Consider the following 72,089-nt stretch of genomic DNA (forward strand, 5'->3'; position numbering starts at 1 on the left):
TGACTGGTGATCGCAGTGTCCAAGATGCAGGAGGGGTGAGGCTCTGTATCCTTTGGTGATATTAGAATATACACAGTCCAGTGTGTATTCCCCTCTGGTTGAGCACTGAAGATGTTGCTCAAATCTTGGAAGCACAGTTTTCAGATTGGTGTGATTAAAGTCACCGGCCACAATCAAAACCCCATCGGGACACGCGTTCTGTTGTTTATTGCTGATAGCATGTGGCCAAGTGCTGTGTTAGCATTGGCATCTGGTGGAATATACACGGCTGTAACGACAGGGATATCCTGTGGCAGATAGAAAGGTCTACACTGAACTGATAGAAACTCCAGGTCAGGTGAACAGTGCGTCAATGATGGCTTTGTTTGTGCACCAGTTACTGATCATATAAAATACAGAATCCACCTCCACGACTCTGTCGCTGCGGTGAGTTGAGTGGCATGTGAGCTCGATAGCTGCATCTGGGATTCCTGGATGTAGCCAAGCCTCAGTGATGATTATCACAACTGTCCTGATTGTGTGCCCGTGACAAAGTCTCCACTCATCCATTTTGTTGTTTATGGACCTGACGCTGGAGATGAACAGACTGGGGAGCAGTGGCCTGTGGGGTTCCTCTTTAGCCAAGCTTGCATACCAGCACTGGGACGGCGTCCTCGCTTTTGTTTCTGCTCTTCTCTGCTTCCGATGTCTGCTGCCCGGTATGATGATCCACGGAGACTCCGGTGGTCTAACGATCTCCTCTGGAATTGGAAAGGGATGCTGAAATGCACCCATATTGATCTTTTGCTGCGTGATCCCGATTTGTATCAGTGATTCCCGGGTGTAATTGATCAAATTTGATGCATCTTGGTTGAATTTCCAGAACATGACCAAAAAACATCAATGATACGTTTCCACTGTAGACAGCACTTAGTGTGCGCCGCCATCTTTGCACTTACACTTCGAGAAGACAAAAAAAAGGATAAAAATTGGTGAGCCATTAAAGGAACTAACTAATAACTGTTTTGGACTCCTGACCATTCCACACACTGGACATTTCGCCAGTCCTCATAGAGCTCCAGTCATCTCACACACACACACCTCTAACCTCTGAATGACGGTCCTTACCTTCTCAGGACCGTTCTCATCCTCCTCAACATCTTCCTGAACAATATCAAACACTTGCACATCTCCCAAATGAGGTTCTGCATCTGTCTGAGGGTTCTCTTCAAGTCCATGTTCTTTAAGAGGTTCTACAGGAAGCCCGGCTCGGTGGCTGGACAGGATCCGGTACCGTTCCTCTCGCCTGGTGCTCCATTTTGCGTTGCGCAAGTGACCGATGATCCTGTTGGAGCTGCCGTGAGACGGACGCAGAGCGTGTGCGAGACGTGGACGTGACAGGGCTTCACGCACATGTGTCTGCACCGGGGCATCCTGTCGATAAAAACACAGAAGACAGAAACATGTTAAAGTGTGAGATGAGACGTGTTTATTTTACAGCTGTAACACTCAAAGACATGGAGTTTAAGTCACAGTCCCTCGACATGAATAATTATAAACATCAGAATCAGAGAAAGCTTTATTGCCAAGTAACTGTTGCAACTACAAGGAATTTGGCTTGGAGTTGCAGTGCTCAATAAATAAATGCTAAATAAAAGCATTCTAATAAAGGATATACACAAAGTCTAATATATTAAGAATTAAAGGTTGTTTTACAATCAGGGTACAAAGTTTGTGTCACAGGGGTCCAAAATTCTAATTGATTCAAACTGGTTCTTGTCCCAGTTTTTAAGTGAAGGACGAGTTAAAGAACAGATTTCAGGTAATTTTTTGACATGTGTGTATGGTAGTTTTGTGCAATCTGCTATAAGATAAAGAAGATTAAGTGTAGCTTTAAGCAGGGCTGGGAGAAACAAATGAAGTGATTTTTTTTTAAATTTATTTAACCAGGAGAGAAGACCCATTGAGATTACCGTATTTTCTGGACTATAAGCCGCTACTTTTTTCCTAGGTTTTGAACCATGCGGCTTATACAAAGGTGCGGCTATTCTGTGGATTTTTCTTCCACCGCTAGGGGCGCTCTAACCGGAAGTAGAATCAAAAATAAGATAGACGAAAAATCAGTGCAAAGAAGAATTAGCAGATCTTTAGCAGATAGAACACGCACGACAAATTACTAACTGGTAATTATTTTCAAATCCAGCGAAGATGATTAAAGTGACTTGTGGTTTCAAACACAGGAGAAATGAAGGTAAATAAATACCGGTTATTTTCTCTTGGTTCTGTTCCGTTTTAATCAGCAAAGTTGCTGCTGTGTTAAAAGGCACTGTTCGGAAAGAATCTGTTCAGGTACATACATGTACATTTACAGTACAAAATCGTTCTGTACATGCAGTAAATATCTAATTTTTCAACATAGATATCTGCGGCTTATAGCCCGGTGCGGCTTGTATATCTTTTTTTTAATTTTTTTTTAAAAAATAGAGCGGATGCGGCTTATATACAGGTGCGCTCTATAGTCCAGAAAATACGGTAATAATCTCTTTTACAAGGGTGTCCTGGCCAAGAGGCAGCATAGGTTACAAAATTAAAATTACAATTTACAGGAGTCTGATTAAAAGAAAAAAGAAAAAATCATTTAAAACAGTTACAAATCAGGGGCGCCGTCTCAAGTGCTCTCAGCCTGGAGTTAAAATCGCTCAATGGAATAAGTTCTTTTATTTTTAGGTCCTTTTGCAGCTTGTTCCAGGTGGTGGGGGCAGAGAAAACAAAAGCTCTTTTTCCCTGCTCTGTGCGGACGGATGGAACAGAGAGCAGCAAATGATCATTGGAGCGTAGGCCATAAGAGTCAAGGTTCCTCAGTGTGATTAGGTTACTGATGTAGGGTGGCAGTAGTCCAAGTGTTGCCTTGTATATAAAGGTTCTCGGACAGGACATTTTTTTTGACAATTGAGAATCCACTACTTCCGTAGTGCTTTTAAATATAAGGCTGTAAGCTTTGTGTTAGTCGTCTCTAATATTTATGTCCCAATATCTTGACCACATTTTAGGATGAAAATAAATCATTTTAGATATGTTATTTATTTTATATTGAAAAATTAGCTGTCTCAGAGAGGACTTTTTTTGACACAATTACAGACTAATTTGATCAAAATAGTCTGAAAACTTACTGGCATTCAACATTAAAACTTAACTATGTTTCCAATGATATGGAACCAAATATGTGTTTTATGGTATAAAGAATGATGTAAGTGCATCCCTTTTGGAGCGACCTGTGGTCAGAAAAGCACTTTTTCTCAATGACGCGAGTAATTTTGCTAAATATGACATGTATTGCCATACATTCACCAAAAATAACGTTACCACCAATTTTTTTTGCATGGTAAATAGAGCTATCACAGGGCTACAATAAACAACCGAGTTTATTTAGTCAAGCCTTTTGATATTGAAGATAATAAGTGTTAAATGTGATGTTTAGCTTGCGAACCCTGATTGTAAAACAACCCAGAAACAAGCAAGATAAAAATAAGAAACTGATGAATAAATTGTGCAGGTAAACAAATGTGCCACGTCACAGGTAAAAGTTATATATTAAAAAGCAAATGTGTTGTTAAATCACTAAATGTAGAAGTTACGGCTCGGCCCGGATGTAACTCGTGTTTAAAGGCCGGGCTGCTGGGGGGCGGAGCCGCGACCGCCTGAGGTGAATTAGCAGTTAGCACAGTTAGCTCAATCCCGCTCGCAGAGCGCAACTCTCACAGATATTAACGAGTCGAGCTGAATAAATTATTCGAGATTTAATAAAACTGTATTTTTCGCGGCCTGTATATGGTTCAGACACAATAAAAATAATAATAGCGTTAGATAAGGAGTTAGCATGTGGGCTAATTAGCATCACCTGTGAGGCGACGGTGGCCACGAGCTTGAACACGGAGTTCTCGATGCGCTCGGGCTGGGCTTCGGGCTGCGCGGCGCTGGACTCGGCCCGAATCCGCTTACAGGCCAAGAGCAGCGCGTCCGCGGGGTCCGTCCCTCTCTTCCGCTTCACCCGCAGGATGGTGGTGCCGCCGGGGTCCATGACGGCCACAGCGCGCCCGCTGAGAAAAACAACAAAACAGCACTGAGCGAGCGAGCGCGACCACAGGCGGCGCTGTGACTCTCAGTCTGCTGCTGCTGCGTCGCTCAGCCCGGAGAACGAGGCAGGGCGCGTGTAGGCACGCCCCTAATCATGACTCATGGGGCGTGGTTACACGTGTTCCCGGCCCCTAACCATCTCTGTGTCCGAAATCACTCTCTACTCCTCCATACACAGCTCCCTGTAGAGTGGGCAGGGAATGAGAGTGATTTCGGACACACCCATAACTCTTGGGCGGAGCCCGTCCAGTCCAGGGCGTGCTCACTGAGCTCCAGAGAAAACCTGGAGAGCTCACAGGCTCGTCAGAGTGACGTCATCTGGCCGCCATCTTACCACTCACACCGCGTGGATTTGGTTTGTGTTCAAGCGTCATCAAATTTGCCCCAAGAAAAGTATCTCCTCGTTTTCCCGCTTTCATTACCTCTTCTTATTTTCCCAACTTTACCCACATTCCTTACATATCTTTATAGCGCTCTCCTTCACTGTTATTGTTGGGTTTTTTTCTTTTCCAGTTCAGTTTCTGATGTTTTTTTAACAGGTCTTTTACTCCTATAATTATTTCAATCTTTTCTCTTTCATGTATTTCTTTTTTGATTAGTTGATTAATAAATAATCAATTATTCCAACATAAAGGCTGTACAATACTTCTTTTCTCTTTAGGGCAGCTGTTGAAACAGGATTATTTTCTCATGTTATTTGCCATTTTCACTTCATTCTCACAGTCGTGTCTTAACAGCATTTATTGGTCACATAATTCACTGTCGCAATACTCATGCAGCTTGCAACCAGTGTGATCAATAAATACTGTTAAGACACGACTGTGAGAATGAAGTGAAAATGGCAAATAACATGAGAAAATAATCCTGTTTTAACAGCTGCCCTAAAGAGAAAAGAAGTATTGTACAGCCTTTATGTTGGAATAATTGATTATTTATTAATCAACTAATCAAAAAAGAAATACATGAAAGAGAAAAGATTGAAATAATCTCCACTGAAATAATTATAGGAGTAAAAGACCTGTTAAAAAAACATCAGAGACTGAACTGGAAAAGAAAAAAACCCAACAATAACAGTGAAGGAGAGCGCTATAAAGATATGTAAGGAATGTGGGTAAAGTTGGGAAAATAAGAAGAGGTAATGAAAGGAGGAAAATGAGGAGATACTTTTCTTGGGGCAAATTTGATGACGCTTGAACACAAACCAAATCCACGCGGTATGAGTGGTAAGATGGCGGCCAGCTGGCTTCACTCGTCTCTCCAGAGGGGAATGGGCTCTGAACTCTCCACATTTTACACAGAGCTCAGTGGTGTACTTGCTCGTACTTCGGTTGGTAACCAGATCGGTGAATTACCGCCACCTACCGGTAGGGAGCGCGGAGCAGGTTTACTTTACAAGCAAACAAGTACATGCATTCTATTAAAGGTGCCCTTCCACCCAAAGCGTTTAATACTGGCTCTTTTTGAAATGCCATAGTTCACTCCGAGTTGCGTCTGCATGCTGCATGTGAAAATGTAATTCTACTCCCATTCCCTGTATTAGCTTATGAAAGAAAATAGTCAGAAAAACGAGCGGATCTGAAAAAGCCATACGATCTTACGTCACTTCGTAAATTAGTATTCATGGCCTCGCCCACCTTGGCTTGCGACCGCCCACGGGAAGGAAGTTCGGATTTAAGCGCGAGGAGAAAGAGCAGAGCCCATCTTGTCACTCAGTGCGTTTACATGCACATAGAGAAAATCGAATTTCTGCCGTTGCTCGACTGAAATCGAAGTTCTAAATGCCATGGAAACACCTTAGCTCGGCTGAAATTGAACCGAACTTGATTTCTCATAATCGAGCTACACGACCTAGATTATGCGATTTTTGCCGAGCTACTTAGTGCATGTAAACCGTGTTGAGCTACTTACTTCAGCAATGCCCCTTCCGGGAGTGACGAGACCACAAGCGGGAAACACAACAGCCTCGGTCGGAGAAAAAAAAAAAAAAAACAGCCTCAGTCGGCATGACACTTCACCTTAGCCGCCACTTTATTAGGAACACTTGTGTCTGGGCATGTACGCACCCAGGGGTGCCGCTGGGGGGGGGGAAGTTAGGACGATTCTAAGGGCCTGGCACTGACAGGGGGGCCTGTGAGGGATATTATATATTATATTATAATATATTATATATAATATATTATATATTATATTATATATTGTAATATAATATATTATATTATTGCCTTGTGTAAGTTTTTGAAATAAAATATTTCATTTTATCTGTTAAAATATGCAAATTATACATGGTTATGATTTGCTATAACATTTTTCTTGAATTATTTATGATAGTCATTTCACCCCTCCACCCTTTTTACTAATGGTACAGTGTGATTGTGGGCGGGGACAGTGAAATGTGTAGCTCCGTGTGTGCGCAGCGCCGCTATTAGCGCAGTTTAGAGCAGCTGGCAGTTTTTCTATGTGCGCTGCAGAGGTGTACATTCTAGAAGTTGCTAAGCAGGAGCAGGTGTGATGAATTATGAAGTCTGGATATCACACTGTGTGAAAAAAAATCACCTTTTTTCATAGGTATCTTTATTGTATAATTAATTCTAGGTGTTTTGCCATTGTTCATGTGTGGATTTGTTGATATTAAGTATTTAACTTTAATATTTTGCACATTAGGTGTAGTGTAGTGGTTGTAGTGGATGGTGTAGTGGTTAGCGCTGTCACCTCACAGCAAGAAGGTCCTGGGTTCAAGCCCCGTGGCCGGCGAGGGCCTTTCTGTGCGGAGTTTGCATGTTCTCCCCGTGTCCGCGTGGGTTTCCTCCGGGTGCTCCGGTTTCCCCCACAGTCCAAAGACATGCAGGTTAGGTTAACTGGTGACTCTAAATTGAGCGTAGGTGTGAATGTGAGTGTGAATGGTTGTCTGTGTCTATGTGTCAGCCCTGTGATGACCTGGCGACTTGTCCAGGGTGAACCCCGCCTTTCGCCCGTAGTCAGCTGGGATAGGCTCCAGCTCGCCCGCGACCCTGTAGAACAGGATAAAGCGGCTACAGATAATGAGATGAGATGAGATTTTGCACATTAGCTGTGGTCAGAGATATCATTGCTATTGTTCATGTGTGGATTTATTGATACTGTTGCTAAGTATTTAACTTGAATATTTGAACATTTGCTGTGTTTTCTAATAAATGTGTGATGCCTAAAAGAAACCAAACACACTTGGTGGATTTCTTGCAGTGCACTCTGTAATTGTATCAAAAAACTAGTGTAGTTATTCATCAAGGCATACATTTGATCACATACAATAAGTCAATAAATGGAGGAAACGAAGGAATAAATTTTGTAATCCTGATTATTGATGTTTGCTGGAGGGCTCTGGAGTCTCCATAATGTGCATACAGAATGTTATAAATCCATACTGATCCAGTGATGCATGCAATTTCTCTCAACACAAACATTTAGATTGAATGAACTCCATAGGCTACTGAGTGGCCTAATAATAGTTGCTCATAAAAGAAAAAAAAAAATATATATATATCTTCCATATATATCATTTTTAAGGCAACAGTCTATTCAGTCTAATTAGTTGGTAAGTCATTAGCATGTTAGCAGGCTAACAGTTAATATGTTCACCATTACAGATCAACTTCAACTTAGTGGCCATTTTATTAGGAACACTTCTGTTCGTACAAACACTCTTCTTGTGAACATGGAACTGATAACTTTGTTTATACGCTTGAATAGGTCTTCTTCATGACGACAACCGGGAGTGTACCAACACGATGGGGCGTGTAGCACCACCTGTGGCTCGGGTGCACAATGCACCTCACACAATAGCTCGATTTCCTTGCGTGCATGTAGGATTGAATTTCTCTGGCACCCTGCTGGGACCCTCAGCTCGATTACCGACAGCAGCTCGATTTGGATGTGCATGTAAACGTACTGAGTAGCTCATGTAGAGGACCTGACAGCAAGCTGAAAACATGTCTGGACAAGTTTGTGCCCGTGTTATTTGTGGCAGTCACACATCAACGTTGCATGTTTGGGGAGGCTGGGAGTTCCCCTGTGCGAGTTACGAGCGTTCAAAGCCGGGCTGGAGCCGCCGACAGAAACGAAACCTAAGCGGAGCAACGTTGCAAGATAGAAGAGGTGACCACAGTGACTTTTCAAACTTCGGTGCCTTCAGTAGTGGTTTTGCTTCGAGGTTGTTTTTAATCCCTGGATCTGTACTAACCACCAGCTCACAAGCTGTAAGTAAAACATGAACTTTTTGTTCGAAGGTTTTTGTTACAAAACAGCATGTTCATATTCTCCACGTTAGCGTGCATGACATGGTCACAAGCTCGGCAGGGATGAGAGTTTTCCGCTTTTTCTGAGTAAAAAACGACCTTTCTTTAATCCGTTGAGAATTTTTAACCCCGCCGACAGTAGTCGGAGGGGTTATTATTTTCACCTGCGTCAGTCTGTGTGTGTGTGTGTGTGTATCTGTCTGTCTGTCTGTCTGTGTGTCTGCAAGATATCTCAAGAACCAATGGATCGATTTGGACCAAATTTTGTACATGTGTTGCCAATCACCCAGGAAGGAAACCATTAAATTTTGGAGGTCAAAGGTCAAGGTCATGGCAGAACTTCGAAATTTTCGCCCAATGTATTTTAATAGGGAAAAGGCGGGGTTTGCACTCGTTAGAGTGTCCCTGTCTAGTTTTTTTTTTATTAATTTCGGGGGGTTGGGGTGTGTTCCTTCATGCTGTTCAAACTTTATTAACTCCAGCGATGTTTACACATTATTTGTAAGTCGCCATCTTTAGTCTCGTTTAATCTCGTTGAATGTGATGTAAAATTTGTGTTATCTGCATTGTTATTGGTCAAAACATCGATGTCGAGACCATAATAGCCAATCAAAACAGTTTTTACAAAGACACCCACATCCGCTTGTTCTGACCCACTGGAGGTAGAGTCACAGTGCTGTTAGCCAATCAGAGGTAACACGTTTACATGTCATGAATATTAATGAGTAAGAGCTGAAATCCTGTCGTTCTCCCGCCACCCACTCCTCCACCAAACTAGAACAGCCTGAAACAGGAGAACCACAGCATGTTTTTCACCAAAACCGGCTCACAGGGCATTCATTCATACTAGAGACCACCGCACAATTAATGAAAAAACGATGCAAGGGGACCTTTAAACAACTGACTTTCTGGAAGCTGGTGGAATGTGTGTGCTGAGGTTGAGGCTGAGTACACAGACCTCACTAACAGACAACTTTCATTGTGTTTCATACAACACTGAAGCCCAGTGAGAGGATCAGTGACTGCACTTACCATCCTAATGAAGTCTGTGATGATGATGATGATGATGGATTTGCAAACCCTCCAAATTTTCTAACAGGAATGAGGAGGACTGAGAGTAAAGCCATATTAAAGTGAATACCGGCATGATACAGTGCCACGATATGGATTTTAACATCCTGTAGGTATTGCGACAATATGAATTTAATTAATATAAAGCTGAAATAATTAGATGAAACCTAGAAACACTTACATGTAGTTTAAAACTGGAGTGTTTGCAGTGTTGACAAGAGAATTATTACTGCTGGACAAAGCACATCCAATGAGGAGTTAATGATGCTGTCTATAACCCATGTTAGTGCTGTAGTGGACCGTTTTCACACTTCCAGGGAAGCAAAAGCAGGTTAAATGTCTGGCTGAAGTCTCATAAGTTTAGGTAACTTTTTAGGTTTGCAAAATTAAAATCCACTTCTTCAATTTATTTGTGCAGCGCTTTCAACAACAGACACTGTTACAAAGCAGCTTGACAGAAAAATATTAATTTTAAACATAGGACCTAATAAACTTATCACTAATTATCCACTAATGGTGATGGTGTTGAGGAAAAACTCCCTCAGACGACACAAGGAAGGAAGAAACCTTGAGAGGAACCTGACTCTAAAAGGATTGACTCCATCCTCATCTGGGTGATAACAGATGCGAGTGATTTATAAATCACGCTTTCTATAACGGTGTCCTGTAGAGTCACAAAGCACAACTGTGTAACCAGGAAATTCATTATAGTTTAACAGGAAGTCTGTTCTATAAGTCTAACAGAAATCCAGTATGTATGGTGGACTTAAAGTTTGGTTGATCAACTAGACAGCAGGAAATTATTCACTGTATTTGCCCTGGAAAGACTCTGGAACTGCCACAACCCTGATAAAGTGCTGATGGAGAGGAGTAAAGGAATGAAATACTCAAGGCCACCAGCATTTCTCCCACCAGCTGAGAGGGAAAACACACACCACACAACAAAGTGCCAAGAATTTCCAAGGCTCGGTACTAAAGGTTAGGCAGAAATGCCACTTGGAAATAAATAAATAAATAAAATATTTATTTAACCTATTTACGGAATGAGTCTCCAGTGTTGGTGCTTTATAACAGTCAGAGGTGAAGGTGTAACTTGTGTGTATTTAAAAAAAAAAGCTGCATTTAATTTTTTTAGTTTTATTAACTTGAAGAGAGAGAATAAAGAGAGGCTGGTGAGGGAATGACTGTTTATAGCTGCTATAACATCAGTATAGCAGCTATAATTGTACACTTCAGGTATGTGTTAGCACACACTGGCCTCTCTTGGTTGGGTTTTGACATTCTTTGTTGGTTCCGTTTAGCTGCTAGTGCCAGTTCTGGGAACCCACAGTCCTGTCAGTCAAACCTGCTGCCTTGTTGTTGTTGTTGCGCATTAGTGAGATGCGTGATGTTGCAGTGTTTAATGACTGATTATGCCAGGATCCTGTTCATGGACTTCAGTTCGGCATTCAACACCATTGTTCCAGACATCCTCCACACCAAGCTCACCCAGCTCACTGTGCCCTCCTCCACCTGTCAGTGGATTACAAACTTCCTGACTGACAGGAAGCAGCAAGTGAGGATGGGGAGCATCATATCCAGCACTCGGACTATCAGCACTGGTGCCCCCAAGGGTGTGTGCACTCCCCACTGCTCTTCTCCCTTTATACCAGCGACTGCACCTCAAGAGACCTGTCTGTTAAATTTCTGAAATTTGCAGATGATACAACGGTCATCGGCTTCATCCGAGACGGTGATGAGTCTGCATACAGACGGGAGGTTGAACAGCTGGTCTGGTGGTGCGGTCAGAACAATCTGGAACTGAACACGCTCAAAACTATGGAGATGACAGTGGACTTTAGGAGGAGCCCCCCCACCCTGCCGCCCATCACCATCACCAACAACACTGTGACTGCTGTTGAAACCTTCAGGTTTCTGGGCTCCACAATCTCCTGGGACCTGAAGTGGGAGACCAACACCATCACTATCATCAAAAAGGCCCAGCAGAGGTTGTACTTTCTGCACCAGCTCAGGAAGCTCAACCTGCCTAAGGAGCTGCTGACACAATTCTACTCTGCCATCATTCAGTCTGTTCTTTGCTCTTCCATCACTGTTTGGTTTGGATCAGTCACCAAACAGGAGAAGAACAGACTGCAACGGACAATAAGGTCTGCAGAGAAAATTATTGGTGTCAGCCTGCCCGCCATCCAAGACCTGTACCTGTCCAGAGTCAGGAAACGGGCAGGTAACATCTCTGCGGACCCATCACACCCTGTTCACAAACTGTTTAAACTTCTCCCCTCAGGGAGGCGATATAGATCACTGTATGCAAAAACAACCAGACACAAGGATAGTTTTTCCCCTCAGGCTGTCTCTGTGATGAACAGCTAAAATCCAGATTCATATATCAGTAATATCACTTGTAAAATATCTGCACACTCATACCGTCATTCTGTGCACACTGTATACTTTTATATTTATCTATTTCATATTTGACCTACCTGGATTACTTTGCACTATGCACCTATTGCACCATTTTTTGCTGTTGTTGTTTGTTTTGTGTATACGCTTTTTATCTGTTTTGTACTATGAGAGCTAAGTGAACCGGAGTCAAATTCCTCGTGTGTGTCCACATACCTGGCAATAAAAGTGATTCTGATTCTGATGTGCATGGTAGTGTGTGTGCGTGCATAAACATTACCCACAAAAAGGGAAGTGGTGATTTTATGTGAAGAAGCCATGGCCTAATGGTTAGAGAAGCAGTTTTGGGACCAAAAGGTTGCTGGTTTGATTCCCTGCATCAGCAGGAATGGTTGAAGTGCCCTAGAACAAGGCCTCTGACCTCCAAGTGATCCCCAGGCTGCTCTGGGTGTGTTGCATGTTTCTCTGGATAAGAGCATCTGCTAAAATGCCATTAATGCAGCTGGGGAGAGTACCCACCCTCTGGAAGACATCATATATCATTCCAGTTCCCAAAAAGAATCGGCCCAGCGAGCTGAACAACTTCCGACCAGTGACACTCACTTCACATCTGATGAAGACGTTGGAGCGGCTCTTCCTCAGCCTCCTCAGACCCCAGGTACAACATGCCCAGGACTGTCTGCAGTTTGCGTACCGGGCAGGTGTTGGTGTGGAAGATGCCATCCTCTACCTGCTACACCAAGCCCACCCGCATCTGGATAAGGGAAATGGCACAGTGAGGATCCTCTTCTTGGACTTTTCGAGTGCCTTCAACACCATCCAGCCCCTATTGCTTCAGGACAAACTGAACAGGATGCGAGTGGACCCCTGCCTGGTCACCTGGATCTCCAGCTACCTCACTGACAGGCTGCAGTACGTCAGGCTGAAGGACATCACGTCTGACACTGATTAGCAGCACCGGAGCACCCCAGGGCACGGTGCTGGCCCCTCTTCTCTTCACCCTGTACACCGCGGACTTCTGCTACAACTCGGAGCTGTGTCACATTCAGAAGTTTGCCGATGACACAGCCATCATTGGATGTATCAATGACGACAGAGAGGAGGAGTATAGGAGCCTGGTGAGGGACTTTGCTGTGTGGTGCAACAGAAACCATCTGCAGCTCAACACCTTGAAGACCAAGGAGCTGGTCATTGACTTTTTGGGAGGTCCAGACCAAGGTCACGACCAGTTCTGATCGAGGGAGTTGAGGTGGAGGCTGTGGATTCCTACAAGTACCTCGGGCTGTGGCTGGACAGCAAGCTGGACTGGACTTGCAACACCAATCACTTATACAGGAAGGGACAGAGCAGGCTGTACTTTCTTAGGAGGCTGCGGTCCTTTAACATCTGCAGGAAACTCCTGTGGATGTTCTATCAGTCTGTGGTCGCCAGTGTCCTGCTTTACACCGTGGTGTGCTGGGGGGGGGCAGCACATCCAAGAAGGACACATCCAGGCTGGACAAACTGATCAGGCGGGCCGGCTCTGTGGTCGGCATGAAGCTGGACTCTCTCTGGTGACGGTGGCAGAGGACTATGGACAAACTATTGAACCTCATGGACAATGCCAGTCACCCTCTGCACACCGTCATCAGCAACCAGAGGAGCCTGTTCAGTGACAGAATGCTCCTTCCCAAGTGCAGGACGAACAGACTCAAAAACTCCTTTGTCCCTCACACCATCAGACTGTACAACTCCTCTCGGGGGGGGAGGAGGGGGAACAGGAGGACAGAGGACGGGAAGGAGCCGTAGCCTAGCCTAACAATAAGCAATACCGGACAATGTGCAATATAATGTGCAATATAATGTGCAATATCTCCTGCTGCCCCCCCTTTCCCCTCTCTCTCCCCCTTCCTCTCTTCCCCATATCTTATTCTTTTTATATTTGTATATGTAAATACTTAATTTATCTAGAAGTTTTTCTCCATTTCTTTTCTCTGTTTATCTTTAATGATGCTGCTGGAATCTTAAAGGAATACTCCGGAGTGAAATGCTTTCTAGGTCTATTTTCGCATTATTGGGTGGTAAATACAACTCAACCTATGCACTCCCAATAATGCGAAAATAGACCTAGAAAGCATTTCACTCTGGAGTATTCCTTTAATTTCCCTGAGGGAACCCGCCCAAAGGGATCAATAAAGTTTTATCTAATCTAAATATGTACATGTGTATAAATTAAAGACTTCAAAATTCAGAAATGTTTGTTGATGCTCTATAAAATAAATTAAACAAAACTTCTCTCTCAGGTGCACTTTATGAACGTGAACAAGAATAAAATCAGGAAATCAGTTTACTGCAGTATTCGGCATCATAGGGATGAATGCTGAATTCTTTGAGTCATTTGTATTTATTTACATAAAATATAATTTCAGTTCCACACACACCAAGTCCTCTCTGAAGAGTGTATGATAGAACCACATGTTCCCACTGGAATAAAAAAATCTGGAAATATAAAATCCTGTGGCTCAGATTCATGGTCACGATATTACAAAGGAAAATAGAGGGGAAAAAATAAAAACAATAGTTAAGGAGTCGAATGAAGTTGCACCTCGTCTACCAAAGAAATCCAGAAGTAGTGTAAACCTCATGGTCTGTTTCTCTAAATCCACACAGAATGCATGACTTCATAAAATAAAATTCCCAAAGTAAAGCAAAGCGCACTGCAAGAAATCATCTCAACTGACAGATTGTACTCCTCAGTACAGACAGATTGAGATATTATTCCTTATTAAACAGCTATTATTAAATCAAATATAAAATTATTCAGCCTATTTCTCTAGAAATAAATTTAACTAAATGAATGATAAATGAATCTTAGTTTATTATAAAAGGAAATTATATTAGGAGTTCAACTACAAGATATTTTTACTTACCAAGACACATGTTTTGCAGTGTAGAAGCTGTAAAAATCAAAAACATCTCAAATAAAAGTAGTGAATAAATAACTCACTTTTTATACAATCATAAAGAACTGATCAAGTCCATTAGGACGTCCACCACATGGCCTGATGAATATCTTTGAGGAAGACGATCAGAAATCCACCAGCGTCCGTCCTCCAGAAAGCCCTTCACACTCCTCACCCAGAGGACGACACACTCGTGGTCACATGACTGAGCTTCATCTGACTGGAGGTGTCCAGCATACAACCCCAATTCCAAAAAAGTTGGGACAAAGTACAAATTGTAAATAAAAGCGGAATGCAATAATTTACAAATCTCAAAAACTGATATTGTATTCACAATAGAACATAGACAACATATCAAATGTCGAAAGTGAGACATTTTGAAATTTCATGCCAAATATTGGCTCATTTGAAATTTCATGACAGCAACACATCTCAAAAAAGTTGGGAGAGGGGCAATAAGAGGCTGGAAAAGTTAAAGGTACAAAAAAGGAACAGCTGGAGGACCAAATTGCAACTCATTAGGTCAATTGGCAATAGATCATTAACATGACTGGGTATAAAAAGAGCATCTTGGAGTGGCAGCGGCTCTCAGAAGTAAAGATGGGAAGAAGATCACCAATCCCCCTAATTCTGCGCCAACAAATAGTGGAGCAATATCAGAAAGGAGTTCGACAGTGTAAAATTGCAAAGAGTTTGAACATATCATCATCTACAGTGCATAATATCATCAAAAGATTCAGAGAATCTGGAAGAATCTCTGTGCGTAAGGGTCAAGGCCGGAAAACCATACTGGGTGCCCGTGATCTTCGGGCCCTTAGACGGCACTGCATCACATACAGGCATGCTTCTGTATTGGAAATCACAAAATGGGCTCAGGAATATTTCCAGAGAACATTATCTGTGAACACAATTCACCGTGCCATCCGCCGTCGCCAGCTAAAACTCTATAGTTCAAAGAAGAAGCCGTATCTAAACATGATCCAGAAGCGCAGACGTCTTCTCTGGGCCAAGGCTCATTTAAAATGGACTGTGGCAAAGTGGAAAACTGTTCTGTGGTCAGATGAATCAAAATTTGAAGTTCTTTATAGAAATCAGGGACGCCGTGTCATTCGGACTAAAGAGGAGGACGACCCAAGTCAGGGTGTCTACAGGTTTGTCCAAGTTAAATTTAAGACTTTTTAAGACTTTTTAAGACCATGTTCCAAAAAAAATTAAGACCAAATCTAAAGTCATGCAAAAACGTACTTTTGAAAAAAAAAACTATATAATTTAATGTAACTTATTGTTCTTGTAAACATTCACCAGAAAACACTATTCTAGTAGAAGTACTTCATTTCTTTTCCTTGACAGGCGTTCACACACTCAGAACACAATATAAGGATAAACTTGTAACTATGTGACAATCAGAATGCAGTCACAATGTTTGAATCCAAGGCCATCCTTAAAAAAAAATCCGTTTCCTGTCCACCGGGTGAGCAAAAAAATTTTCAGTTGGGAGGGAGGGATTTTTTTTTTAATGGATGGATAAGAAAATCGCAATGCTGTTTGCTTTTTCTTTCAGTACTTTTTTATTACAAAAGCAGACACATTTAATAAAATGACAGTTTAATCAACTGAAACTTGTACAAAAGCTTTAAGTTAGCATTTTAAATGCTGACTGCAACATTAGCAAAACTTTTACAAAGGTACTTAAAATGTCCGACACACAGACTTTTTGTAGTTCTAAATCGAGCGTTAGGCCTGGTTCGGATGAAATTACACTATTAAAATGATCACTGAATGATTTGTTTTTCTGAATCTTTACTATTTTGTTGTTTGCTAGAATACCATTTTGCGATTTCACACTTAAGCAAATGTTTGAAAACTCCGGATCTCCTTCCTTCATGGTGGCTGCCATTTTTTTGTGCCGCACGGCGCATGCGCAGAGCTGATTCGACAGGGCTTTCCACAAGCGCCGGCTGCCGCCATACAGCCGACTACACAATTAAGTCCAGCCGGCTACTTTAATGACTATTATTTTTGTAGCCCACAGGCTCTAAATATTAATTTTCGATTTTAATAAAATTAAATGTTTATCTAACGGACTGACAATAATGTCAAACTGAACCGCACTCATTTAAGTTGTGATTCGCGCTGTTTGTACCGATAATAACCACAAATTCCCCGCCGACTTCGTTGATCAAGGGAGAGTAACTCATCCGCAGCCCCGACATGCGGTGTGCGCGCGCACTCGGCGGAGGCAGTAGTGTGTCGGGGCCGGCGGAGGCAACATCGGAGGGAACAGAAGCAGAGATGACGCTTATTTTGTCTCCGGTAAACCAGTCTTCTCTCGTTCAATTACGTGCTGGCATCAGAAGACACCGTTGGTTGTAAATGAAACCAAACTGAGTGGTTGGAGTGTATTTGCATACACAAATGGAGAAATGTTGGCTGAGTGTGTAATTGTGTCGCCCCACTGCAGACCGTTGTCGTTGTTAATTCATAGCATGCTCAGTTGCGTGAATGTGTCATGCACTGAAAATAAGAGATTTACAAGCCAGGAACGCCTCATGATGCAATACGCAAGAAAAGAAAGAAGATTTACTGCCATTTTACTTTGTATTTGAGTAAAGTGAATAAATAAATGGTCTGTGGAAAATACATTTAATCCTGGGAACTGCGTGCACAGGAGTTTATTATTAGTGATGCAGTGCTATGCATTGGAATCTACTGACTCCCATATAGGGAGCAAAGCACAGCAAACTCTTGTTCTTCCGTTTTTCATCTTCCGTACAAATTTTGATTTCAAATAACCCAATAACCGTACATCGCACACAGACAAACATCAAAACGTGCGGCTCGATCTGACTTGCTATGCTATTACTTTGTTCAGCATTGTACGATTTTTTTCGCGACATAGTCGCGAAAAAAATCACACAAAATTTCGCATTCATTTTCTGTGGAATTGAAAAAAATCGCACATTTTCAATGTTTTTCAAACATCCGCTGCTCTGGCATGCTTTCACCTAGAGACATGATTCAAACTTTGAAACGTAGAGAAACTTCCCCTGTGTGGATCTGGCATTCAACTTTTTTGCTAGGGTCTATACTGTTTGATCAGTCACAGATCAAACACCATGAGCAAATCTGGAGAAATTCAGACTTTATAATGGGTGTCTATGGTGTTACACACCAGTGGAGCTCAGGAATTTAGAGTGTAGGCAGCTTGAAAAAAAAGCTCTAACTTTCTCATTTAAACTGTGTTTTCAGCCACAATTTTCACTCTACACACATAATTTTCTCAAAAGTTGTAGTCACACTTGTCCTGATTCACACAATGTGTCTCCCTGAGCGATAGGATTTACAGTTTTTGAATGAGAAGCCTGAAAGTAAGGAGAGGACAGGCGCACTGCCCCATAGACTGGCATTGCTTTTACTACAAAATCAGAAATGTCACTTGTTTTTAACTCGCTCTAGTGGCCACATTTTTTACACTAGGGACAAAAAAACTGACATTAATGTGTTGATGATGCGTACCCGTAAATTCATTCCCCCTTCAGGTCTACTGTCCATCAATTGCACGTGCTCGCACAAGAATATTAACATCTCATTCTGTGTTTTCTGGAATCGGGAAAAATTCATAAGAGTCTTGTAGCGCTCAATGTGAAAGAATTTTGTGAATAGCTCCTTCCGTTTCCGTGTAAATCCCCGTTGTTTGAGGAGAGGGAACTCTGAGAAAAAGCACTCTTTGCTTGTCATATTGTGTCTCTTCCCTGCACCTGAGCACCGTTACCAAGGCGACGAGCTGCACTCAGGGAGCAGAGAGGGGCGGGGCTGCTCTCTCACACACACACACACACACACACACACACACACACACACACACACACAGGAGGGAGGGGCTGCTCTCTCTCTCTCTCTCTCTCTCTCTCTCTCAAACGATAGGACTTACACAACAGATCAGGCACTGAGTGGTTGTCAAGCACACGCGTGTCTAGCAACCGGTGGATTCGGAGCCTGCGCGGTATAACTGTGAGCATCAAAAACGATTAAACTTTTTCCCCATCCAAAGTGTACCACATTTTAACGATATGACTGAGTAAAATCTCCATAAATTTAAGATTGAAAATTTAAGACCACGGGGTTTGAAATTTAAGACACTTTAAGACTTTTTAATGGCCTTATTTTAGGAAAATTAAATTTAAGACTTTTTAAGACTTTTTAAGGACCCGCGGCCACCCTGCAAGTTGTTATCAGCGCTCAGTTCAGAAGCCTGCATCTCTGATGGTATGGGGTTGCATTAGTGCGTGTGGCATGGGCAGCTTACACATCTGGAAAGACACCATCAATGCTGAAAGGTATATCCAGGTTCTAGAGCAACATACGCTCCCATCCAGACGACGTCTCTTTCAGGGAAGACCTTGCATTTTCCAACATGACAATGCCAAACCACATACTGCATCAATTACAGCATCATGGCTGCGTAGAAGAAGGGTCCGGGTACTGAACTGGCCAGCCTGCAGTCCAGATCTTTCACCCATAGAAAACATTTGGCGCATCATAAAACGGAAGATATGACAAAAAAGACCTAAGACAGTTGAGCAACTAGAATCCTACATTAGACAAGAATGGGTTAACATTCCTCTCCCTAAACTTGAGCAACTTGTCTCCTCAGTCCCCAGACGTTTACAGACTGTTGTAAAGAGAAAAGGGGATGTCTCACAGTGGGAAACATGGCCTTTTCCCAACTTTTTTGAGATGTGTTGTTGTCATGAAATTTAAAATCACCTAATTTTTCTCTTTAAATGATACATTTTCTCAGTTTAAACATTTGATATGTCATCTATGTTCTATTCTGAATAAAATATGGAATTTTGAAACTTCCACATCATTGCATTCCATTTTTATTTACAACTTGAACTTTGTCCCAACTTTTTTATAATCAGGGTTGTAGTTAGTGTGTATGCTCACTCGCACACACGTGAGATCTGGTGGCTCATGAGGCTGATGAAGCAGTTCTTTTAGACGTGATGGAGGATTTAATCCACTGGGTCCACATCTGTGAGCACGCAGAAACATGTGAACTGAGTGAATCGAGTGACAGAACCTGCAGGAGAGAGGAAACACAAATATGAAAAGTGACTCACACAGTCCACACCAGGGGGTTCTGAACCTTTTTGATTCGAGTCCTCCAAACACTGAAGACAAAGAAAAAAAAATCATACAATTCGATGCTGTAAAAACAAGATTCAGTGAAACGATGACAGAGATCACAAAATATGATCATGTCCATTAGAGCAGATGACTTCTTCTTTTGGCTGTTCCTGTTAGAGCTCTCTACAGCAGATAACGTCCCTCCGTCTCCTCCTGTCCTCTGTATCTTCTTCTGTCACACCAACCGTCCTCGTGTCCTCCTTTGCCACATCCATAAATCTCATTTTTGCTCTTCCTCTTTTCCTTCAACCTGCAACTCCATCTCCAGCATCCTTCTCCCTATATCCCCTGGATCTCTCCTCTGTACGTGTCCAAACCATCTCAATCTCGCCTCTCTCACTGTCTCCAAGTCGTCCTACACGCCCCGTCCCTCTAATATTCTCATTTCTAATCCTGTCCAACTTTGTCTCTCCCAGTGAGAATCTCAGCATCTTCAGCTCTGCTCCCTCCAGTTCAGCCTCCTGTCTTCGTGTCTCCAAAGCGAACACCATCACTGCTCTGACTGCTGTCTTCTACACTTTCACTCTTCTGTCACAGATCACTCCTGATCCTCTCCTCCATCCACTCCAACCTGCTCACACTCCCTCATTCACTTCTCTTCTACACTCACCATCATTCATTACAGCAGACGATATGACAAAAATCTCACATCACAATTCTCAGATACACACGATACAAGATCACAATACACCTGTTAGGTTTGATAGCGATTTCCTAGCAATCCAAGATGTTGTATTTTATTTTTTAACAAAAATACAATTAAAAAAAAAACCAACCAACCAAAAAACCCTGTCTGATTGTATATTTGATGCCTGCACATTTATTCATTTACTTTTATTTATATTTAAAAATAACACAAAAAAATTGAAAATATGCAACACTGAATTTTTTTGAAATCTGGAAAAACATTTAATTTAAAATTAAAAAACATTCAGTTATTTAAAAAAGAAACAATATTTAACACTGAAAGGAGACAGTTCTTTGAAAAAAATCTACAAAAAAGTTACTTTAAAATTGTGTAAAATTAAGTAGAAAAGTGGCACCAAATCAGCCATTCAGCCAGTGTGTAATTATTAAAATAAGTGTAATAAAAATATCACAATATCTAAGAGAAGTATATTGAGACAGTTTATCACAATATTGACAGAGTGTCATTCTACCCAGCCCTAATATCTACAGTCACCTCCAAAAGTGTTGGAATGGTAAGGCCAATTCTATTGTTTTTACTTTACACTGAAGATATTTGGGTTTGAGAAAAAGATGAATGAAACAATAGATCAGAATTTCAGCTTTCATTTCCTGATCTTTACATCTAGACTGTTCAACAACTTAAAATATGGAACCTTGTGTTTGAACCCACAATTGTTTCAAGTGAGCAAAAATACTGGAACATGCAATTGACAGGTGTTTCTTATTAGCCAGCTCTTTCCTGTTAGATTGATTTTTTTTAAGGCAAGGCAAGTTTATTTCTATAGCGTGTTTCATACCCAATGGCAGTTCAATGTGCTTTACAGAGGTAAAAGCAAAACAGTAAACAATAGAAAATAAAATTACATAAAATAAATGGGGAAGAAGAGAGAAAAAAATAAGAATTAAACAATAGTAGAAATAAAATAATAAAATGAAGTAAAAATTCAGTAAAAAACAGCAGAATAAAATGGAATAAAAGTTAAGTAAAGTTTAAAACATGTAAAGATGACAATATTAATAATTTAGCAGAAAGCATCTGAGAACAGCTTGGTCTTTAGTCTAGATTTGAAGCTGCCAACAGCAGGAGCATTTTTAATGTCCTCTGGCAGTTGGTTCCATAGCTGTACTGCATAGTAGCTAAAAGCTGCTTCACCACACTTTGTTTTAACAACAGGTTTTAACAGTAAATTTTTCTGCTGTGATCTGGTAGATCTGATTGGGTTAGGCCGCTGCAACATATCAGAGAGGTAATTGGGCCCTGTACCATTTAGAGATTTGTACACCAGCAGCAATGCTTTAAAGTCAATTCTGTAGCTTACTGGAAGCCAGTGAAGGGACCTTAGAATTGGAGTAATGTGCTCTGTTCTTTTTGTTCGTGTGAGAACCCTCGCCGCTGCATTTTGAACCAGCTGAAGTCGTTTGATGGTCTTTTTTGGCAGGCCTGTGAAAAGGCCATTGCAGTAGTCAACCCTACTAGAGATGAAGGCATGGATACGTTTTTCCACATAATTTTTTGACATAAGTCCTCTTAGTTTGGAAATGTTTTTTAGGTGATAAAATGCCGATTTAGTAATTAATAGCTCTGAATGTCTGCTCTTGGTCTGAGTCCTGGGTTTCAATTATAAAGTCCGCATTTGTTGTTCAAAAGGATAAACCAACATACAGACCAAAGAGCTGACTACTGGAAAAAAAGCAAGACATCTTGAAGCTGAGAAAAGAAGAACCGCACAAGCACTGGGCATAGCCAATACAATAACATGGAATGTCCTTAAAAATAAAGAAACCAGACATGAAACAGGTCAGCCAAGGAAAACAGCAGCAGCTGATGACAAACACTGAGAGCTGTGAAGAAAAACCCCAAAACAACAGTCAGTGACATCACCAACAACCTCCACAAAGCAGCGGTGGAAGAACAACAATCCACTGTTCAAGAAAACAGAGCAGAAATATAAAGACCATAAAAGAAGATATAAACCTCATCAGCAGTAAAACTCAGAAGACTGATTAGAATTCACAAAGAAATACAGAGATGGTCCACAAATGTTCTGGGGACAAAATTAACCTCAACAAAAGTGATGGAAAGACCAAAGTGTGGAGAGAGAAAGGATCTGCTCATGATCCACAATCCATGGTGGAGGTCGTGTCATGGCTTGGGCTTCATGGCTGCTTCTGGAACAGACTCACTAATCTTTACTGATGATGGATCTCATGATGGTGTCAGTAGAATTAATTCAGAAATCAATTTACACAGAAAGGGATGGCACGGTGGTATAGTCAGTCCCCCCAGGATTCCGCGGGCCTTTTTTGTGATTGTTGCGGGCTAAAATGTCTGATGTTGCAGGGGGTTTTCCAAAAAATTGTGATGAAAGTTGCAGTGTTTTTTACGTTTTTGTTGCGATTACATTGCGGGAGGAAGTGAAAGTTGCGAGAAATTGTTGCGATTTTCTCTTTTTGTGATTAAAATTGAGTGATATGTTAAATATTAAGTTATTACTGAAAAACTATTGATTAAAAGAACAAAGACACTGAGAAATGGTCCTATAAACAACTTTACCAATATAAAAGATTACCAGGACTACAAAAATGCAGAAAAATAGGCTTTACTTATCCAAATGCACCTGTTGGTTCAAAAGTTAAAGTGCAGAGAACCTCACAGCACAACATGAAGTTACCTTAAAATATAATATAAATGCCTCAGCTTTCATGTAAGAAAAAAAAACTATTAATACTAGTACTGTGTGCAGGCAGTCTCTCCTGAAGACTAAATTAAACAATTATTATAAACTAATAAAATAAATGGCTCAGGCTTCATAGAAAAAAAAAACAATTTGAACAGAATCTCACAGTATGATGCTGAAGCTGCCTAAACAATGGAAAATAAAATCCCATTTTGGCAAAAATGTTGGCATCCATTAATTTCTTGTATTAAGTAAAAAAATAATGTAAAGTGCACACAGTTCTTCACTGTAAACATAACACACTTTCTGTAACAGAATTTAAGCCTACATAAACACTGACTCGCACATGCAGTGTTGCCAGATACTGCTGACGTTTTCCAGCCCAAAATATGTTCAAACCCACCAAAATGCACTTGAAACCCCCCAACTGGGAGGGATACCACCCAATCTGGCAACATTGGAAGTAAGGCGGAAGGTAGTTTGTCGATGTCACCTCAAGACAATGCCAACGATTGGTCAAATCTGCAGGAAAGTTGCGGTGACTGGATATAATTGCAACACCGCCCTGAATTCGCGGGGATTGGTTGAATTTGCATTGAAGTTGCAAATCGCAACATTGTGAAATCCTGGAGGGTCTGTGTAGTGGTTAGCACTGTCGCCTCACAGCAAGAAGGTCCTGGGTTTGAGCCCCATGGCCGGCGAGGGCCTTTCTGTGTGGAGTTTGCATGTTCTCCCCGTGTCCGCGTGGGTTTCCTCCGGGTGCTCCGGTTTCCCCCACAGTCCAAAGACATGCAGGTTAGGTTAACTGGTGACTCTAAATTGACCGTAGGTGTGAATGTGAGTGTGAATGGTTGTCTGTGTCTATGTGTCAGCCCTGTGATGACCTGGCGACTTGTCCAGGGTGAACCCCGCCTTTCGCCCGTAGTCAGCTGGGATAGGCTCCAGCTCGCCTGCGACCCTGTACAGGATAAGCGCTTACGGATAATGGATGGATGGAATTTACACAGAAATGTATCCAAACTAATTGGGAGGAACCTCATCATGCATCAAACTCCCATGGTTACCAGAGGACCAGCCCCCCACTGAAACCCTACCTATGTAATAGGCGAGAGGCTGAGGGCTACAGAAACGGAGATCAGCACCACATAATGCACCATATGGTGCCAGAAGGACTTTAGATAGACTTAGGGCGTATTCACACCTACGTTGTTTGGTCCGGACCAAACGAACCAAATTTCCCTTGGTCCGGACCTTTTGGGTTGGTCTGAATACAAACCACCGAACTCTGGTCCGGACCAAACAAGCGGACCGAGACCGAGCTGCAAGGTCGGACTCGGTCTGGACCAAAGGAACCCTGGTGCGGACCTTTTGGAGGTGTGAAAGCAGACCGGACCTAATACAACAGTTTTGCTTTTTTGTACCTCGGGAGCTTCCGTCGTTTGTCGAGCATTATGGGAAACAGAGTCTTGACACTCCACCGCAAAGTGCAAACACTGTTTCAGTTGTCAAGGGAACCTTACAACAGTCGTTCAGTCATTCAGACCAGTGGTAGGCTAGACTACAGAGTACAAAAAATGAGTAGGGGGCAAACGTGGGCCGAGGAAGAAATGCGTACCCTTGTGGATATATGGGCAGATGTCCACATATCTGAGCTTTTGGAGAGAACACACAAAAATGCCGACGTGTTTGCTGTATTCAGTGAGAAAATGAAGGAGAAGGGGTTCACGCGCTCCCCAGAACAGCGCTTTGTGCGCGTGTCGTCTCTGACCAATAGCTGAACGACCTCAGGGCGCGTGGCTTTGTTGACAAATTTTGGTCCGCTTACTAAAATGTACAGTGTGAAAGCGAACCGCACCAAAATGAAAAAATAAAAAAAACATTTGGTTCGGACCAAAGCAAGTGAACTATTGAACTTTCCTGGTCTGAATACACCCTTAGACTTCATCATGCATCAAGACAATGACCCAAAACACACTGCAACACAACATGGGACTTCATCAGGGAGAAAAAGTGGGAGGTTTTAGACTGGACGAGTCCATCAGCAGACCTGAACCCAACTGAGCAGCATTTCACCTCCTGAAGAGGAGACTGAAGGGAGAACCCCACCCCAAAAACAAACAAACAAACAAACAAACAAACAAACTGAAAGAATCTGCACTATTTTCATGGAAAAGCATCACAGAAGAATAATGCAACAGTTTGGTTTGGAGACATCACTGGATCACCACAAGTGAAACAAAAGTGCTATTTACTTTAAGACCATCTGTTCCAATACTTTTGTTCACTGAAAAATTGGATGGTCTGCTGCTAAAGGTGTCATGGGCCAAGTCGTTGAACTCATCAAGATGTAAATATCAGGAAACAAAAGCTGAAATTCTGAAAGTCTGTGTTTAAGAGCGCAAGCGAGCAGCTGAAATACTCACGCAGCACTGCGGCGACGAACGGTGGCCGTTTGGACTCAGGAAGGTGAATCCCCAGGAAGTAAACAGGAACACCCGAGAGGGCGATGGCGATGCCGATGAAGGAGTTGAGCGTGTCGCTGTAGAGGGGCACTGCAACCAGGAACACCGTACACAAGCAGAACACCACAGGGTACACCAGAGACAACTGTACATACACAAACACACACAAAAAAATTACCAGTTATTAATGTATTTCTCCCACAGTGGTGTGGTGTGGATTGTGATTGGTCAGAAGGGAAGGTGCTGATTAATTCTCTAGAACAGCAGCTCTGAGAGTACCACAGGTTTATTTATAATTAATGCGCTCATTCTGATACGTTATTGTTTCTATAGTAACGGCTCATTCATAGGGACGTGTCTGGCAAATCCACCACCATAAAATGTGTTACTTTACTTTTACGTTAAAATGTTAAGTTGTTCAAGTGTAAACTTTACATTCGCCTATACACCCACTCCATTATACTTCCTATTGAGCACGTACTGTATAATTTAGAAGAAACCTTTATTTGTCACATGCACACTTCAAGCACAGTGAAATTCATCCTCTGCATTTAACCCATCTGAAGCAGTGAACACACACACACACTCAGAGCAGTGGGCAGCCACACCAGAGCGCCCGGGGAGCAGTCAGGGGTTCGGTACCTCGCTCAAGGGCACCTCAGCCCAAGGCCGCCCCACGTTAACCTAACTGCATGTCTTTGGACTGTGGGGGAAACCGGAGCACTCGGAGGAAACCCACGCAGACACGGGGAGAACATGCAAACTCCACACAGAAAGGCCCTCGCTGGCCACGGGGCTCGAACCCGGGACCTTCTTGCTGTGAGGCAACAGTGCTAACCACTACACCACTACACAATTTATTCAATATTTTAGTTTCATTTATTCCCCTATACACATGCGATAATACTATAAATTGTCCAGTGTTGTGTGTATTAATGTGTGCATACTAAAATCTCATGACACATAAAACTGAAACTACAGCAGTTTATGTTAAAAATCACACAGCAGATGTTTTCCACACTGTAACAGAAGGATAATCAAACAGCTCGGCACCTTCAGAGGTCGCGGTCTGTCCGGATCTTTCCAGCGTAAGTAGATCTGTCCAGCGATGGACAGACCGACAAAGAACCAGTAGCTGAAGCTGTAGTAGTTAATGAGCTGGAACACATCCTGCACGGTCAGGTAGATCAGAGCCATAGCACACTGCGAGCACAAAAACAACGTCTGAGATCAGCAATAAGGAGAGACATGACCACCAGGGGGTGCTAGAGCATCTATATGTCTTCATAAAGAAATCAGGGTTGATTCTTATTGATTACAAACATCTAAACCTGCAATTTGCATCTCACCCTACGTTTACAGGTCTCTTGTGGGTGTGGTCTGACTGCTACCATTCTCACAGGTGGGTGTGGCCTGTCATGTGTATTTTAATTCCGATTAAAAGTGGTAGTAGCCACTACCACTGAATAGTGAATTCAAGTCCCTGGGGTCAACTGTGCAGGAAAATGGGAGCTGCGATAGTGAGGTGAGAAAGAGAGCGCAGGCAGGGTGGAGCAGTTGGAGAAGGATTTCGGGAGTCATTTGTGATAGGAAAGTCCCAGCAGAAGTGAAAGGTAAGCTGTATAAGACAGTAGTGAGACCAGCTGTGATGTATGGATTGGAGACCGTACCCTTAACGAAGAGACAGGAGGCAAAGTTGGAGGTGGCGGAGTTGAGGATGTTAAGGTTTGCGATGGGAGGTTGGACAGGATAAGGAACGAGCACATCAGAGGGACAGCACATGTGGAGAGCTTGGGAATGAAGCTAAGAGAGATGAGACTGAGATGGTCTGGGCACATCCTGAGAAGAGATGCAGAGCATGTGGGAAGGAGAATGTTGAGGATGGAGCTGCCAGGCAAACGAAAATGAGGAAGTCCAAAGAGGAGATACATGGATGTGGTGAGAGAGGACATGAAAGTGGCAGGTGTGGTAGAGAAGGATACGGAAGACAGGGAGCAATGGAGATGAACGATCCGCTGTGGCGACCCCTAATCGGGAGCAGCCAGAAGAAGAAGAAGAAGAAGAAGAAAGAAGAAAAGTAGTAGTAGCCAGAATGTATACAATTTACAATATTACACACTTGGCTTCATTCTCAGGTTAGATTAGCAAAGCGAGCTAACTGTGCTTGAGATCGTAAGGTGCAGTTGTGGTTGACAGGAGAAGATGAAACCACACATCAGACTTTCCTGCAGTTTTTTCCAGAAACTAAGTGCAGGGAGGAGCTAAAGGTGTGGGCGGGGAACTGAAGAAACGTCGGACTACACGCGCTGTAGGATCAGTCTGAGGAATCAGGAGAGATGATGGTTTGGATCTATCGCTTCTTTACTGAGTCACACCTGCAGATTTTACACAGAACTCAGAACATTTTTCAGTTCAAACATCATGTACTGCTGAAACTGTGGTTCCTTGATGTTCATGCACAGAGAAAACATATGATCACCCTTCATGTTATCATGTGCAAGAGTGAATTACACCAAATTATATCCATTATCAGTCATTTTTAGATATAACTGGGATTAAAATGAAGATCATGCCCATCTTCTGAGACACAATCTGGCAACCAAAGTAAAATGTGGTATAACACACAAGGGTTTAAACCTCTGGCGAAACTGCTCATGCAGGTTTGATAAATATTTAAATACACTATTTGAAATTAATTCTGTTATTAAGTTAGCATGCTAGCATGGAATTTTCTCACGCATTGATTTCACACAGACTGGAGACAGAGCCAGAATAGAGATGAACCAGGGGTGAGCGAGTGAGAGGGTTTTTTTTTTTATTTAAATGCCATGTAGCCTCAGGTGCTGAAATAATTGGGAAAAAAAACATTTTTAGCAGATATTACAATCAATCAATCAATCAATCAATCAATCAATCAATCAATCAATCAATCAGTCAACTAAATGAACTGCTTTAAAAGACACATGACAGAAACTCCAACACTTTTGGTGGTGGCACCATTTTAAAAACATCATCCAAGGTATTTTGCAAGCAAAAAAAGTTATTTTTTGGTGTTGAACCCCAGGCAGCAGAGTAAAATGTGCCTGATTGTCAACAACGTCTTACAAATATGGCATGTTGGGAATATATATATATATATATATATATATATATATATATATATATATATATATATATATACACACACACACACACATCTACAGTATATGGGTGGAGCCTCAGATGTCCAATCAGACACCTGTTGTACACCACTTGATCATGTCCATTTTGGATTGGGGATAAGCGTGTCTGATATGATTCAAGCTTGTACTTACGTTGAAGAGGAGAGCAGGAATGGGTGTGAACCTCTGCACATGAATCATTGATAAAGCATCAGGGAGATGACCTTCCTGAGAGCCGACAAAGTAAAGCCTAAAATACAGTCGCACATTCTGTAAAAGTTTAAAAACAACCCACACACAACAATACAATTATGAGCATGCTAAATAATAATAATAATAAACCAGGAAATGGAGATGGTGTGTGTTTGTATTTACCTCCACCAACAGTGTTGGAGGAGGTTATGTTTTTGCCTCCGTTTGTTCCTAACGTCACTCAAAGTAATGAATGGATTTTGATGAAATATTGAGGAAAGGTGGACCAAGGAACAACTGATTAGATTTTGATCTAAATCCGGACATGTGGCTTGGCGGAGGTCTGAACTCCACAGAGTGTCTTCTGGTGTATTGAGGAATGAATCTGACCTGGACGATGAGATGATGGAGGAGTTGAGTCCACCGTAGCAGGACAGAGCCACAGCGATGGGGATAGTCCAGCTCATTACTCCTAAAGTGTGATCAGCAAACGTCTGCAAGAGTACACACCCACACACAGTTTTATATATCATTTTTTTAAATAGTTCCCCATGGGTTTTATTCCCCTTATACAACAGGAAGTGAGTATAGCATAGCAACTATAAAGTCGTTTCCTCACCCACCTCTTTATCTCTCTTGAAGTACAAAAAAAAGCCGCAACTTGTCATGCACATTACCAATTAAATGAAAAAAAAGTGTAAACTCCTCTGTCCTGAAGATGTCAAGAAAACTCAAAGTTCCAGCTTCACCTCGGACACTGGAGACTCCTTCCAGAAGCATTAGCATAATTACTGAATACAAATAATGAGTTCCTGTGAGTGAGCCGTTACTATAGAAATGATAATGTCAGCGCCTAAAGGCGGAGCTCCTGATGAGCTTATGAGCAAAATATTAGCAAAAGCACAAAATCCCCCTGAATAAACACCAGCACATTTATTATGGTGAGACTCTGCTGGGTGCCTGGGGGACAGCAGTGAACAGCGCTTTCACTTTACATCAGTAGTGGGTTTCCCAAAAGCCTCTTAACGCTAAGAGCATCTTAACTAGGAGAGAGAAAGAGAGAGAGTGTTCATTGTGCTGCTCACTCTACCATTTAACGATGATCTTTGTGCTGCGATGCTTTTGGGAAACTCAGGCCACTACTATAGAGATCTTGCAGTCACATGACCAGAAAGTGCACAACCGCCATCTTGTCAGTCAAAAACACCGCTGAATACTGCTGCACTCGTGTACAGAATGGATCAATTTCAACCGACGGACTACACGGCTCATTTTTCTAATGAACAGATAACTAGATATATGTCTAAAATAAACGATCTACAGATTTGTGACCCTTATGGCTTACCGGACGGAGTTTTCACGACTGGATTTTGAACTGCCAGCGGAATACCCAGACGTGTATAATTACCTCATTAACTTTCCCTCGCTGTTCAGTGGTGAAGCACTGCGTGCTTATAAATCTCTGCACAGTTATCTCTACAGAAATTCAGGATTTGTCAGCGACTCAGATGTGGCATCTTGTAAACAAGAAAATGATCCTCACTGGATGGGTAAGTCACTTAAGTATTGAGTATAGCACTGACCAGCTGATTATAGAATAAGGTAATTCCAAATCGTCCGTGTTGTTTACATGGATCTGGCGTTGGAGCGGTAGAGGCTTGGCAGTGGAGATTTGAGTGGCTGTTTTCTGAGCTTAGTCAACAGGCCGGCTCTGCCTGTAGCCTCGCTTTTGCTTCGGCTCCCGGCGCCGCCTCCTTCGCTTTGCTTCCGATAACAATCCACGGAGACCCCGCTGGCCTTGCAATCTGGTCTCGTCCGGAATGTTTTTTTTTTCTCATCCGGAATGTTGTGCATGCGATGGAAATTGCTACAAACCGTCATTTTCTGCTGGAAACCAATGTCCAGTAAGTCCATACGGTTGTAGTGGATATTGAAGTCCGGTACAGACGAACAACACGCAAAAATACACACAAAAAACATAAAAAACGTGCACAGGTAGGGAGAGCTTGTAGCCGCAGCCGTTGTAGTAGAATTGTATATAGTAGGGTTTTCCAGAAGAAAAGGTAGAAGTAAAAGCAGAAGTAGAACCAGAAGTAGAAGTAGAAGGCGGAATATGGCGTTTGACCTCCAAGATGGCGTCTGTCACAATCTGGATCGGCTGTGACGTCACATGCAAGATCTCTATAGAGTCACCATCCAATATTACTGGACATAAGAACTAATTGATATCGATCGGCAATAGGTTTAGATTATATAACACTAAGGAAAGATGTTCAGAATTGCTATTAAACAGTACAATAAATGACGTTTACACAAGTGTGTACAGTCAGAAATCATTCAGGTTTAAAAAAAAAAAGCACCCTCAATGCAAAGATGCGTTGCTGCTCTGACCCCCCCAAATCAAATTTTCTGTAAAATGTGTTAGTAAATAATCCCACATTATTTTTTAAAAAGCAAATTAAAAATACGTGCTGGATAAAAAACCCCATCTATCTTATGGAAATTTCATGAGCTGATTTGCATATTAATAAGCTCCAGCTTTCCAGCCGGAGACGCTTCTGGCTATGATACAAATCTGATCAGGATCCAGACACGAAACATGAAACCTCTAAGGTATAAACACACCACAGCCACAGCGTCACTGCTGAGGATGGAGCTCATGTCCAGCACAGTGTAGTAGGCCACGTTGGTCAGGACGTAGATGACGGTGACGATGGGCATGGACACTGCTATGGCCCAAGGAAGATTCCTGAACACAAACACAACACTTCAGTTTTAGAGCTGAGCAAAAAACACCAGATTCCTGATGGACATCAATATTTATTTACTTTTAAAACAGTGTTAGTGAGAGTTAAACCTGTGTGTACACACACACACACACACACCTCTCTGGATTCTTGATTTCCTCCGTGACAAAGTTCAGAGTGTCCCAGCCTGAGTAGGAGAACAGGGCAGAGTACAGGGCCAGAGCGATGTCTCCCGGGTCATGAGATGACCCCTGGAAGAAACCCTCAAAGTTTTTTATCTGACCTTGAAGACAAAACACATGAGCAACATTAAATTCCTGCAAAGGTGTAAAAAAAAAAAAGCAGAATGTGAAAGAAAAAATTAAGTTCTGCCTCATTTTATTTCATGTAAACAACATTTGCAAATGATCAGCTCTAGAACATGGAACACTGCTGCATGGGGTTTATCGCAAGACAGGACTTATTTTCCTATAAAAGCACGTGTTCAATAAAAGTAAACTCAGTCCAGGAGTCTCACCCTGACACAGATTCACTATGCCTGTAATGATGATGACAACGAGGGCCAGAACTTTGATGTAGGTGGAGACGTCCTGCACTCTGATGCCCCACTTCACATATGCAGCGTTAATGAACGTCAACAAACCTACAACAGGTGGAGAAATAATCAGCGTTCCCCAACACAAGACTTTTATAAAACAAAAATTGCTGATAAAATGACCAACGGTGGCACAGGAACCTGAGCTTTAAAAAAAGCTTGTGTCAGTACAGCAAGATTCATGATAAAATAAACCCAGTAGGGCTGTGCGATATGGGAAAAAATGAATATCCCGATACATTTTCTCCATTTCACGATATACGATATACATCTCGATATATTTAAATCTCCTCTAAAGGACCCCATGAAATCTAACTTTTACTCTTTACTGTTTTCACTACAATCCCTGCAGATTAAATAACATTCTTGGTTAACTTTACAGGTGGTTTTCAACAACACATTTTACATTTTTATGTTAGTGATTTAATCACAATTGAGTTGAAATAAGACTATTTTTATTCAACAAAGATGTGGCACAAACTGCAAAAACAATCTTGAAAATTGCAACAAAGGGGCAACACAATACAGAGCTGCTCAGAGCTCAAACCAATAAAGTGCAGCTCAACACTGAGAGAGACATTTAGCCTAAATAAGAAAAGTGCTCTTTCATTAAATTATTTTAAAAAATAGATCTCCAAGCTATTAACCTGACTACTGAGAACCACTGGAACATTCACAATAGAGAGAGAGATTGAGGGAGAGAAGAGAGAGATCTGCAAAACATCATTTTTCTCTTTGCACACTTTTGAACTGAGTGTTTTCTGGCTCTGCCTCTCAGATGTGTGGAATTCCGGTATTGCCTTCTCTGTAAAATGTCTGCAACCAGGCAACTCATGTTTGGGATCGAGTGTGTTTAGTAATTTTTGGAAGCCTGGTTTTTCCTCTATACTAATCGGGATCATGTCTTCGGCAATGAAGTTAGTGATTGCATCCGTTATAGCTCTCCATCTCTGACTCGGTTTCTCATATGGGGGGGCTTTGGAGAACGAGGCCGCTATGGTCATTTGTTTAGTTCGTGGGCAAGTAGTTCAGAGTTTAAGAGACTCTTCATACTGTCCCGGGTGAGTTTTCAGGTGATGGAACATATTTGTCGTGCTGCTGCCTTTCATGATGACAGGTTTTTTTTTTTTTTTTGCACACTTTACAAACTGGCATTTGCTGTTCCATGTCCTCCTCGCGACAGCCAAAAAATGCCAGTTGACTGACCCCTTACTAGTTCTTTTAGGAAGTAATTTGTCGCTGAAATTGCCAGAGCTTACACGGTAGCCTATGCAACACCAGTGACTGCACGAACTGAGTCAGCGCTGGAAACCGGAACCAGGAAATCTTCCCGCCGGCAGTGTTGCCAGATACTGCTAACGTTTTCCAGCTCAAAATATGTTCAAAACCCGCCAAAATGCACTTAAAACCACCCAATCTGGCAACACAACCGAAACTAGAAAATCTTCCCGGAAGTTCCTTTCAGCGCCGAGATGTTGCCCGGGATTGGTTGGCGAGTACGTGACGATATTGTTTTCTTTACCCTTAAGCAGCCTCTCACGTTACTGCCTGAGGGACAGGGAGAAAACCACCGGGAAAGGTTTTAAACAAACACGAAACAAACGCAAGTCAGAAGATGACCATAAAATACTCGATAGTTACGATATAATAATTTTATGTATCGCACACAGAATTTTTGCGATATATCGAGTATATTCGATATATCGCACAGCCCTAAAACCCAGTATATAGAATTAAGTAGTTTGGTTCAGGGAAAAAAAAAAAAGTTATGTTCTTAGATCAGTAAATTTATTCTGATTCCACTGTATCATGTCCAAAACCCTCAGTGTCTTCAGGTCTTATTTTGCTCATAATCCATAAAATTCACTTTATAATTACTTTTTTCACGCGGAGAATTTTTATAAAATGTTACTGTTCACATTTTCAGACCTGCACAGGATTTCTGAAATGGGTCGATTCAGGATGTACAAGTGAGATATCCCGAGGACACAGGCAGGAGAGGAGAAGCTCCACAAAACAGAGCCGGAAAAGCGTTTGAGGAAAATGGATTAACGACCCTGTGAGGGCGAAAGGACGAGAAAGACGATGAGCAGAAGAATGAGGCAGACGAGAGCACAACATTCACACGCAGGTCTGAGTTGTTTTTGGAGATTTTCCGCAAGATTCAAAGTGAAGAAACGTTTAAAGCTTTGTGTTTTGGAGAAAATAAACACAAAAAAGTTTTTAAAATCTCGTTATTTACGTCATCATCGTCTCATCCCTGGATCTGTGTGTGTTCCCCAACCTTGTGTGATTTTTGTGATTTCCATACACAATTGGTAAAGGGTTTGTTTTATTCCCTTTCCGACCAACAAATGTGCTTACTGAGGATGTGCTTTAAGCTCCACACACACACACGCACACACACACACACACACACACCCTCAGAACATTTACAGTTTATAAAAACTCCAAACAGGTTCAGTTCATTTCTAACACAGTGGTATGACGTCACAATACATTAACATCCTGATCGTTTAGTAAGGCCACGGTTATTCAACATGTTTTTATTCCATGTTTCACTTCCCTACTGGAAAAAGAGTAACTGATTTAAGTGCACTCACAGATGCATGCTGCAGCAATGAGGCGAGAGGCAGAGTACGGCGGCTCACAGGTGGGGAACAGCGGCTGCACCAGGTAGTTGGCGAAGGTGATGGCGATGATGGCCTGGCTGGTGGGCTCAATGATGAGGAGCGATGTCCAGAGTCGAATAAATGCCAGAAAGCCTCCGAATGACTCCAGGATGTAGGCATAGCTGGCGCCCGACTTGGTGATGGTGGTGCCCAGTTCAGCGTAACACAGAGCGCCGATCACGGAGAAGATTCCCCCGAGGACCCAGACAACCAGCGAAAGCCCGTAGGAGCCGCTGTAGAGCAGCACACCTTTAGGAGACACGAAGATCCCCGAGCCGATCATGTTTCCCACGATAAGGCTGATGCCATTCAGGAGCGAGATCTCCTTCTTCAGCTGCATCGTCTCTCTGGGCCGCGACTCTTCTGTTCCCCTGGAACACTGTCTGTTTAATATGCCAGTACTGGAACCAGAACCAGAACCATTCTCCATTCTAAAATCAATCAAATTTATTTGTATAACACGTTTTAATGACAAGTCAGTGCTGTACAAAGTGCTGAAGAAAGCACACGACAGGAGAATTGAAATAAAATTAAATAAAATATAATTACACCTGTCTAGACAGTGCTGTACATAAAAAAAAAATACCCAAGCAGCAACAGATACACAAAATAGTCGAAAGATAATTAGGAACAGTTAAAAGAAATGGAGGAAATAAACAAGCTCTCATCTGGTTTTGTACACGGGGACAGAAAGAGCCTTTCTGGCCTCTAAATCATTCCAGAGCTGAAAGTCCAGCTCCCTCCCCTTTCCGACCTGGTGCGCAGCAGAACTAAAAGGTAGGTTACGTGCAGGAATGTAGAAGATGAACAGTTCTGACAAGTAACTGGGTGCCTGACCTTAAAGAGAAGCTATAAAAAAAAAAACACCTCCTCGCCTGAAAATGTCCATTTCTGCTGTTAGGGCTGGAACTGTTCCACACTCACCTGGAAGAGGAGCCGAGTTTATTTTACCCCACGGACAGTGAGGAGGGTAAGAGAGGCAAAAAATCCCCAAGGGTCACTGTTGGTGAATTACAAGAAAAAGCCAAATCTTGGGGTTTCCGAGTCTCTAAAACCCCATCAGACTCCACCTCCCTGCCAACAGATTATTTGGAAGGTTCCAGAAAAAAAAGCCTTTTCTGTCAGTTAACCACAAATGTAAGCACCTGAAGTTTGTGAAACGCTACGACAGCTTTGACTGGAACCGTGTTCTCTGGTCTGATGGAACAGAAACAGAGCTTTTTGGCAGCAAACACTCGCAGTGGGTTTGGAGTAAAAAGAAGGACGGCTATAACGAAAAGAACCCGATCCCAACTGTAAAATATGGTGGAGGGTCTGTGATGTTTTGGGGCTGTTTTTCCTCCAAAGGCCCTGAAACCTTGTTAGGGTCCATGGCATCATGGACTCCATGAAACACCAGGACATTTTAAATCAGAATCTGGCTCCTCTGACAGGAAGCTAAAACCGGGTCGTCATTGGATCTTCCAGCAGAACAATGAGCCGAAGCATCTGTCCAAGTCAACACAAACAGTTCACTGAGCACAGAATCGAACATCTCAGTCCCCTGAGCTGAACCCCAGTGAAACCCTGTGGGCGGAGCTGAAGAGGAGAGAGAGCACAAGAGAGGGTCGAGGACCCTGGGTGATCTGGAGAGATTGTGTAAAGAGGAATGGGCTCAATGCCCCGCTCTACGTAGATCTCCAACCTTATAAAATGTTACAGGAGAGACTCAGTGCTGTTTTACTGGTAATAACATGTCGCAGTATATCTGCTCTCATCTCTGCATGGTGCAAACACACACACACACACACACACACACACACACACACACACACACACACACACACACACACGTCAAGTGAATTATAACAAAGTAATGAACTCAGACTTGGACTGACTCAATGAAGAAATCTCCACTTTTTTTCCTGAAACCATCTCTCAGTCTGAATCAGTGTAAAAACCACTTCCCCGACTGTTTAATTAGAAATTCTAGATAAGCTTCAGACTGAGACATTCTGTGTGCTGGAACAGGAAAATGAGCACCACGCTGTTAAACGATTACAGTTATTTTCAACTGCTTACACACATTTTCAAAGCTCTGTGTCTTTTTCTCAAAACTTTACACACAAATCCAAATATTACTCACACGAAATGTAAAAAGCGCTCTGTCTCCTGCGAAATGAAACACAGTATTCAGAATATTCTAAACACACCTCAAAAGCAAGCATTTGTCTCACATCATAAACACATTTCCCACAGTATCACATACGTGTGTATATCATTTACACACTGTTGCTCTAAATCTAAAGCTCTTTTTTTAATGTTTTTTATATATTGCCATACAAGAATGAAAATACAGTATTATGCAAACAGAAGTCAACACAAGCAATATTGGAACCAAAAATATTAAATTTTCTGAATAAATCGGTTGCTGTTGTGAATGCAGTATTGTACAGCATATAAGAAAAAAAGAAAGCAAAGTACACCAACCACCACATATGGTGATACAGCAACCAAAAAATAGACATGTATGAAAAAGTGTGTGTGTGTGTGTGTGTGTGTGTGTGTGTGTGTGTGTGTGTGTGTGTGTTGATGGGGAGAGCAAGTTGGGTGTGTATTTAGGATGAATCTCTCCTCCGGGCTGGGTCTGGCCACAATATTTCATCAACATCGCATGCTATATTTTCTCTTGCCAAACATCGAGGAAAGAATCGTCTTGTGTGGCGTATCCAACCTTGGATAGAAGCAGCATCAATGTCACCACATGCTTCCTCCATTGCCTGGAGAAGTGTAAGGCGGGCATAGGGACGATGATCATACACTTTCCAACGCCATGTTGAGAAGAATTTTTCGATCGGGTTAAGAAATGGTGAATATGGAGGCAGGTTGACAACAGAAAAATGGGGATGGTTGGCAAACCAATTTTGGACCAGCTGGGAGTGATGAAAACTGACATTATCCCATATAACCACAAATCTTGCCTGTTCTGGATTCTCTTCCTTTGGAGCAAGAATACCATGAATATTGTCCAGAAATGTTAGGATATGACCAGTGTTATAGGGGCCAAGTGTTGCGTGGTGGTGCAGGACACCATTCTGTGTTATGGCGGCACACATGGTGACATTTCCTCCACGTTGGCCTGGGACATTGACAATTGCCCTCTGTCCAATGATGTTTCTCCCCCTCCGTCTTGACTTTGTGAGGTTGAATCCCACCTCATCCACATAAATGTATTAATGGAGGATGGGGTGGGCATCTGTTAGAACCTGTGTCTGTCTCAGTTCAGATGCGTTGACGTAAGAGCGCTCTGGAGCAGGGTTAAAACAAACCACACGAGTTAAATCAATCTGGTTTATTCAAGCACTGCTCAGTGATACACAGAGAGAGCAGGGTTTATATACATCAGAAGCTTGCGTGACAAGATAAGTAAGGGGCTCGGGGGCACAAGGTCAACTCGCCAGATAAGGAGTCGTTTTTATTATACATGAAAGAGCAGACCATACACCCCCTAGAACAGGAGGAACCAGGAATGTGGTTTCAGCGAAACTAGAAGGTACAGAGAAAATAAAAGAGTATGTTCTCGCGATTATGCACGTTTACCAGGGTGTGAAAGGGTCATAAAGCTCAGGACAGCTATGCACGAGAACACACACAATCTTACAATCCCCTCTTTTATACTTTGTTTACAGAGTATAACTACAGTTTAGACTCTAACGTATTGACAGACATAACAAGACTGATTAGTATGTTGTTTAGCAGTCCAATTGGCAAATCGCCAAAAAACGTTGTCCTCGTGGCTGGCTTGAGCGGGATTCCCTGCTCCAAGCGCTAAGACCAATACCAGAAGGAAAGTCATACTGGTCACTGACTTTGTTCTTTCTGTGTCCACAGGATGTAGATAGTTGAAGGTAGCCCAGGCTCACGTGTCTTCCAGATTCCTCAGTTCAGAAGTCTGCGGGACGCACCGACCATCCCCTCTTTGTAGATCAGCCGAAACCGGATCACTCCGGATGCTGGAAAGGGGATCCCTGAAAAGGCCGTCAGCTATTGTCATAGCAACTTTCTGAAACACAAAAACCTGTTAAGCATCAACAATATAGATTTCTATTACATTGGAGCCTTCTTTATTCGACTGGCATGAATCCACTGTGGAAAAAGGTCAGTTAGTACAGCCGTTCGAGTTACAGCGAGCACATCCGTGGGTTCACTGTAGGGCGGTTCCTCCAAAGGAGCGCCTAATTTCGCAAATTTCTTTACCAACACTTTATCCCCTACCTCAAAGGGGTGAGTGGGTGCCTCAGGAATGGGAGGCTTTTTGGAATTTAGTCTCGTCCAGTACTCATCCAACACCCGCATGAGACCCACGGCGTACTCACTGAGATGTACATCAAGATCACTCGTTCCTATAGCCTGCATACCTCTGCGCCAGGGTGTAGGAAAAGGCCGGCCCATCACGAGCTCATACGGAGACAGGTTGTCGAGGGCCACTTGAGCGGTCATTCGCATGTCAGCGAGGACTAAGGGTAAAATTTGTACCCAGTTTTTAGTGCCGGTTTCTTGCATGGCTTTACGCAGCTTACCCTTGATTGTTCTGTTTGCGCGCTCCACAATGCCGGAGGATTGTGGATGGTACGGGATGTGGAATCGCCAAAGGATTTTTAGGTCCTTACATAGTTCTTGTGTCACCTTAGAGGTGAACGGCGTACCTTTGTCAGAGTCTATCCCTACCGGGAGACCATAACGCGGAATGATTTCTTGCGTCAATTTGTTTACCGCCGTGCGAGCGTCTTCTTTCCCGCAAGGGAAAGCCTCCACCCATCGTGAAAATTTGTCGACCATGACCAAGAGATACTTAAAGGGGCCCTGTTTTGGCATGTGAGTAAAGTCAATCTGCCATTCCTGGAACGGCGTGTCAGGTATGGGAAGGTGCTGATGTACCGCGCCTGGTTTAGATGGATTATTCTGGGCGCACGTTAAACATCTGTCTAGAATGTGATGTACATCGGTGTGTATTTTGTCGATGCAAAATATTTTGGATAAATCCTCCACTACCCCCCTTCGTCCGCGGTGAGTGGGACCATGAAACTCGCGGACGAGAAATGGAGTGCAATGTCTAGGCAAACAAAGGCGGCCCTGAGCATCGATCCGAACGCCGTCAGACGGCTGCGCGCCGCATGAGTCCCAGAAATGGTTGTCTGAGGCCGAAGCGGAGGCCTGGAGGGAGATCAAGTCAATGTCCGGAAGAACGGCACTAATCATACGGCTGGATGAGACCAGGGAGAGAGTAAGCGAAGGCGGAAAAACACCGGAGGCAGCCGCGGCTTTGGCAATGCGATCGGCGAGAGAGTTTCCCCTGATCTCAAAAGAGTCCCCAATACAATGAGCACGAGTCTTAACAATGGCTAAAGAGCGCGGGAGAAGACTCGCTGTAATAAGATCAGTAACAAGCGAAGAATGAGAAATGGGCTTACCGTCTGCAGTGGTGAACCCACGCGAAGCCCAAATCCGACCAAAGTCGTGAGCAACGCCGAAAGCGTAACGTGAGTCAGTGTAGATAGTGACGTCGGTGTCCTGAGCAATAACACATGCACGGGTTAGAGCGTATAGTTCGGCAGCCTGAGCCGAGGAGAAAGGAAGAGAAAAAGCTTCAACAGTTTCATCAGGAAGGCGGCACACAGAATAACCACACACGAAAACGCCGTCAGAGGGGCGTGAGCACGAGCCGTCCACAAACAGCGAATCACCTGAAAGTAACGGGGTGGAGCGTAAGTCGGGGCGGATACTTGTCTCGAAAAGAATGCTAGAAATGCAGTCGTGTGTTTCAGAAGGAAGAAAATCATCCTGTGAATTGAGGAGGCGCTGAAGCGCGTGCGCGAGAGAATCAAAGGAGGAGGAGGGCTTAACAGTAAGGTTTTCGGTGGCCAAAAGAATAGACTCGTATCCAGAGCGACGCTGCGCAGATAAATGCTGGGTACTGAGGTTCTTTAAAACGTGCACTACATCATGTGAGGTGTGGAGAACGAGCGGGTGAGACAAAACCAGCCGTTCAGCGTCCGTGACCATGACAGCACATGCAGCCACCGCCCTGAGGCAAGCAGGGAGGCCCTGTGCCACAGAATCAAGAGTTTTAGAGAGGAACGCACAAGGCCGCATACCCCCCCCGTGCTCCTGCGCCAAAACCCCAGACGCAGTTCCCCGCTGGTTGCACACATATAAATGAAACGGCAAACGGTAATTCGGAAGTCCGAGAGCAGGGGCCGAGCATAAAGCCTGTTTCAAGGCCCTGAAGGCCGTCAGCATCTCATCAGACCACACCAGGGGCTGAGTCAAAGGGTCCGAGTGCAGAATTGCAGAGCGCAGACACTTGTCATAGGTGGAACAGTCAGGAATCCACTGGCGGCAGTAATTGATAAGTCCCAGAAAAGCCATGAGGGCGTGTTTGGTGGCAGGCACCTGAGTGTCTAGGATGACCTGCACACGCTCGGGGCTGAGCCTGCGGGAGCCCTGGGAGAGATCGTGACCCAGATATCGAACAGTGGGGAGGCAGAACTGAAGCTTAGTTCGTGAGACCTTGAAACCTTCTTGCGCCAGAAGAGAGAGGAGAGCGAGTGTGGCTTTAGCGCAAAGGTCCTCGTCCTCCGCCGTTACCAGAAGATCATCCGCGTATTGGAGCACGGAGGAGCCCGAGGGGAGGCACAAACCGGCCAAGGCGTCCCTCACTACGGCTGTAAAAACCGCGGGGGAATCGACATATCCTTGGGGTAACCTGGTCCATGTGTACTGCTTTCCCCTGTGCGTAAAAGCGAACAGGGGCTGCGTGTCGTGGCCCACAGGGACGCTGAAAAAGGCAGAACAGAGATCAATCACAGAGAAAAACGCATGTTCACACGGAATCGAGGCCATAAGAGAGGGAACGTCTGGAACTAATGGGGCGACTGGGATAATTAACTCATTAATCTTACGCAAATCCTGGGTGAAACGCCACGTGCCGTTGGGCTTCTGCACCGGATTCACTGGGGTGTTATAAGGGCTGACACAGGGAACAACCACACCTTGCTCTAGGAGAGAACACAGAACATCATCAATGCCAGACAGTTTAGCTGGGGAAAGGGGGTACTGTTTTACATATACTGGCGAAGAGTGTTTAATGACCGCCTCGTAAGGGGTACAGTTAACAAAGCCCACCTCGTCCTTATGTTCCGCCCAAAGAGAAGCTGGAAGGTCAGAAAGAGAGGGTGTGAGGTGGGTAACGGCACAAGCAGCATTGAGAAGGTTATGGGGAAGAGAAAGGGAGGTGAGGGCAAGAGCAGCCGACGAAGTGTCGTCTGGTATGTCAACAACCATGTGTGAGCCACTAAAAGAAATAGAGAGCCCTAGGAGGCTCATGAGGTCCCGTCCAAGCAGGTTAAAAGGGCAATCAGGCATGCAAACAAAGGAGTGAGAAAACTTCAGTAAAGGATCAAGGGCACAAGTAACAGAAAGGGGGGGCGTGCAACTGGAATGGAAAGGAACCCCTTCTATTCCCACAGAGCTTACAGACCGTGTAGATAAAGGACCCGCATATTCCCTCCCCACTGAGGACATGGTAGCCCCGGTGTCGAGTAAAAAAGGATATTCAGTCCCTGCCAGGCATAAAACAATAGTGGGAAGATCTTCGTTAAGAGGGGAGCTGAATAAAAGATTTAACATAGCAACGGTCGGGGTTTCATCGCTCTGAGGGCAGCCCTATGGGCGGGCAGGATCTCTCTGCCCTGTGGGGCTTGAACCGGCGCGCATGACGGGTTTCTCGCGTTCCTGCTCATCTCGCTGTTTCGCATGACATTCTCTTATCCAGTGCCCCTCTTTTCCACAATAGTGGCACTTTCCATTTCTCCTCCCTCCCCCGCCGCGCGGTCCCGTTCGGCGACCCCTCTCCTGTCGTCCCTCCGCTCGTCCGCCCGGCACGACGGATAAACATGCTTTATTCGTTTTACAGTCTAAAAGACCATCGCTCTCCAGCGTGCGCACCCGCTCCCCGGCCTGACGGAGGACCAGATTATTCCGGTCACTCCAGTGATGTTTTAAAACGCTCTGTATTTCGGGGCGACAATTAGACAGAAAGGTGGACAAGAACATTGGGTTCGGGTTTGCCAAATCAAGTTCAAGACCTCCCAAATGTTGCCAAACTTCCCCAAAGCGCTTCCAGAAAGCCGACGTCAGCTCAGAACGCTCCTGTTTGCAATTAGTGACCTGTGACAGGTCTCTATTTGCTTGTTTTAAGGCGAGCAGGTATCGCGTCAATTGCTCACGAAGCTGCTGCAGTGCGTTCGGCGTGTCCTTCCAAAAGAAGGTAGTCACGGTGCGCCGACGCGGGCGACCGTCATCCCCTTCATACTCTTCCTTAATATTTTCAGCTTGATCATTGACGGGGGCGAGAACCTGAACGTTTTCTAACAGGGCTGTCTCATCATATGCGCCTCCTAATTTATTTTGCAGAATAAACCGGTAATCAGCTCCCGTAAGCTGACAATTACGAGAAACATTAATTAACTGATCAACAAAAAGCAAGGGCTTATCGGGTGACGGAAGAAGCGAGATGATGTCCTTAAGAGCCGACGGGGACGGGGGAGTTATATCAATACCACTGCGCTTTGCAACCCATACACAAGCAGCGTTTTGTGGCGGATAAGGACGCGAGCCGGCGTCTGGACCCACACCATCGGGATTATCCCAATCATCATCATCAGTGTCATCATCGGTGTCGTCACTGCTTTCTTCGTCTTTGCCGGTCTTGGCTGATGCAGGCGCACCTTTTATCCCTCCAGGGCGCTGCCCTCTGTCAACCGTGGGGGGGGGGGCACGCAGACACAGCAGCCAGGGACGGATAAATTTTAGGAATCGTTTTTACAGATGACGACGATTTACCAGTAGCTTTTCCGGTCTTACTGTAAGGCGGAGGTTTACTGTCTAACGAGGCTGGAGGAGCAGAAGGAGATTTAGATTTTCCCAACGCCGCCTCCACCGTTTCTGTAGTAACGGGCGCAGATCGAGGCTTCGGGATGGACTTCAAGACTGAACGGGGAGTATAGGCCTGTTTAAAATTATCCCAAATCTTCTTCATATCATACCATTTGGCATATCCATCCCGCATATACGGGCGATCCCAGCCGGGGTCCCTTAATCCCTCATAAATCATGCGATAGGCTGATGCAAGATAACCAGGATCGAATGTACCTTGACGAGGATAGGAAGGAATTTGAGGGTTGGCCTCAGTCCAACCTGCCAAATTATCGAGCCAGGGAGAAACATAATAAGCAAAACCGCACCTAGTCATCCATTCGGCCGGGGTTTCCCCTGGCGCAGGCTTAGGGAACGAGCTTCCCATCGTACAATGACAACAAACGGATCTGAAGAGGAACAGACAACAAATATAGTACAAATTTGTATAGCGCGCTCTTCCTGGACTCGAACCAGGGAAAACTGTCCTCCGTAGGACACTACGAAACTACTGCCAACCAGGTAGTCAATCAAACATGTCTTACCTGATTGAGAGTATCACGTCGGGGTCACCAAATTGTTAGAACCTGTGTCTGTCTCAGTTCAGATGCGTTGACGTAAGAGCGCTCTGGAGCAGGGTTAAAACAAACCACACGAGTTAAATCAATCTGGTTTATTCAAGCACTGCTCAGTGATACACAGAGAGAGCAGGGTTTATATACATCAGAAGCTTGCGTGACAAGATAAGTAAGGGGCTCGGGGGCACAAGGTCAACTCGCCAGATAAGGAGTCGTTTTTATTATACATGAAAGAGCAGACCATACACCCCCTAGAACAGGAGGAACCAGGAATGTGGTTTCAGCGAAACTAGAAGGTACAGAGAAAATAAAAGAGTATGTTCTCGCGATTATGCACGTTTACCAGGGTGTGAAAGGGTCATAAAGCTCAGGACAGCTATGCACGAGAACACACACAATCTTACAGCATCCATCTCCAAAATTCTCTGTATTGGACAAAAGAATAGATTAGGATACGCACAATACAATAGTCTGTCTCAGCAGGTGAAAGTCTGATGTACTGGCAGTGCTATGTACTTACCTCCACATAGTCACGCCGCAGGTTCTTGACTCTGTCACAGTTCCTTTCAAATGGGACCCTGTACAGCTGCTTCATCCGTAACTGATTCCTCTGGAGGACCCGATGTATCGTAGATAGACTAACAGCATCATCTCATCTCATTATCTGTAGCTGCTTTATCCTGTTCTACAGGGTCGCAGGCAAGTTGGAGCCTATCCCAGCTGACTACGGGCGAAAGGCGGGGTTCACCCTGGACAAGTCGCCAGGTCATCACAGGGCTGACACATAGACACAGACAACCATTCACACTCACATTCACACCTACGCTCAATTTAGAGTCACCAGTTAACCTAACCTGCATGTCTTTGGACTGTGGGGGAAACCGGAGCTCCCGGAGGAAACCCACGCGGACACGGGGAGAACATGCAAACTCCGCACAGAAAGGCCCTCGCCGGCCACGGGGCTCGAACCCGGACCTTCTTGCTGTGAGGCGACAGTGCTAACCACTACACCACCGTGCCGCCCCTAATGGTGATGATACACGGGGCAACTTTTTGGGCAATGTTGCCGAGCAATGTTGCTGGGCAATTGCGTTTTGACTCTTTTCTATTGAGATTGGGCAACATTGTTTCTTTCTGAATGGTTTTGATAATCTCTGGCAACTTTTTGAGATAAGCCAATCAGAACGTGAGTATCGAGTCATGTGACCTCCGGTGAGGTTCGGATCAGAAATTTCAAACAAATATGGCGGCCGCTCATCAGTGTCAGTGGAGTGAAGAGATGGAGAGACTCCTCATCTGTTTTTACGCCGGTAAGTTGTTATTTTAATATTCTATATGGAGGAATTTACCTCACCAAAGCTCTAAAAAACAACAGACAGCTTGATTAAATGGTCACAGCAAAAATTAAGACATTGATTTTTTTTTAGCTAACTGTAAACTGCCGTTGCTAACTGTTGTTGCCCATTGTTAGTTGCCCTGAAAAGTTGCCCTGTGTCTCACCTAGTTGCCCGTTGCCAGCAATATTGCTCGGCAACATTGCCCAAAAAGTTGCCCCGTGTATCATCACCATAACAGCATCAATATTGTTGAATATGGTGATGTCTTCCAAAATATGATTTTGAATCTCACAGATTCTAATGGCATTATTTGTCAAAACCATATTCACAACTGCAGTCTCCTGCTCTTGTGAAAATATACGACCTCGTCCTCCATGATGCTGTTGTCTTTCCACTCTAGAAAATTCAGAAATACAGTAGTACTGTAAGGGTGCTGTATAAAGTCAAGGTTGCACTGCCCTGTGACCATTCATACAGTGTAGTGCAGTAAAATGGATGCTTGGAGCTACAATAGTATACATGTATTTTACAGCTATGCAGGAATGGCTATTACATGTACATTACAGTACTGTTGATTGTTGCATACCTGTTCTCATTTCGAAAAGTTCGAATTATGACCGCCACTGTAAATTGACTCAAGTTGGGCTGGACTCTGAGTCCAGCCTCTCTCACGGTCAACCCATGATTGATCACGTGATCAATCAGAGTAGCCCTAATCTCATCAGAGACTATTCTTCTTGGTTCTTCGTCCCTTCCTCCTCCAACTCATCCTCGTCCTCTTCCTGCTCCCCTTCCAAAGTGTCCTCCACGAACCCGAACTCCTCGTCGTCCTCTGTGCCTTCCTCTGACTCCCCTGGCTCTCTCTGCATTGTTGTTATCCATTGTTCAAGACTGATAACTTGACCTTTACCCTGTTTATAGGCCTATTACAGGCAGGTATTGGTTGGTGCTCATTAAAGCAATTATTGTTTGCACATATGAGGACATAGTCTGAGGCACTGAGGAATAAGTGTGGCATTTTGATTGGTTGTGTTTGAAATAGGAAATCAAGTTACTTCCTGTTAGATTTTCATGTGTTAGGTAGAGAATTGTGTGTATTGATTTGCAGAAAGTGAGTAGCTAAATTGAAAACTGTGTCAAGGCTGAGAATTAGTTTATGGTTTTGCTGATTTGAGGAGGAGTTGTGAAGTTTGAGTGACAGAGTTTAGAAATAGTGTAATATATAAAGGTTTTGTGTGTAAGCAATTGAAAAAAACTGTAAACGCAGACGTCCCTTGTGACATCTGGGGGAGTTTTTCCTTGCCACCGTCGCTACAGGCTTGCTCATCGGGGATAGATTAGGGATAAAATTGGCTCATGTCTTGGGTCATTCAGATTCTGTAAAGAATGTCTATTGTTAAAAGCGCTATACAAACAAACTTGACTTGACAGGTTCCTGGCGGCTCCTACAGCACTGATCACACACTCCTCACATTATACCACTGGACCAGTTATACCACCTTCTGACATGTTCCTCAAGAACACAGGTGAACATGATCATGTGTGATTGTTTGAAGCTTTTAGGATTAAATCAGTTATCAAACAGCATGTTACACTTGTAGACACTCCTTCTACTTCACGGGCGGCACGTGTAGTGGTTAGCACGGTCGCCTCACAGCAAGAAGGTTCCGAGTTCGAACCCAGCAGCTGGCGAGGGCCTTTCTGTGTGGAGTTTGCATGTTCTCCCTGTGTCTGCGTGGGTTTCCTCCGGGTGCTCCGGTTTCCCCCGCAATCCAAAAACATGCAGTTAGGTTGATGTGGGATGGCCTTGGGCTGAGGTGCCCTTGAGCGAGGTACCGAACCCCTGACTGCTCCCCGGGCGCTCTGGTGTGGCTGCCCACTACTCAGTGTGCGTGTGTTCACTGCTTCAGATGGGTTAAATGCAGAGGATGAATTTCACTGTGCTTGAAGTGTGCATGTGACAAATAAAGGTTTCTTCTTCTTCTGTATTTGTAAGAATTAAGTCACTTCCTGTCTTAAAGTAATGATGGATGTTTTGCTTTACTTAGTTGTTTGGTTCTTGACAATATGGATTACCACAGTTGTGGATGGAATAGGGCTATTATATTATTCATATTTTCTTTATTCACTGTTTGATCTCAAATGCATTAAGAAGGTAAGAAACTTGTCCACTAATTACCTTTGTATGAGACACAGCTGTTAACTGAAAAGTATTCCAGGTGACTCCCTCATGAAGCTGGTTAAGAGAATGAGAGTAGTGTATAAAGAGTAATCAAGAAAAACGCTGGATACACTAAAGAATCTAAAATATCAAAACATTGTTTAACACTTTTTTGTTTACCACATAATTCCAGATATGTTCCAGATGTTATTTCATAGTTTTGATGTTTTCAGTTTTGTTTTCTCTACACTGTAGAACAATCACAATACAGAAACACCTGTGAATGAGTAGAGTCAGGGTGTACAAACTTTTGACTGTTGTGTGTCTGTATATATTATTCAATGGTACTGAAACAAAACACTATTCAAAACTATTTGAGATCACTGAAAGGTTTTTAAAGACTTTATTGGGACCCAGTTTTGTGAGAGAGAAGTAAACCTTGTGCTGAAGTTAAATCCTGTGATGGGCGTCGTTCTGCGTCTCTTCGAAGAGTTTCATTTCCTGGAACGTCGAATCCCAAACATCTGCACTCGAGCCACATAAAGCCCTGGTGCATGAAGACTGTTCATGTTGCCATGGAAACTTGTGATCGTTACCGTGCTTTTGACCTTGCGCTCAGCTCAGGTGTGTGAGAGTAAGAGAGAGACAGAGAGAGTGAGTGAGTGTAGAGGATTGGAGTTTGTAAAACAGCATCGACAGCCAGTGTAGAGGATTGGAGTTTGTAAAACAGCATCGACAGCCAGTGTAGAGGATTGGAGTTTGTTAAATCAGCATCGACAGCCAGTGTAGATGTAGCCCAGGCTATAGTCATATATGCACTGATCTGAATAAATACATTGATCTGAATAAATAAATAAATAATTTCATAACTAGTTAATTTATTTCTTTAAATAAATAGAATTAATCTTATAATAAATAGAATTCATCTTATGTGATTGAATTTGTTTATTAAAAAGTATCAGAGTTGTTAACCAGTCAGGGAATTCGTAGGTTATTAGTTGTGACCTACTGCTTCCGGGTTTCTCTCTTTCCCTGTCTCTCCTGATGGTGGTTACAGCACATATCCCACTCTCATACAGAAGTCACAAGGTCTATTGCCATCCGATTGATAAGAGTGTTAAAATACATTCTAAATTAGCTGGTGAACACTCGGAAATATTACTAAGCAAGTATTCGTTGATATTTTGTGACTGAGTTATATTGGCTGAGAGAGAGACATTGATGAACACCCAGACCAGCAGATGCTAATTGCGGCTAGCAATGCTAGTTCCTAGCCCACTCAGTGGTCAGGTTTTTTGGTAAGGTCTGAGTTGACCGCAACCATCCAAGAGATCCTCAGACTTACAAGATTTCCCAGTTATCAGACTGGGTGGCAAGCCAGACTTCGGACACTGTTGCACTGCTACGTCCATGAGAAGGTTCCTTCCATCACCGTGGTAGGATAAAAACTCAAACAAACAGTGGACACTGACACAGATACGGGCCCTAACGAACCAGAACAGACTTTGGGATTTAAAGTGTTTTTTTTTTATTTGTGCACACTTTATTATTTTCCATATATTGATATCATATTTCTCATTGTTGTACTACAGCATTCTTTTTTCCCTACTGGTAGTAATACAACACAACTACATATATATACAAATTATTCTCCGTCTCTTTATTGATGCTAAATCACTGGCTCTTAACAACCAAGCATCTTCTAGTATTGGTCCTTTATAGTTTTATTAATATTATTGATTATTTAATTGTATCCCATTTCCACAAGTGAGAGGTTGGTTACAGAAGTGGCGAGCCAGCCAGGAGCCAGTGATTGGGCATCAATACTGAAACCATAATCAATATGGACTTCATACAAAAGTCAGGTATTAAAATCCCAAATGCAGTCATTGTTAGTGGGGTGACCTTGGTAGCAGACCATGAAGAACAGGTCCTCGACTTCCTTAAGAGGTATGGCTCTATTCAGAGAGCCCTTTTTGTCGATGAGGTGTCATCTGAGTTTTACCCAGGGCTTTGAACCGGTTCAAGGAACGAAAACGAAAATCGGGAACTTTTTCTATTTCACATGGAACAGAAACGAAACCAGAAACTTTACTTTTTATGTTCCGGAACAGAAACGCTTATTAAAAATAATGGTAACCAGTTAATACCGGTTTTTATTTCGTTCCTCAAAGTTTCCGTAGCCTACAAATAAGTCATTCTTCTCCTGCGCAAGTTTCTATGACTCGCTGGGGTTCACTTCCTGTGTGACGTTCGCTGACTGAATGGAGAGAGCAGGAAGGTGGACTACTATCACATCTCCATTACTGAGTGTCTGAGCAAAGAAGAGCCTGAACGTTGCAACCTCCCTATTGGCTGTTTGTAAAAATGTATCAATTGTTGCCCTTCCCACGGGAATCATCGCGGGCTCGAGAGACGAGACCTGACGAGTTAGGTCGTTGGTAGCAGAACAAAATGTCTGGACACAAATCGGGTTTTCAGAAAAGGAAAGAAAATAAACGGAGGTTCGAAAATACAAAAAAGGAGGCAGAAAATGCAAAACGAGTTTTAAGGTAGGACAAATGGTTACTTTCTGAGGCAGCCCGCCGTGGCTGCAGGCTTTCAGTTGTGTCATTGAATGGTTACTTTTCTGAGGCAGCCCACCGTGGCTGCCTGCAGGCTTATTTATTATAGCCCATTTAGTTAAAATAGTTGATATAAAATGTTTATAGTTATGTGATGGTTGTCCTGATTTAGACTGGTGTGTTTTTTTTTTTTTTTTGGGGGGGGGGGGGGGGGGGGGTTGCGCGATGTTGTACCCGGGTCCAGATTAGGGCAGAACGGGCCCTGGCTACATTTAGTTTGTTTTATGTATGTATGTACTTGCATAGATGTGTACTTGGTCTTCCAATATGGCGCCTAACAAAATCTCGCGGCGCGGTGACGTCATGCGGTAGCCCTCTATAGGGCCTGACTAGCCTTTGGTAACACACTAAACGAATTATCTTTCATTTTTGGCACTTTTTCTGTTTGTGTAGATGGGAAGACATACTGAGAATCCAAATGGCCAACATTTGAAATAATAATTGTTTTGAATTATTTCTTGTCTTATTTAATGAAGGTTGTAATAGAATTAGCCTACATTTGGCTTAAGCTGGATGAGACAGACACATAATTTTATAGCCATTTGTTAAACAGCTGACAGGGAACGTAATTAACCGTTCCGGGAACGAAATTTTTTTTTCTAACTGGCTCGGGAACGTCTATTTAATGGTGGAACCCAAAACCGGAAACATTAAAATTCTGTTTCTGTTCGGAACAAACCAATAGGAAAAAAATTCTGGTTCAAAGCCCTGGTTTTACCAAAACCTGATTGTCGAGTTTTCAAGTGGCCAGGCCTTAGAAGGTTTAGAGCCACTTTTGCCACATGATTTAGTAGCGCAGGGTGAACCACGTGCTGTCTTTGAGATAAAAGCATTAGGCAATGTGTACACTGCTAAAGTAGCAAAGACAACACAGTTGTCAGCCAGTGTAGAGGATTGGAGTTTGTAAAGCGGCATCGACAGCCAGTGTAGAGGATTGGAGTTTGTAAAGCAGCATCGACAGCCAGTGTAGAGCGTGCTGCTGGGTGTTCTCTCTCTGTCTGTTTGGTCTAATGGCGTTCGAAAGTTTGAGTCGGCATCATGCGATTAAAATAGGTGCAGATACTGATATATCCACTGAGCAATGCAGTTTAGCCATAGGTCATGTTGTTGGTTATGGAAGTGTGTTTTCAGCTTCTAGAATGAATCGCTCCATTGTCCTGTTTTTGGACAGCGTTGAGAAGGTGAATGAGATTGTAGGTCAGGGCTTTATGATCAATGATAAATTTGTTAATGTTCTTTCACTTGTGACTCCTGCTAGAAGAATCACACTGTTTAATGTATCCCCATTTATAAAAGATTAGTTTTTGGAGCGAGAATTTGCAAGAAATTGAAAAATTCTGTCCTCAATTAAGAAAATCCCTCTTGGCTGTAAATGCCCGCTCCTAAAGCATGTCGTGTCATTTAGGAGGCACATTTACATGATTTTGAATGGTAATTCTGATGAACTAAATATGAAGCTAAATTTTCAAGTGGATAATCCAAATTTTCAAATGCACCGTCCAAAATTTTTTTTGGTTTGGAGTGGAAAAATGGGCAGGCAAAATGTATGCATGCCCTCCTTTCAGAGTCTGGTAGTCTTTCAGAAGACCCAGCAGAAATTCGGAAAATTGCAGTCAGTTTCTATGCCAGCCTCTATGCCAGTGAATACACTGGAAAGCCTGCTATGGAAAATGATTTTTTTTTTTTGAAAATGTTCCAAAGATTCCAGAGGAATCTGTTAATGACTTAGAGGCTGCACTTTCTTTGGATGAACTAACTAGTGCACTCCAGAGCATGGATTGTGGGAAGGCGCCTGGTGTTGATGGGTTGCCTGTAGAGTTCTACAGATGCTTCTGGCCTGATCTTGGAGAAGACCTGCTAGAAGTACTAAATGACAGCATTGATAAAGGACAGCTACCCAAGAGCTGTAAATGAGCTGTTTTATCTCTGCTTCCAAAGAAAGTGGAGGTGCATTTGGGTAATTGAGTGATCAATCTCATTAAATCAGTCTCATTAAATCTCGTCTCGTCTCGTCTCGTCTCGTCTTCTTCCGCTTATCCAGGACCGGGTCGCGGAGGCAGCAGTCTAAGCATGGAAGCCCAAACTTCCCTTTCCCCAGACACCTCGGCCAGCTCCTCGGGAAGAACACCGAGGCGTTCCCAGGCCAGCCGAGAGACATAGTCCCTCCAGCGTGTCCTGGGTCTTCCCCGGGGCCTCCTCCCGGGGGGACATGCCTGGAACATCTCCCCAGGGAGGCGTCCAGGAGGCATCCGAAAAAGATGCCCGAGCCACCTCAGCTGGTTCCTCTCGATGTGGAGGAGCAGCGGCTCTACTCCGAGCTCCTCCCGAGTGACTGTGCTTCTCACCCTATCTCTAAGGGAGCGCCCAGCCACCCTGCGAAGGAAACTCATTTCAGCCGCTTGTATCCGCGATCTTGTTCTTTCTGTCATTACCCAAAGCTCATGACCATAGGTGAGAGTCGGAACGTAGATCGACCGGTAAATTGAGAGCTTCGCCTTTTGGCTCAGCTCCTTCTTCACCACGACGGACCGGTAAAGCGACCGCATCACTGCGGAGGCTGCACCGATCCGCCTGTCGATCTCACGCTCCATCCTTCCCTCACTCGTGAACAAGATCCCGAGATACTTAAACTCCTCCACTTGAGGCAGGACTTCTCCACCAACCTGGAGAGGGCAAGCCACCCTTTTCCGGTCGAGAACCATGGCCTCGGACTTGGAGGTGCTGATTCTCATCCCAGCCGCTTCACACTCGACTGCAAACCGCCCCAGTGCATGCTGAAGGTCCTGGTTTGAAGAAGCCAACAGGACAACATCATCCGCAAAAAGCAGAGATGAAATCCTGTGGTTCCCAAACAGGATTCCTTCCGGCCCCTGGCTGCGCCTAGAAATTCTGTCCATAAAAATTATGAACAGAACCGGTGACAAAGGGCAGCCCTGACGGAGTCCAACATGCACTGGGAACAGGTCTGACTTACTGCCGGCAATGCGAACCAGACTCCTGCTCCGTTCGTACAGGGACCGGACAGCCCTTAGCAAAGAGCCCCGAACCCCATACTCCCGAAGCACCCCCCACAGAATACCACGGGGGACACGGTCGAATGCCTTCTCCAGATCCACAAAGCACATGTGGACTGGTTGGGCAAACTCCCATGAACCCTCGAGCACTCTATGAAGGGTATAGAGCTGGTCCAGTGTTCCGCGACCAGGACGAAAACCGCATTGTTCCTCCTGGATCCGAGGTTCGACTATCGGTCGAATTCTCCTCTCCAGTACCCTGGAGTAAACTTTCCCTGGGAGGCTGAGAAGTGTGATTCCCCTATAATTGGAGCACACTCTCCGGTCCCCTTTCTTAAAAAGAGGGACCACCACCCCAGTCTGCCACTCCAGAGGCACTGTCCCCGACCGCCACGCGATGTTGCAGAGGCGTGTCAACCAAGACAGCCCCACAACATCCAGAGACTTGAGATACTCAGGGCGGATCTCATCCACCCCCGGTGCCTTGCCACCGAGGAGCTTGCAAACCACCTCAGTGACTTCGGCTTGGGTAATGGACGAGTCCACCTCTGAGTCATCAGCCTCAGTCTCCTCAGTGGAAGACATGACGGTGGGATTGAGGAGATCCTCAAAGTATTCCTTCCACCGCCCGACAATGTCCCCAGTCGAGGTCAACAGCTCCCCACCCGCACTGTAAACAGTGTTGGCAGAGTACTGCTTCCCCCTCCTGAGGCGCCGGACGGTTTGCCAGAATTTCTTCGAGGCCGACCGATAGTCCTTCTCCATGGCCTCCCCGAACTCCTCCCAGTTCCGAGTTTTTGCCTCCGCAACTGCCCGAGCTGCAGCACGCCTGGCCTGCCGATACCCGTCGGCTGCCTCAGGAGTCCCGGAGGTCAACATGGCCCGATAGGACTCCTTCTTCAGCTTGACGGCATCCCTTACTTCCGGTGTCCACCACCGGGTTCGGGGATTGCCGCCACGACAGGCACCGGAGACCTTGCGGCCACAGCTCCGAACAGCTGCGTCCACAATGGAGGTAGAGAACATGGTCCACTCAGACTCAATGTCCCCCGCCTCCCTCGGAAGCTGGGAAAAGCTCTCCCGGAGGTGGGAGTTAAAGACCTCCCCAACAGAGTGCTCGGCCAGACGTTCCCAGCAGACCCTCACCATACGTTTGGGCCTGCCAGGTCTGTCCAGCTTCCTCCTCCGCCAGCGGATCCAACTCACCACCAGGTGGTGATCAGTTGACAACTCAGCCCCTCTCTTCACCCGAGTGTCCAAGACATAGGGTCGGAGATCAGATGACACGACTACAAAGTCGATCATCGACCTCCGACCTAAGGTGTCCTGGTGCCACGTGCACTTATGGACACCCCTATGCTCGAACATGGTGTTCGTTATGGACAAACTGTGACTAGCACAGAAGTCCAATAACAAAACACCACTCGGGTTCAGATCGGGGAGGCCGTTCCTCCCAACCACGCCCCTCCAGGTGTCACTGTCATCGCCCACGTGAGCATTGAAGTCCCCCAGTAGCACAATGGAGTCCCCAGTCTGAGCACCCCTCAGTACCTCTCCCAGGGACTCCAAGAAGGCCGGATACTCTATACTGCTATTTGGCCCGTAGGCACAAACAACAGCAAGAGCCCTCTCCCCAATCCGAAGGCGCAGAGAGGCGACCCTCTCGTTCACTGGGGTAAACTCCAACACATGGCGGCTGAGCTGGGGAGCTATAAGGAAGCCCACACCAGCCCGCCGCCGCTCACCATGGGCGACTCCAGAGAAGTGGAAAGTCCAGCCCCTCTCGAGGAGCTGGGTTCCAGAGCCCAAGCTGTGCGTGGAGGTGAGCCCGACTATCTCTAGCCGGTACCTCTCAACCTCCCGCACAAGCTCAGGCTCCTTCCCCCCCAGCGAAGTGACATTCCATGTCCCAACAGCCAGCCGCTGTGTCCGGGGGTCAGGTCGTCGAGGCCCCTGCCTTCGACTGCCACCCAATCCACACTGCACCAGACCCCTACTGCTACCTCTGTGGGTGGTGAACCCACAGGAGGTCGGGCCCACGTCGCCTCTTCGGGCTGAGCCCGGCCGGGCCCCATGGGCAAAGGCCCGACCACCAAGCGCTCGCATACGAGCCCCAACCCCGGGCCTGGCTCCAGGGTGGGGCCCCGGCTGCGTCCTACCGGGCGACGTCACGGTCCTGGATTTTTCTCCATAGGGGTTTTTTGGTTTTATCTCTGCTTCCAAAGAAAGTGTAGGTGCATTTGGGTAATTGAGTGATCAATCTCATTAAATCAGTCTCATTAAATCTGAAGGCTAATAATTAAATTGAATCAGTCTCATTTGAATCATTTAAAGTGAATCATTTAAAGTGAATCATACCATTAATTTTGGTGCTTAATAATAAATTACCAAACAGCCAAATTATGGTATATTCCAAATTATTAGGATCACTTACCGTATTACATAACTTATATGCACCTTTCTGAATTCTTTGGGAGATTGGGGACTTCAAAGATATTGGAACACAAATAAAACAGTTTCAATAATAAATGAATTTATTATAACAAAAATAAAAATGGATACTAGCAGATGGAATATATACAAACAGTGAAGTGTGTGCATGAGAGGCCTTGTGTGGGTGTGGCCCACACAAGAGAATTAGCTTTGTGTAGCTAAGACAAAAGAATTAGCTTTGTGTGGCTAGCTAAGGAGGGTGTGTCACCACGTGGGGTTTGAGGAGAACAAAAGAGTTAGCATGGATTGCTATCTAAGGTGTGTGAGAGAGAGGGGCCTTGGGTGTGGCCTACAAGAGGGTTAGCTCTTGTAGCTAACTCCACGTGTGTTTGTGGGGGAGGAGTTGACCATGTGTTCGGGTAGGCCTAGATTAACCTTGTGTGGCTAAGCTAAGACAAAGGGGAGCTAGCTAAAGGTGTGTTTGTGAGTGGCCATGTGTTTGTGTAGGCCTAGATTAGCCTGTGTAGCTAACTCCACGTGGTGGAGGCCTTGTGATCCCTTGAGACAATACAATTAGCCCTGGAGGCTAATGGAACAAGAATTAGCCATAGGCTAATTTCACTAGCTTATAACAATACTGAATCCACTGAAATCTTGATGCGGTCAAGATGTATAATAAGAGAACTAAATGTTAGTAGGAGTAAAGAGAAGCATGCACAGCCTATCTATTAAACAATTGAGAGAACATAGAACAAAATAAATCAACACGCTGCGTGTTTAACAGTGTAACAAATAAACCTGGGTTTAAATTCACACTATTTCAATAAAAGCAAATTCCTAAGACTAGTTTTAATTATGCCCAAAAATGCCAAGTCTTACTTCCGTATCCCGCTTCTACGCGAGATTATGAGAAGATGTCCCGAGACTTTTGGAGTTTTTCACCGTTGTGAAGATCTCTGTGAAGCACAGGGAATTCTCGGAGAGGCTGAGTTTCACAGGAGCCCGTGGAGCACGTCTGTGGAAAGCAGAGAATTCTTGATCCGGCGCTTCGTGGCTCGTGGGAAGAAAAACTCTGATTAAACAATGTGCACAGCGCTTCAATCAGGAGGAATTCTGGTCGCTCCCAATTATAAATTAACTGCTTTGAGCTGCAGTCATACGTACTTAATGAATGAAACCGGTTGTAACTCACTGAGTTTAAAATCGCGCGATCTTAGAGTCTACCGTGGCCAAAGGTAAACAAAGAAATCGCGCCAACTCGTGGATCTTGCAAGAAAGAAAAGAAAAAGGCGTCTTATTTGGTTTGCCCGGCGGAGCGAGCGATTCCTCCTTGTGTCCGTGGTGAATCACGGTGCCAAAAGAGAAAGAGCGGAAGCGTTGTTCTGTTATTTATGCTTTCATGGAGGATGTGATGTTGGTGATCCCACCCCGGCGTGACGCAGGTCAACGCAGAAGTGGGCTGATGGGAAATGTAGTTTCTTAAAGAGACAGTGTACTGTACCTACAAAAGGCAACCTGCAGGACATTAGGAACTGGAGGCCTGTTGCACTGCTGTGCTGTGATTATAAACTGCTTTCAAAAAGCCTGTCTAATAGATTAAGGAAGGTGATTGGAGAGGTAATCCGCGCTGATCAAACCTATTGTGTACCAAACAGATGCATTTTTGACAACATTACTCTGGTTCATGGGCGTCGCCACCATTGAATGTGAAGGGGGCGTGTCCCCCTCACATTTCATAACTCTTCGTTTGGACCCCCCCCACATTTAACATAAAATATTAGTTCACCCAGTGCCGTTTCTATTGCTTTGTGAAAGAATCCATTCCACTTGATCAATAAGAGAATACACAGACCACTGAAAATCCACTCCGGGTTTTCCGGGCGTTCCCGACAACAACTCACCGCACGCAAGCGAATCTCAGCGCAAGCAGAGACATGTTGGTGCAGCTGCTCGAGAGTGGAGGAGGTGAAGTCAGCCACATTGCCACCTCACAATGGCTAGCTTTTACTGAAACCTTATTCTTTTGTTCTCTGCTCTCAAAATTAACCCTAGGCCACGTTAAATTAATGTTCAACTAAACAGTGAAATAAGCTTAGCCTAATGGGGTATTCTTGGTTGATGATGAATTGTTTGCAGTATTTGCTCCTCCCCAGACACAATGGACATAAGGACATTCTTTACAAAGCAGCAGAAAGTCAGAATTTCCCCACAGGACAGGGTTTTTTTTTTTTTGTCCCAATGGAAATGTTAGTGCAGTTAGCTGGCTAGTCAATGTTGGGAGACGTATCAGCTAGCTTAATGTTAGCTATCATTTAATTCAAACCCAGTAGGCTGACCTTACTGTAATGCCAAGAATGAGGTCAAGTCTGCTCTGATGATATTTACTGATTCCCTGTTGTGATTTGAAGAACTTGTTTTGTCTGGTCTTTGCCAGTTTTCTGGAAAGTAAGATGGGAAATCAGTGTATGGGGAAGGAATAGTAGAAAGGAAAGTAATGGAGAGAGACAGATGTTATTCCAGGTGGATTGTGAAGGAAAGGGGGATAAAAGTTATGAAGTGGTAGAAATTGTGGTGGCACCAATGTAAGGAGTTCTATCTATAAATCTATTTGTTATACTGATCTGTAAATGTTACTGTAGTACCACCATTGCATGTAGGTTGACAAAACTGCACTTGTTCATTGTGTGAAGTTCTCTTTTATGTGTCGTTGCTTGACACAGTGTGATTGTGTGTTATGAAGACTGCATGATGCCATGCCATTTTTGTCATATCACTAAATCGGAAAAAAGTAAAATGCACCCACTAAAGTCACTGTTGGTGGTGAACAAAATTGCACCTGTTCATTGTGTGAAGTTATTTTTTATGCATCACCGTTGCTTGACACAGTGTGATTTTGTGTTATGAAGTTTGCATGATGCTATGTCATGCCTGTTCATTGTGTGAAATTATGAATATTCTTATTTTTAAACATACAGTTGAGTGTCACTATTGCTTGGCCCAGTGGCATGTTGTGTTACATCTAAAACTAAATAAAAAAGGAAACACAAAATAAAAAGTAAAATGCACCCATAAAGTCATTGTTGGTGATAAACTGTGTCACATTCATCTCATTATCTTCGGCAGAGCGGTGGGTTTAAAAACAGGCTGATGAATATATGGACTCGTTGAATGAGGACGTATTGTTGAGTCTCGAAAATAGTCATTGAATTAAGTGACTTTTGTAGGTAAAATTAGGTGTTTAACAACATGTTAAAATACACCAGAATGCAGGAAATGGCATCTAATTAATTAATTAATTAATGTTCTGGGGGAGGACCCCCCACACCCCCTGCCAGTGTGTCCCCCCCACATTAAAAATGCTTCTGACGCCCCTGCTCTGGTTCGTGATTTTTTGGAAGTGTCAAAAGCGCTGAATTTGGACGCTTTTTTAATCTCTTTAGATCAAGAAAAAGCGTTTGATCGAGTTGAACACGAATATTTATGGAAAACCCTTGCAGCCTTTGGTTTTAGCCCAGCATTTATTGATAAGATCAAAGTACTGTATTGTGACGCTGAGAGTATATTGAAAATTAATGGTGGTCTATCCTCTCCATTTAAGGTTTTAAGGGGTGTAAGGCAGGGCTGTGCTCTTTCAGGAATGTTATATTCCTTAGCAATTGAGCCCCTTTTACACAAACTTAGGATGCTTATTTCTGGTTTTACTGTACCACGTTCTGATTTTAAACTGTTAATACGGTATCTGTTTATGCCGATGATGTGGTCATTATTGTAAAAAGTCAAAAAGATATTGAACATCTTATAAAGACTGTTTTAGATTTTGGAAATATTTCCTCAGCAAAAGTTAATTGAAGCAAAAGTGAAGCCCTGTTAATAGACAAATGGGATAAGGGGAAAATGTTAACTTTCCCTCAAGGGTTGAGTGTGGTCAGAGGAGGCTTTAAATATCTTGGGGTATTCCTAGGAGATAAACAAGTTCAAATGAAAAATTGGGATGGTGTGATTTGAAAAAGTTAAAGGGTGCCTTGGTAGATGGTCTTGGTTACTCCCGCAAATGTCTTATAGGGGGCGAATATTGATTTGTAACAATTTGGTGGCATCATCTTTGTGGCACCGTCTGATGTGCATTGACCCTCCCCCAGGTTTCCTTTCAAACATCCAGTCATTAATCGTAGACTTCTTCTGGGATAAGTTACATTGGGTACCTCAAAGTGTCTTGTTCTTGCCAAAAGAAGAAGGTGGGCGAGGCCTAGTTCATCTGACAAGCAGAGTTGCTGCTTTCCGTCTCCAGTTTCTACAAAGACTTCTCTATGGATCAAACGACCTGGTGTGGAGATCTCTTGCTTGCACTCTACTGAGGAGGCTAGGAGGTTTGGACCTGGACCTTTCCCTATTTTTAATGGATCCAAAAACACTATCTACCCGGAGACTACCTTGTTTTTATTGTGGACTTTTTAAAGTGCTTTCTTTGTTTAAAATGCAGAGGGAAACCTCTTCTTCTCTTTGCTGGCTTTTGCAAGAGCCTTTAATTGGCGGGGCACGTCTGGATGCATCAGCAGGAGTGATGCCCTCTTTGGATAACATTCTAAGCAATAAAGGTGTCAAAATGTTAAGAGACCTTGTGATTGTGGCTGGCCCAACTTTACATAATGCAGAAAATCTGTCAACAACTCTAGGAATACGGTCTTTGTGTATTGTTACACAATTGTTAAACAAGGTCAAAGGTATTTTAACAGAAGGAGAAAACGCTCTGTTACAGTCTCGTCATAATGATGTATTGATTTCTGAAGATGAAGAGCCTTTTCCAACGTTGAACATCACTCCTGAGTATGCAGACTGTGTGGGTGCCTTCCTAGAGGCAACTGAACTTAACCTAAAACTAACAGAGGGGAAGTTTTTTTATAAAACCTGTGTTAAGGTCTTAAATAAGCAAAAGTTGAATGCAAGAGTTGATACACCATGGCGAATGAAACTTGAACTCGATGACGATATTAAACCTGCATGGAGAGCTTTATACAAACCACCATTAACGAAAACATTTGCTGATTTGCAGTGGAAACTCTTACACGGCGTAGTAGCTGTTAACTCCTTTGTTTCTGTCATAAACCCAGCTGTTGATGATAAGTGCCTTTTTGTGCAGAAAGAGAAACTGTTTTTCATTGTTTTATGGAATGTGAAAGACTCGGCTCTTTGCTTTATCGTTTACAGTTGATATTTAGAGCTTTTAAGGTCTGATTTACAAATAATTGTTTTATTTTGGGTGTTATGTATATGTAGAAGGAAAAGTCTCAGTGTCAGTTATTGAATTTCATAACTGGACAAGCGAAGATGGCGATATGGATCAGTCGCAGGAATGTTCTACAGGGTGGATCTGGTCAGGACTGTCTTCATGTTTTTTTAAGATTGGTCAAGTCCAGAATGATGATCGATTTTAAAATTTATTCTGCAATGAAAGTGTGACGGTCACGGACAGACCACACATTTCCCTTGCCTCGCGGCTGCGAGGCAGCCCTTGTTTCACTGCCTACCTGTGCCTAAACACACACACACACACACACACACACGCCGACTGGCAACTCCAGGAACATTGAGCTAAACGCTAAGATGTTAAACTTTGCTGGTACTCTTTTGCACATGAACACTGTTTCACCAAAGACATTTATGGAAAGAAAAACGCAACACAGACTATTTTTAATGTTTCTTTTTAATGTACCAAGTTGCTGCAGAGACTTAGGTGCTGAAGAGAAAAAAGTAGCATACCGTTTCTTGTCGTGGTGATGAACTGTTTTGTCGCGTTCCGCAGGTGGCAAAAGAGTGTCGACATGAAACAGAGACTCATTTATTTCGTTCCGGCCACAATTGGTCCGGTCCATTTTGTCAGAACGTCATAAGGAAGACGGAGACGGCCCTGATCAAGCCGCTTCTATACAGTGGTGCTTGAAAGTTTGTGAACCCTTTAGAATTTTCTATATTTCTGCATAAATATGACCATAAACATCATCAGATTTTCACCCAAGTCCTAAAAGTAGATAAAGAGAACCCAGTTAAACAAATGAGACAAAAAATATTATACTTGGTCATTTATTTATTGAGGAAAATGATCCAATATTACATATCTGTGAGTGGCAAAAGTATGTGAACCTCTAGGATTAGCAGTTAATTTGAAGGTGAAATTAGAGTCAGGTGTTTTCAATCAATGGGATGACAATCAGGTGTGAGTGGGCACCCTGTTTTATTTAAAGAACAGGGATCTATCAAAGTCTGAGCTTCACAACACATGTTTGTGGAAGTGTATCATGGCATGAACAAAGGAGATTTCTGAGGACCTCAGAAAAAGCGTTGTTGATGTTCATCAGGCTGGAAAAGGTTACAAAACCATCTCTAAAGAGTTTGGACTCCACCAATCCACAGTCAGACAGATTGTGTACAAATGGAGGAAATTCAAGACCATTGTTCCCCTCCCCAGGAGTGGTCGACCAACAAAGATCACTCCAAGAGCAAGGCGTGTAATAGTCGACGAGGTCACAAAGGACCCCAGGGTAACTTCTAAGCAACTGAAGGCCTCTCTCACATTGGCTAATGTTAATGTTCATGAGTCCACCATCAGGAGAACACTGAACAACAATGGTGTGCATGGCAGGGTTGCAAGGAGAAAGCCACTGCTCTCCAAAAAGAACATTGCTGCTCATCTGCAGTTTGCTAAAGATCACGTGGACAAGCCAGAAGGCTATTGGAAAAATGTTTTGTGGACGGATGAGACCAAAATAGAATTTTTGGTTTAAATGAGAAGGGTTATGTTTGGAGAAAGGAAAGCACTGCATTCCAGCATAAGAACCTTATCCCATCTGTGAAACATGGTGGTGGTAGTATCATGGTTTGGGCCTGTTTTGCTGCATCTGGGCCAGGACGGCTTGCCATCATTGGTGGAACAATGAATTCTGAATTATACCAGCGAATTCTAAAGGAAAATGTCAGGACATCTGTCCAGGAACTGAATCTCAAGAGAAGGTGGGTCATGCAGCAAGACAACGACCCTAAGCACACAAGTCATTCTACCAAAGAATGGTTAAAGAAGAATAAAGTGAATGTTTTGGAATGGCCAAGTCAAAGTCCTGACCTTAATCCAATGGAAATGTTGTGGAAGGACCTGAAGCGAGCAGTTCATGTGAGGAAACCCACCAACATCCCAGAGTTGAAGCTGTTCTGTACGGAGGAACGGGCTAAAATTCCTCCAAGCCGGTGTGCAGGACTGATCAACAGTTACCGCAAACGTTTAGTTGCAGTTATTGCTGCACAAGGGGGTCACAGCAGATACTGAAAGCAAAGGTTCACATACTTTTGCCACTCACAGATATGTAATATTGGATCATTTTCCTCAATAAATAAATGACCAAGTATAATATTTTTGTCTCATTTGTTTAACTGGGTTCTCTTTATCTACTTTTAGGACTTGTGTGAAAATCTGATGATGTTTTTGGTCATATTTATGCAGAAATATAGAAAATTCTAAAGGGTTCACAAACTTTCAAGCACCACTGTATCTCTGTATTACGGTGATGTTTTGCAATGTTTAGTCTTAATGTTTATGTTGTCAACTTGTTTAAATGTTGTAGAATGTCCTTATGATGCATCAGAGTCTGTAATGTAATTGTTTGTGTTTAGTGATTGTGATCCCTTTTTATGTTGGAATGGCGCTGATCTTTATGAATGTTCGTCTAGTCCTGTGTCTTTAGTCTAGCGTTTGACCTCATGTGGTGAGTTTGTCTTGACACTGACTTTGCTGCTTGGTGTTCTCTGCTCTTAAAGAGACATAGCAAATATTTTCTGGGACATTTCTAGTTGACAACTTTTGTATTTTCTTTTTGAAAATCTATTTTTCTAAAAATATCAAAAATACCCCCCCCCCCAAAAAAAAAGGAACAGCATGCTTTGAACATTGTTTGTTTGGCTAAAAATTGCCACCAAGCTTTAAAAATAAAAACTCTTGCTTGGATTTTTTTGTCCTCTCCCTCTGTTTTTGGCCTGATCCATTTGCCCCTAGCGGTGCCCGCTCATCCATCCTGTTGCAGAAAGCTGTTGATGGGTTTGTGAGTGTGTGGGGACACAGAGAGGTATTGCGCTCTGTTAGTGATGATGAACTGATGTATGGATACGTGTTGAGCTAAAGTGCTCGCGCAGTGCCCCGCTTTTAATTTTCCTTTTTTTTTAAACCTTATTTGATATTGTCATCAGGAAGATACTGGAATATAGATGATGCAAAATAAAGTTTCTTATTAAAATTCAAAATTCTCTCTCTATACACATTATATACTCACACTCTCTCTCTCTCTCTCTCTCTGCACACTATATATACTCTCTCTCTCTCTCTCTCTCTGCACACTATATATACACACACTCTCTCATTGTGTCTCTTTTTAATTGATGTGTTTTGTCATAAATTGTATTCACGCGCTCACCTTCTCCTGTCCTCCGTGTCTCAGCTGGAACAGAGCTCTTCAACACTCATCATCAGAACAGTATCAGATCACTCTTCCCCTCTCACTCCTCAACACCACGGCATCACCGCCGCCGACGGATCACGTGACACCCTGCTGTAAACCCTGTGGTCACATGGCCTCAGCTCTTTAATAGTACAGTCAGTCAATCAGAATTCACTCACTTCCTGACGTCATAATTTTGGTTTTTGATTGGCTTGTGAATGTGTTGGTCTTTTTGTATGTTTGTTTAATACTCATTTGATTGTATAATGTAACTTCAAATAAATAAATAAATAAATTAGTAAACACCTGCATTACTGTAATCAGAAGCTTCTCACCTGGGCTCAGGAGAGAAAGAACTGGACTGTTGCTCAGTGGACTTGATAAAACCCAGTGGACCAACACCAGCAGATGACATGGCACCCCAAATCATCACAGACTGCAGAAACTTCACATGGACTTCAAACCCCTTGGATTCTGTTCCTCTCCACTCTTCCTCCAGACTCTAGGACCTTGATTTCGAAATGAAATGCAAATCTACTTCATCTGAAAAGAGGACTTTGGACCACTGAGTAACAGTCCAGTTCTTTCTCTCCTTTGCCCAGGTAAGACATTTCAAGAGATGTCTCTGGTTCAGGAGGGGCTTGATATTAGGAATGTGACCGTTGTATCCCCTTTCCTGAAGGTGTCTGTGCGTGGCGGCTCTTGATGTACTGACCCCAGCCTCAGTCCACTCCTTGTGAAGCTCTCCCAAGATCTTGAATTGACTTTTCTTGACGATCCTCTCAAGGCTGCGCTCATCCCTGCTGCTTGTGCACCTTTTCCAGCCACCCTTTTCAGCAATGACCTTCTGTGGCTTACTCTCCTTGTGGAGGGAGTCGATGATCGTCTTCTAGATAACTGTTGAGTCAGCAGTCTTCCTCACGATCGTGGTTGTGTGGACTGAACTAAACTGAGAGATACACAGGACTTGTACTGTTTTACTCAAAATCAAAGATTCTAATATTTTGAGATCCTGGATTTCTGATTTTCGTGAGCTATAAGCCATAATCATCAAAATTAAAACAAAACAAGGCTAGAAATATTTCACTTTACATTTAATGAATATAGAATATATGAAAGTTTAGCTTTTTGAATTAAATTATGAAAAAAATGAATTTTTACAATATTCCAATATTTTGAGATGCACTCTTCCTCTTCTTCTTATATCTCTTAGATGCTGTGACACAGATATGTTCATCCCTGTCTATAAAAACACTAATCTGTTTTTACAGCAAAACAGCAAATTTGTGTTGAAGATCTTTTCTTCTCAGCCTCGAACACTTTGAAAAGCTTTTCAGTCTTATTTTTCCCGCAAGGCCTTTGATGTGTTGTGTCATGTGACCTGATACAGAAAAGTACCTCACATGCACCAATACTATTCTGCAAAATTAGCATATAAAAAACAACCACCACCTTTGAATCAGGTTTGTGCCTCTGACTGAGGTTTGTTCATTTCCTGGTCGTGGCGTGGCGTGCTCCTTCCTGCACGCTGGAATCTTGTTCCTGCCCGACCACGCCCAGTTCAGCTCTGTTCAGACTTACTGATCAGCTGATTCTTTGTTAAAAACCCCAGACTGTGCAGTACAGCTGGACTCCAGATCCAGGACTGAACACTGTTCAGGTAAACATTAGCATTTCGTTCAAAGCCCTCTGGGACACACCGCAGAAGAAGCTGATATTTTGCTATAAGCTCCGCCCCTTCTGTTTTGTTGTGAATGATGGACTGCAGAAAGACGTCCAGCTTCATCTCTGACTGTTACACAGCGCTGACACTGGAGACTCCTTCCAGAGACGTTTTACACACACACACACACACACACACACACACACACACACACACACACACACACGTCTCCTTACAGTAAACTTCACCACATCATTTATCAATTACACGTTTTTCTTTTGTTAATCTGTTTATTATCAGTGTTGTACACGCCCCTGTGAATGAGCTGTTGCTATAGAAACAATAACCTATCAGAACGAGTGCATTAATTAGAAATAAACCTGTGATGTGCAGCTGCACTACTGTCAGAGCTGCTGTTAGAGAGAATTAATCAACACCTTCTCAGCTGTTTCTAACATATGATCTCTAAATTGTTGAATGAACTCAAACCTCTAAGGTATTATAATTTTCACAGGATTTCTTAAAGTTTCAACTGTCAATGCAAATCGCTGTAAGTTTTAATATTTTTATACATATATTTTATTTATTCTATTCATTATTAGCTTATCTGGCAGACAGGTGATGAGTTTATACCATCATGTGCATCTGGCGTCGTCCACATTTCACGAAAATCACTTCTTCTCTCTCAATTCTTCACCGATTTTTATTATTTTTAGCAGGAAGGTAGTGCATATAACTTCTACCCAAATTTGCATAATTACAATTATTAATGAAATTATGGACTAAGCCTTAATGACCAGTTCAATAAAAATTGCTTTTTCTTGGTCAATTCCTCAGCATTTTGGATTCTTTCTGGTAAACAGGTCGGTGTTCCTAGGGTGGATATCACTTCTATATACATAGAGCTTGTATATAGCATTTATAGCTTACAACATTTATTGCACAAGGTGGCCCACTTTTAGATCGTTCCTTCTGGACGAGACGGGGCCGGAGTGAGCTACACCATCTCATTATATATTTGCCATTAATTTATATTTATGTTATGTACAGTTTCATGTCAAAATGGAGGAGGAGAAAGAGAGAGGGGAGGCGTGTTAGGAGAGAGCGTGAAAGATGGAAGGGAAGGAGCTTAGAATTGAGGGTAGGAACACTGAATGTGGGAACATTGACTGGCAGAGCGAGAGAGTTAGCAGGTCTGATGGAAAGAAGGAAGTTGGACATTTTGTGTGTGCAGGAGACGAGGTGGAAAGGAAGCAAGGCCAAGAACATTGGAGGTGGATGCAAGTTGTTTTATTATGGAGTGGATGGAAAGAGAAATGGTGTTGGCATTGTTTTGAGGGGAGAGTTGGTCAACAGTGTGATTGATGTGAAGAGGGTGTCAGATAGAGTGATAGGCATGAAGTTGGAGATTCAAGGAGTGGTAATCAATGTTGTGTGTGCGTACGCCCCACAGGTTGGATGTGAGAATGGAGAGAAAGAGTCTTTCTGGGAAAAGATGGATGAAGTGGTAGAAGGTATACAGAGGGAGGAGTGCGTGCTGATAGGAGCAGATTTCAATGGACATGTTGGCGAGGGAAACAGAGGAGATGAGGATGAGCTTGAAAGTGAAAAAGAGGAAGCGTGGAATAGTGGAGCTGAAGATTAAGTGGTGGAAACTAAAAGAGGTTGAACATCAGAAGGAGTTTAGGGAAGAAATGAGACGAACATTGAGTGGTCATAGAAGTCTGCCAGAAGATTGGAATACTACTGCTGTACTAGTAAGAGAGGCAGCAAGGAAGGTGCTAGGGTGGTCATCGGGAAGGAGGAAGGAAGACAAGGAGACATGATGGTGGAACAAAGAAGTGCAGGAAATTATAAAAGAGAAGAGGCTAGCAAAGAAGAATTGGGACGATCAAAGAGACGAGGAAAGCAGGCGGTTATACAGAGAGACGAGACAGAAGGCAAAAAGAGCGGTAGCGAAAGCAGATGCATACCAGGAGTTGTACGAAAGACTGGAGACCAAAGAAGGAGAGAAAGACCTGTACAGACTAGCTAGGCAGAGAAACAGGGAAGCGAGGGATGTACAGCAGGTAAGAGTGATGAAAGATGGAAATGGAAATGTGCTGACAAACAAAGAGGGTGCATTAAGAAGGTGGAAAGAGTACTTTGAGGATTTATTAAATGAGGAGAATCCAAGAGAGAAAAGGTCAGATTCATTGGAGACAGCAAATCAGGAAGCAGAGTTGGTTAGTAAGGATGAGGTGAGGGCAGCCATGAAAAGAATGAAGACTGGGAAAGCAGTCGGACCAGATGGTATCCCGATTGAGGCTTGGAGATGTTTGGGTGAGACGGCTGTGGAGTTCCTAACGAGATTGTTTAATAAGATCCTAGAGAATGAGAAAATGCCAAATGAATGGAGAAAGAGTGTACTAGTCCCAATATACAAGAATAAGGGAGATGTACAGAGCTGCAGTAATTACAGAGGAATAAAACTGATGAGCCGCACCATGAAGCTATGGGAAAGGGTATTGGAGGTGAGATTGAGAAGAGAGGTAGCAATCTGTGAACAGCAGTACGGGTTTATGCCAAGGAAGAGCACGTCGGATGCAATTTTTGCTTTAAGAATGTTAATGGAGAAGTACAGGGAAGGCCAGAGAAAGCTACATTGTGTGTTTGTAGACCTGGAGAAGGCATACGATAGAGTGCCGAGAGATGAGTTATGGTATTGTATGAGAGAGTGGAGTGAATGAGAAGTATATCAGAGTGGTGCAAGACATGTATGAGAACAGTGAAACAGCAGCGAGGTGTGCAGTTGGAACGACTGAATGGTTGAAGGTGAAGGTGGGACTCTATCAAGGATCTGCTTTGAGTCCTTTCTTGTTTGCCATAGTGATGGATAGCTTGACGGACGAAGTGAGGCAAGAGTCACCATGGAACATGATGTTTGCGGATGATATTGTGATATGTGGTGAAAGTAGAAAGGAGGTTGAGCTGGGTTTGGAGAGATGGAGGGATGCATTGGAACGAAGAGGAATGAAGGTGAGCTGTAGCAAAACAGAATACATGTGCATCAATGAGAATGGGGATGAGAGTGTAGTGAAGATGCAAGGAGTCGACGTAAAGAAAGTTGGTGAATTCAAGTCCCTGGGGTCAACTGTGCAGGAAAATGGGGGCTGCGATAGTGAGGTGAGAAAGAGAGTGCAGGCAGGGTGGAGCAGGTGGAGAAGGATTTCGGGAGTCATTTGTGATAGGAAAGTCCCAGCAGAAGTGAAAGGTAAGATGTATAAGACAGTAGTGAGACCAGCTGTGATGTACGGATTGGAGACCGTACCCTTAACGAAGAGACAGGAGGCAAAGTTGGAGGTGGCGGAGTTGAGGATGTTAAGGTTTGCGATGGGAGTGAGAAGATTGGACAGGATAAGGAACGAGCACATCAGAGGGACAGCACATGTGGAGAGCTTGGGAATGAAGCTAAGAGAGATGAGACTGAGATGGTATGGGCACATCCTGAGAAGAGATGCAGAGCATGTGGGAAGGAGAATGTTGAGGATGGAGCTGCCAGGAAAACGAAAACGAGGAAGGCCAAAGAGGAGATACATGGATGTGGTGAGAGAGGACATGAAAGTGGCAGGTGTGGTAGAGAAGGATGCGGAAGACGGGGAGCAATGGAGACAAAAGATCCGCTGTGGCGACCCCTAATCGGGAGCAGCCAGAAGAAGAAGACAGCTTTCATGTAAATAACTATCAGCTTTTGAAACCCTGTGCCTAATAAAGTTTATTATTATTAATATTATCTCCAGTGCCAGCAGATCAGACTGCACTGTACGTTATGTAGTGTAACGTGAGTGACACGTTTGTATAAAAGTGACTTTAGAGAGGAGTGTTTAGAGCACTCACGGAGAGACGTAATCAGAACGTGTGTGTGTGTGTGTGTGTGTGTGTGTGTGTGTGTGTGTGTGTGTGTGTGTGTATGAGGTGGAGTGACGAGTGAACAGAAAAACCCCCAACACACCACAGCGTTCAGGTTAAAGTTGATTTAATGTTGACTGATGAATCACACACTCAGTACACGAGCACTGTGTGTTGATTGATTGATGTAATTAATCGGTGTAACAGGAGGAACATTACCCTCATCCTGGAGACAACAATAAAATAAAGAGGCTCTTGTTACAAGATACTTGCAGGATAAAATCCACTACTAGCTGAGGAAAGAGTTGTATTTGCATACGATGCATACGCTGCGGATTTACACTGGAGACCTGATTACAGAGAGAAAGATCAAAAATCCCAACTCACAGATACTGGAGGGTCATAAAAATGAGGAAAAAAACCAAAACCGTGACATAAATAAACCAAAACCATCCACCTGAATAAATACACTGCTTTAATTCTGCTGTAATGGAGCCCTGACCTCATTAGCACGCTGAGATTGACTTAAAAGCATTAAAATGGTGATGAATAAGACTTGAACGCCTCCACAGAAGTGCTGCTGCTGATGTTTGTGATCAAATCAGCTCTCGTCTGATCAACTCGCACGTCCTACATTTACATCAAATCCCTCTCCGTGTCCATAACAAAGGGTGTAAAGCTTCTTATACACATCAATACCAATGAGCACAGGAACATTTTGTGATCTCAGTCCCTCACCCTGCCTGGCCTTCAGCAGATATCTGAGAGTAGGCGTGTCCGTTTGCGGCCTCGACAGAAACCAGCCCCAGAGTGGTGGCGACCAGGACGGCCACTCTCTCCCCCAGACAGGCGCACATGTCCAGGAGGCAGCGTGTGCGCGCGCTCAGCGTCATGGCTGCCATGATGAACTCGTAGTCCTCGCGTGTGACCGCCCGCCTCGCCCGCAACACGTCCAGCAGGTTGTTGAGTCGCCCCTCGGTCATGAAGTGCACGATGGCTTCGCGTCTCTCCTGCAGGAGCCGACAGCATGTCCAGCCAGAGGACACTGGACACGCGGCTGAGGGGAGGAGATCAGATTCAAAACATCACAGGTGAGATCAGACGCGCTGTAGACGTCATGAGCCACTTTTCTGAACTGAGGAAATCATCAGACTGCAAAACGACGATGTCTTAGCAATTGATCTCCTTGTTCCTATGATAAGCTCATAAACACCCGTTAGAGGGTTATTCATCATATCTCTACACATTTTTCACTAATGTCAAGCGTGAAACAGTTTTATTCTACTGGCAGATCATCTCATCTCATCTCATCTCATCTCATCTCATCTCATCTCATTATCTCAAGCCGCTTTATCCTTCTACAGGGTCGCAGGCAAGCTGGAGCCTATCCCAGCTGACTACGGGCGAAAGGCGGGGTTCACCCTGGACAAGTCGCCAGGTCATCACAGGGCTGACACATAGACACAGACAACCATTCACACTCACATTCACACCTACGCTCAATTTAGAGTCACCAGTTAACCTAACCTGCATGTCTTTGGACTGTGGGGGAAACCGGAGCACCCGGAGGAAACCCACGCGGACACGGGGAGAACATGCAAACTCCGCACAGAAAGGCCCTCGCCGGCCACGGGGCTCGAACCTGGACCTTCTTGCTGTGAGGCGACAGCGCTAACCACTACACCACCGTGCCGCCCGGCAAATTTTTTATTATCAAAATTCTATTTCTCATTTTATTAAATATCGGAATGCATGTTTGATCGCTATTCTGT

At 43.7% G+C, this 72,089-nt stretch overlaps 3 protein-coding genes across 4 annotated transcripts in view; all 3 read right to left on the reverse strand.

Annotated features, from left to right (window-relative positions):
- The window catches only part of slc7a6os (solute carrier family 7 member 6 opposite strand), a 12,322-nt gene extending 8,087 nt beyond the window's left edge, over positions 1-4,235 (reverse strand). The window contains exons 1-2 of the mRNA XM_060940731.1: positions 3,878-4,235; positions 1,108-1,413 (exon numbers count right to left, since the gene is read on the reverse strand). Of these exons, the coding sequence (XP_060796714.1) occupies positions 1,108-1,413; positions 3,878-4,057 (486 nt within the window). The 5' untranslated portion in view covers positions 4,058-4,235. The remainder of the gene's footprint in view (positions 1-1,107; positions 1,414-3,877) is intronic.
- A 15,580-nt stretch (positions 4,236-19,815) lies between these two features.
- On the reverse strand, positions 19,816-35,632 carry slc7a6 (solute carrier family 7 member 6). Its single transcript, XM_060940394.1, has 9 exons — positions 35,119-35,632; positions 32,438-32,563; positions 32,059-32,203; positions 31,799-31,922; positions 29,564-29,667; positions 29,135-29,231; positions 26,874-27,023; positions 25,782-25,965; positions 19,816-19,883 (listed from the first exon to the last, which is right to left on the reverse strand). Exons 1-9 carry the CDS (start codon positions 35,615-35,617, stop codon positions 19,816-19,818), a joined length of 1,497 nt encoding a protein of 498 aa, XP_060796377.1. The 5' UTR covers positions 35,618-35,632.
- Positions 35,633-70,427: 34,795 nt separating this feature from the next.
- si:dkey-181f22.4 (receptor-interacting serine/threonine-protein kinase 2) overlaps positions 70,428-72,089 on the reverse strand; it is a 20,423-nt gene continuing 18,761 nt past the window's right edge. For both annotated transcript variants that reach the window (XM_060940732.1, XM_060940733.1), the window contains exon 11: positions 70,428-71,374. In XM_060940732.1, the coding sequence (XP_060796715.1) occupies positions 71,052-71,374 (323 nt within the window). In that variant the 3' untranslated portion in view covers positions 70,428-71,051. The remainder of the gene's footprint in view (positions 71,375-72,089) is intronic.

The sequence above is a fragment of the Neoarius graeffei genome, chromosome 15 (genome assembly GCF_027579695.1).
Source record: "Neoarius graeffei isolate fNeoGra1 chromosome 15, fNeoGra1.pri, whole genome shotgun sequence".
Classification (NCBI taxonomy): Eukaryota; Metazoa; Chordata; class Actinopteri; order Siluriformes; family Ariidae; genus Neoarius; species Neoarius graeffei.

Bases quoted from the DNA above. Each gene is read 5' to 3' on its own strand.
- slc7a6 (XM_060940394.1), bottom strand. From the start codon at position 35,617: ATGGAGAATGGTTCTGGTTCTGGTTCCAGTACTGGCATATTAAACAGA. The intron at 32,204-32,437 runs GTGAGACTCCTG...TTTGTCTTCAAG, and splicing joins CATAGTGAATCTGTGTCAGG to GTCAGATAAAAAACTTTGAG. The intron at 27,024-29,134 runs GTAAGTACAAGC...TTGTGCTCGCAG, and splicing joins TTCCTGCTCTCCTCTTCAAC to TGTGCTATGGCTCTGATCTA.